At 41.6% G+C, this 60,948-nt stretch overlaps 1 protein-coding gene across 1 annotated transcript; it reads left to right on the top strand.

Moving 5' to 3' along the window:
• Nucleotides 1-15,241: 15,241 nt before the first annotated feature.
• On the top strand, nt 15,242-46,319 carry LOC126481614 (uncharacterized). Its single transcript, XM_050105492.1, has 3 exons — nt 15,242-15,462; nt 36,931-37,126; nt 46,145-46,319. Exons 1-3 carry the CDS (start codon nt 15,268-15,270, stop codon nt 46,180-46,182), a joined length of 429 nt encoding a protein of 142 aa, XP_049961449.1. The 5' UTR covers nt 15,242-15,267; the 3' UTR covers nt 46,183-46,319.
• Nucleotides 46,320-60,948: the final 14,629 nt, after the last annotated feature.

Genomic DNA, 60,948 nt, shown 5'->3' with positions numbered 1-60,948 from the left:
ACCGGCAATGTCATACGATCATATCATTTCATTTCATTCAACGATTACTTTGAAATTTTGACACAACGTTGCATTAGAATATGTGCATGTTTTTATATATCTACTAGATTGCCACTTATATAAATGTATACATAATAATTGTAGGGGAAATCTACATAACTATGTAAATGTTCATTTGCTCAAAACCTTACATCTCCGAAAGTTCTTCGCCGATCGCCTCTAAATTATTGCACAACGTTGTACACGAACACACACATGTTTTTATATACCTATTTTTAATCATGGTAATATATAAATAAATATGTAATGTGTAAAGAGGAATCATTATTAACAAAAATCTCGAAAACTTCTTGACTGATTTACTTCCAAGTTTTACTCAATACTCTAATGAACATTCAGGCAGACATAGGCCATTAATATTTTTAATATATAAGTACATATTAATATGTAAAGGGGCAAAATTGTAACCAAAAAATCTCCAAAGATACTAGACCAATTTACTTAAAATTTTTACGCGTTACTGTAATAAACGTTTAGACACATATAAGTTAAATATATGTGTGAAATATATAATAGGGAAACGTTGTTAGCAAACAGGAAAGTTATATTTACGGCTTACCCCCCTTATGATTAGAACACTACTACAAAATCTGAATTTGCAATAACAGTAAACAAGGCTCAAGATCAGAGAGAGGGAGAAGAGAAGATTGACAGAGGGATGGAAGGAAATCGATATAGAGAGCGGAAAGGAGATAGATGAGGGAGGAGAAGGTGGACGTAGAAATGGGAGAGGAAGTAATGGCTTGAGAGAGAGGAAGAGAGAACGGGGAGTAGGTGATGGAGAGAGAGAGGAGGGTGGGAGGAGAAGTTGGACAGAGGAAGGGGTGAAGAGGTGATGGACAGAGAGAGGGAAAGAGAGCGGAAAAACGAGTTGGGGAGAGAGGAGGAGGAGAAGATGGGAAGAGAGGGTAAGGAGATGGTAGACAGAGAGAGGTGGAAGAGAGGGGGAGAATGGGACTGACAGAGACAGGAGGGAGATGGTGATAAGGACCTGTATCCAATTCCCATACATATCACAAACGTGTGCTTTCTCTTTTCTTTCTTTTCCATTTAACCAAAGCAATGCGTGGCCAGAAACAGCTAGAGATATAAGTGTTAGGAAGTCATATTGAACTGTATGAGCATGGAGTGTATCGTAGTACGGAAACAGAAGTTTTTGAAATGTGATGCTACAAAAGAATGCTGAAGATTAAATAGGTAGATCGTATAAGTAATGAAGAGGTACTGAATCGAACTGAGGAAAAAAAGATTATGACAACTTGATTAAAAGAAGGGATCGGTTGATTGAACTCGAGGCATCAAAGGATTTTCAGTTTGGTAATGGAAGTAAAAGAGAGGTAAAAAAACCCAGAGGGAGACCACGATATGAATGCAGCAAGCAATTAAAACGGATTATGTTGCATTAATTATGCAGAGTGTAGAGGATAGCACAAGTTAGACTAGTGCGGGGAGCTGCGTCAAACGAGCTGTAAGGTCCCTTCTTCTTCCAGACGCGTAGGCCTCTTTCGGTGGGGGACTGATGACCTTCGCTGTTTAGTCCCCCTTAAACATCCCAACAACCACCACCGCCTCTTTCGGAGGGTGCCACATCAAGATGATTTGTAGTATCTATCACCTGAATTTGCGAGACTCTTCAGTTGATTAACAAAAGAGGCACTGAGCGATTCTACATTAAAATAAGAGCATGCCAAGCCAAGACAACAGTCGGTGGAGTTCACACAAGAGAGCTCAGTTAGAAATGACGCTAGCGCGCAGCGCTACTTGCTACCGTGTATTTCTGCATTGTTGACACAGCAAGTTACGTCCTATATCAGTGGTTGTCAAACTTTTTTGGATCCACGGCTCCGTTGGCTGAAGAAAAAAAAAACCTGCGATTCCTCTCGCACATAACATTTGACTCGGAGTGTGGGGTAAAAAAACTTAAGGCTAGGAAAAAATGAATGTGAGTAGTTACTTCTTTATGAACTGTTGACATAACACTTTTTAATCAACATTAAATGTCAATACATCTTCTTCTTACAACGAAATCAACGGAAAGGACGAGCTTGCTTCTTCGTCATCAGTGTCAGCACCAGATTGGAAATTGCGACTCCCATACTTTTGTCCACGTTATTCGCGATCTATATTTAATTTTGATACCCACCAAAGCCGAAAACCCTACTTCACATATGTGGGATGCTGCAAAAGGTATGAAATTTCACACGACCTTGTTACCTACTTTGGATACTCCAGCTTCACCAAGCTCCAAACATACAGGCCGCTATAAGGAAACGGAGGTCGATTCCAATGTGGAGTCTGAAGCAATACCAATAAACTCATCTCGTTCGTCAGTGGTAAGTGTTGATGGAAGTACTGTACTGAAAGGATTTTTGATCCAGTTGTGTTGACTAACTTCTTCTGGAAAGCACTTCAGAAAGCAATCACTCAGTTCAGTTAAATAATTCACAAACCGAGACTTCAATTCTTCACTTAACTGAAGATATTGTAATTCTCTCCTGAAACCGCCAGAACTTTTTCTTCCATAACACCATACCACCAGCCACCAAGCTGCCATAGTAACATTATTTACCCGCAGGCACTCTAAATATTACTGTTAGCGCAGACCTTGTTCCTTTACGCAGAAAGTAAATGGAAGAAATTATTATTTTAATGAAACCGCTGCGACCACCCTACTGTAAGGTCGTGACGCCCCTGGGAGCCGCGACTCACAGTTTGAAAACCCCTGTTCTACATTGTCGATATAATGCTATAATACAATTATGGATATTAAACTACATATCTGATACAGCCTTGGAACTGAACACCACCATCACCACCGAAAACAACAACATCTCTTTAAAAAACTTCTTTTCTGTTTCTCCTCGTTTTTTTCAATGACGGCTATGTCGTTTTAGTCTATAAAGTTGGGTAGACGTTAAAACAATAAAAAGAGAATACTTACTTTCTGTCACTCTAGCGCAACAAAAAACAATAAACGCACCAATAAGGATGCGATGTAGATGTACGGATAACCTGCTGATAACAATTACAGAAAAATTGGATGATTTATTCAATAAGAAAGAGCTTCACAAACTGAGCAAGTCAATAACGCGTTAGTCCACCTCTGGCCCTCATGCAAGCAGTTATTCGGCTTGGCAGTGGTTGACAGAGCTATTGGATGTCCTTCTGAGGGATATCGCGCCAAATTCTGTCCAGTTGGCGCGTTAGATCGTCAGAATCCCAATCTGGTTGGAGGGGCCTGCCCATTATGCTCCAAGCGTTCTCAGTTGGAGAGAGATGCGGCAACTTTCCTGACCAACGTAGGGTTTAACAGGGACGAAGACAAGCAGTACAAACTCTCGCAGTGTGCTAATGGGCATTATATTGTTGAACAGTAATCCCAGGATGGCTTGCCATGAAGGGCAACAAAAGGGGGCGTAGAATACCGACGTACTGATGTGCTGTAAGGGTGCCGCCGATGACAACCAGAGGGGTCTTACTATGAAAAGAAATGGTACCCTAGACCATCATTCCTAGCTGTCGGGCGGTACGGTGGGGGAACGTCAGGTTGGTATCATACTGTTGTCCGGAGCATCTCCCGAGACACGTCTTTGCTGGTCATCAGGGCTCGCTTCGAAAGGGGGTCTCATCACTGAATGTTCTACTCCCATCAATCAGTTTCCAGGCCAAAGACGTGTCTGGAGGCGGCTCAGACAGCGGTGGGATAGCATCCTGACTGTTGCCCACCATATGGCCCAACAATCAGGGTGATGGTCTGGGGTGCCATTTCTTTTCATAGCAGGAACCCTTTGGAGGTCATCTGCTGCTTATCTTCGTGTCTGTCAAACGCCTACTCTGGCGGGCAAGATCGCCGGAGCTCGAGATAGGATAACTAGAGCACTAATTTGCCAGGCTCTCACAGACGTAACATCGCAAGTGAGGTTTCTTGGTGAAATATCTGAGCCTCTTTGACGTACATACAGAGTTCGACAACGAGACGGCCATTCCCCCTTCTGTTAAACATAGCGGATGAAGTCAACAGAGTGAGGGGAAGAAATCAGAGTATAAACATCGTGTCTTCAGGCTAGATAATCGAACTAAAGTGCTTAGCATTTGCTGACGATCTAGCTATCTTCACCAAGCGAAGTGCAGAAACAAAGCGTGCCATAGAGAAGTTACACGAGACAGGATGAAAGATAGGTCTTCAAATATCATATGAGGAGATTAATTTAATGAAAAACTTATATCGAAATATTAGAAGATACCCACTACTAATGAAAGCTTTAAAATATCTCGGAGAAATCGTACCACCGTATTGACTAGACAGTGAAGCTAATTTACAAAGAAGCACCAAACTCAAGAAAGTATAGTATAATACGGTATCACTGCAGTAAAGAAGTGATATACCGAAATGCGAAACTTCAGCATTGCAAGACAGTTGTTTTGCCTGAAGAATTATGCTGGGTGTAACAGATATAGGTACAGATGTTGCCATTGGTCACTGAACAACATTAAATCAGTATTTATATCATTTGGAAATTAATGATTATAGCTCTTACAAGTCGTGTATTTTAGGTTCGTTAGTACCTCTAAGTACTTGTGATAAGAGCAAGCCAGTAATACCTATTTTCCCCTGGGCAGCAAGCCAAGAGTAGAAGTGTGGACGCATGAACGCAGAACGGTTAGCCTATACTGAGAGGCGTAGTCCACTTACTGATGCAGTTAGGACCATGCAGGAAATATCAGGTAGTACATTATGTCACTTGTGTGGGAAGCCTGTTTGACGCAGAGAAACAACCAATATACTAATGCGTATATTTATTAAGGTAACACATACAATAAATATCTGCACTTATGTCCGCTACACCCTGTGTGTCTGAGAATTTACAAGTCCATGAAGCTGTTAAAAAAATTGAGGAGACTGGACAGGAAGAGTGAAAAATTCTCGGAAAAATTTACGGTCTCATTAGACACACGCATCAAAAAAAGTTTTGCATCACCTCGGTTCCGAGTGTTCCGGAACCTGTACATAAAATTGGAATTGAGATCAACATAAATATCATTTCCGCCCTTTTTATTGCTCATGAAAACCACATATTGCATTTCGTATTCACAAGTTCATCAAGGCACTGTTGGTCCAGATTATACCACTCTTCAACGGTGATTCGGCGTAGATCTCTCAGAGTGGATGGTGGGTCACGTCGTCCATAAACAGCCCAGGCATGTTCGATAGGGTTCATGTTTGGAGAACATGCTGGCCACTCTAGTCGAGCGATGTAGTTATCCTGAAGAAAGTCATTCACAAGATGTGCACGATAGGGGCGCGAATTGTCGTCCATGAAGACGAATGCCTCGCCAATATGCTGCCGAAATCGTTGCACTATCGGTCGGAGGATGGCATTCACGTATCGTACAGCCGTTACGGCGCCTTCCATTCACCACCAGCGGCGTACGACGGCCCCACATAATGCCACCCCAAAACAGCAGGGAACCTCCACCTTGCTGCACTCGCTGGACAGTGTGTCTAAGGCGTTCAGCCTGACCGGGTTGCCTCTAAACACGTCTCCGACGATTGTCTGGTTGAAGGCATATGCGACACTCATCGGTGAAGAGAACGTGATGCCAATCCTGAGCGGTCCATTCGGCATGTTGTTGGGCCCATCTCTACCGCGCTGCATGGTGTCGTGGTTGCAAAGATGGACCTCGCCATGGACCTCAAGATATACCAGATCGAACGAATCGCAAGAAGTATGTAGTCGTCGTTGTGTAGCCATGGTGTTGGATTGCGACGGGGAAGGTCAATCTTCAAAACACCCTCGTGCCTCTTTTTTTCACAAAATTATGAACTGTCCATCCGGTCATGGCGTGTCTCCCCTTCTTTTGTATTGCTGTAAGTTGTCGTGCTTTACATCGGTTATAGAATGTGAATCGTATGCTAAGAACACATTACCGTCGCAAGTAAATGTGATGAATAGTGGGAGCAGGCGTGATGTCGCATAGATCTCCCACAGAAATGCAAACAACAAATAAATGGGTGTGAACTCTGTAGCAACAAAGAAATTCAAGTGTCAAAATCCCAAAACGGAACACGAGTCTTAACAAATAGAAGGTACGCACGTCTGGAGGTCCCTTCCTTACACCTCGCTGTTGCAAGCGCTTGTTACACCACGACACAGACACAAATCTGAACAGACACGTCAATGATTGGACGGACAGTTCATAATTTTGTGAAAGAAAGAAGAGAGAAAGAGAGACGGGAGAGAGGTCTGAACACAGACCTCCCCCTTTGCGGTCCAACACCGAGAACACACAGCCACGACCCTGCGATTCTCGTTTCTCCGTCGATGTTGCACATTTTAAGTTCGGACTGTTCACTGCTTCTGTTTTTTTAGATTTTTTTTTACAGTTCAGTGTACCTTCTTCCTGTTTTCGTGCTTGATTTGTGTTGTTTTTGATTGGGTATCCTCTGGGCCATCTTACCACTAAATCTGAGAGTGTGTGTGATGTGGAGTTTCCCCTGTTAGAAACGTCATAAATTTGTTGTGTGTAACGCATAACATAAAGCCCACTGAATATGGGCTCCTACTGAACATGGCAAATACAGTATCACGTCTTGCTTTCTGTAAAGGTTTTTTTTTAAATTACCGCTACCAGTCACAAACTTTGTCAACTATTGTATTACTTGGTTATTTAGCAACATGTTACGAGGGTTAAACTTCATCTTCAGGCTAAATGGCATTACAAAAACAACTTTACAATAAGGTCATACTGATTTTACATAGTCTTTGCATAATTGCTGTGGTCAACCTGTGGAAAAAGAGAAAACTTAGTAAGAGGAGATGTCACTTTGGAAGCTGGACTGATGTTTGCACGAAAATGTTGTGTAACTGTCACTCACTTTGTTCTTCTGGCGTTGTGATGTATTGCGGTGTATCCATTTCCGTGGCTCTCTTGGTAACTGACCTTATTGTAAAGTTGTTTTTATAATGCCATTTAGCCTCTAGATGAGGTTTAATCCCCGTAACATGTAGCTGAATAAATACGTAATACAATAGTTGACAAATTTTGTGACTGGTAGAGGTAATTTAAAAAAACCTTTACATATTTCTTGAGACAGTCACGGTCGAAAAATAGTCAAAATGGCTACAAAGTCTTGCTTTCTCGTTGTAACATGGGGAGAGTTCTTACTTCCAGTTGGTTCTACTCTGCGAACACGTTGCCGAAATATTGCAGGTGCATGTAATAGTTACGACAACGAAACTTTGTCTCGAAATGTGGCAGAAAATCCAAAGAGATTCTGGTCGTATGTGAAGTATGCTAGCGGAAAAACATAATCAATGCCTTCTCTGCGCGATAGCAATTGAGATACTATTGAAGACAGTGCTGCCAAAGCATACTAAACACAACCTACCGAAATTCCTTCACCAAAGAAGACGAAGTAAATATTCCAGAATTCGAATCAAGAGCAGCTGCCAACATGAGTAACATAGAAGTAGATATCCGCGGAGTAGTGAATCAACTTAGATCACTTAATAAAAGCAAGTCTTCTGGTCCAGACAGTACACAATTAGGTTCCTTTCAGACTATGCTGATGCAGTAGCTCCTTACTTAACAATCATATACAACCGTTCTTACCCAAAGACTGGAAAGGTGCACAGGTCACATCAATATGCAAGAAAGGTAGTAGGAGTAGTCCACTAAATTAAAAGCCCATATCATTAACGTCGGTATGCAGCAGGATTTTGGAAGATATATTGTGTTCGAACGTTACGAATTACCTCGAAGAGAACGTTATATTGACACACAGTCAACATGGATTTAGAAAACGTCGCACTTGTAAAGTACAACTAGCTCTTTACTCGCATGAAAAATGGTTCAAATGGCTCTGAGCACTCCTCAAGATAGTGTTATAGGCCCTTTGCTGTTCCTTATCTATATAACCGATTTCACAGACAATCTGAGTAGCCGTGTTAGGTTGTTTGCAGATGACGCTGTCGTTTATCGAGTGTTAAATTCATCGGAATATCAAAGCAAATTGAAAACAGTTTAGAGAAGATATCTGTATGGTGCGAAAATTGGCAGTTTACCCTAAATAACGAAAAGTGTGAGGTCATCCAAATGAGTGCAAAAAGGAATCCGTTAAACTTCGGTTATACGATAAATCAGTCAGATCTAAAGGCTGTAAATTGAACTAAATACCCAGGTATTACCATTACGAACGATTTAAATTAGGAGGAACACATAGAAAACATTGTGGCGAAGGCTAACCAAAAGCCTGCCGCTGTGGCCGCGCGGTTCTAGGCGCTTCAGTCTGGAACCGCTTGACCGATACGGTCGCAGGTTCGAATCCTGCCTCGAGCATGGATGTGTGTATTGTCCTTAGGTTAGTTAAGTTTAAGTAGTTGTAATTTCTAGGGGACTGATGACCTCAGATGTTAAGTCCCATAGTGGTCAGAGCCATTTTAGCTAACCAAAAACTGCGAGAATGTAACAGATCTACTAAGGAAACTGCCTACACTATGCTTGTCCCTTCTCTTTTAGAATACTACTGCGCGGTGTGGGATCCTTGCCGGATACGATTGACGGAGTACATCGAGAAAGTTCAAAGAACGGCAGCACTATTTTGTATTATCACGAAATAGAGGAGAGAGTGTCATTGTAATGAAACAGGATTTGGGCTGGACATCATTAAAATAAAGCCGTTTTTCGTTGCGGAGGATTTTCTCACGAAATTTCAATCACCAACTTTCTCCTCTGAATGCGAAAACATTTTGTTGACTCTGATCTACATGGGGAGAAACGATCACCATAATAAAATAAGGGAAATCAGAGCTCGCACGGAAAGCTATAGGTGCTCGTTTTTACCGCGCGCTGTACGAGAGTGTACTTCCAGAAAGCGTTTGACTCGGTGTCCCACTGCAGACTTCTAACTAAGGTACGAGTATATGGGATTGGTTCCCAAGTATGTGAGTGGCTCGAAGACTTCTTAAGTACGTTGTCCTCGATGGTGAGTGTTCATCGGAGGTGAGGGTATCATCTGGAGTGTGGTAGGTCCGCTGTTGTTTTCTATCTACATAAATGATCTTTTGGATAGGGTGGATAGCAATTTGCGGCTGTTTGCTGATGATGCTGTGGCGTACGGGAAGGTGTCGTCGTTGAGTGACTGTAGGAGGATACAAGATGACTTGGACAGGATTTGTGATTGGTGTAAAGAATGGCAGCTAACTCTAAATATAGATAAATGTAAATTAATGCAGATGAATCGATTCTTGAGTACTGCTCGAGCGTTTGGGATCCCTATCAGGTCGGATTGAGGGAGGACATAGAAGCAATTCAGAGGCGGACTGCTAGATTTGTTACTGGTAGGTTTGATCATCACGCGAGTGTTACGGAAATGCTTCAGGAACTCGGGTGGGAGTCTCTAGAGGAAAGGAGGCGTTCTTTTCGTGAATCGCTACTGAGGAAATTTAGAGAACCATCATTTGAGGCTGACTGCAGTACAATTTTACTGCCGCCAACTTACATTTCGCGGAAAGACCACAAAGATAAGATAAGAGAGATTAGGGCTCGTACAGAGGCATATAGGCAGTCATTTTTCCCTCGTTCCTTTTTTGAGTGGAACAGGGAGAGAAGATGCTAGTTGTGGTATGAAGTACCCTCCGCCACGCACCGTATGGTGGATTGCGGAGTATGTATTTACATGTAGATGTAGTCTCAGTTATGTGACTGAATTAGTGACTTCCTGTCAGAGAGGTCACAGTGCGAAGTAATTGACGGAAGGTCGCCGAGTAAAACAGAAGTGATTTCTGGTGTTCCCCAAGGTAGTGTTATAGGCCCTTTGCTGTTCCTTATCTATATAAACGATTTGGGAGACAATCTGAGCAGCCGTGTTAGGTTGATTGCAGATGACGCTGTCGTTTATCGACTGTTAAATTCATCAGAAGATCAAAGGAAATTGCAAAACGATTTAGAGAGATATCTATATGGTGCGTAAAATGGCAGTTTACCCTAAATAACGAAAAGTGTGAGGCATCCACATCAGCACATGAGTGCTAAAAGGAATCCGTTAAACTTCGGCTACACGATAAATCACTCAAATCTAAAGGTTGTAAATTGAACTAAATACCTAGGTATTACAACTACGAACAACTTAAATTCAGAGGAACACATAGAAAACGTTGTGAAGAAGGCTAACCAAAGACTGCTTTTTATTGACAGGAGACTTAGAAAATGTAACAGATCTTCTAAGGAGACTGCCACACTACGCTTGACCGTCCTCTTTTAGAATACTGCTGCGCAATGTGGAATCCTCACCAGATACGATTGACAGAGTACATCGAGCAAGTTCAAAGAAGGGCAGCACTTTTTGTATTATCACGAAATAGAGGAGACAGTGTCATTGTAATGAAACAGGATTTGGGGTGGACATCATTAAAACAAATGCGTTTTTCGTTTTGGCGGAATCTTCTCACGAAATTTCAATCACCAACTTTCTCCTCTGAATGCGAAAACATTTTGTTGACACCGACCTACATGGGGAGAAACGTTCACCATAATAAAATAAGGGAAATCAGAGCTCGCACGGAAAGATATAGGTGTTCGTTTTTACGAGATTGTAATAATAGAAGATTATTGTGAAGGTGGTTCGACGAACTCTCTGCCAGGCACTTAAATGTGATATGCAGAGTATCCATGTAGATGTAGATTTTGTGGTTCACGTGATGAAATAGCTCCTCAACGTGAAATGGCAGGAAGTGACGTAACAAAACTCGTAGAGCGCCACGTCAACGTTAGCTAAATAGTCGGGTGTACTATAACGGATGTTTTACGTTGGGATAAATTTATTTTATTTTTTGTTAGATGTTTTCGTTAAATAGCCAAATAAATTGTAATTAGGAATAATTTAATTAAGCAGAGTGCAAAAGATAAAGTCAAAGACATGTTCATTGGGCGGACATTGTCGTAATGTAACGTCATTGCGTTGTTCGATTGTTAAAACAAATCGTTTGTGTTCCGTTCTGCTGTTCGGTCGTGCGCGTATCTGAAAGGAATTAATTCGGGGACTAGAATAAACTTTCACATAATAGTTACGATTCGATGTTCCGACAAAAGGGGTTAACGTCAGTGTTAATTTGAATTGTGGGCGATAGGATTAGTTTAGACAGATGCGTGAAAACGGACGTAACGAAAATTGTTCGCATATCATCCTTGAACGTGAGTTTTTATTTAATTAACGATTGCTGGCTCATTAAATGCTATTGTCTCATGATTAGGATCAATCCCTCTTTCCTCCTAGATATTGATCATTCATTAACATTTGCGTCATAAGAAAAAGGATTATTAATAAAAGTGATGTTAAATGACAGTTACGTGTTATTCCGTTAGTGTGGAACCGACGTAATATCTCTGAAATGACATTGATATATAATTTGTGTTAAATACTGAACTGAGATAGGAAGTAAATCGAAATTAGTGAACATTTGATACTGAGACTATAGAAGCAGAAGCGCTTAAAGTTTCTCTTCTCTAAAATGGCAAAATAGGTACGAACTTTAACTCAATAGTCGACATTATGTATTGCAAAGACATTAGCATTTCATACTTATTTTGACATAAACGAAGCCAAGACAGAGTACCTCGTTATGACGCGTGGTCATTGTCAGACTGCTGATCATCTACAATCACTGCAGGTTGGGGACCATTCCGACAAGAGAGTGCAACAATTCAAATACCTAGGGGCACTTTTCACTGAGAACTCGTCATGTGAAGCAGAGATCAATGCCAGAATATAAGCAGCAAACCGATCTTACCTCAGCCTAGCACAACTGCTTCGGTCCAAATCTCTCTCCAGACAGTTCATGATTCGACTGTACAAAACCCTGATCCAGCCTGTTGTTCTATATGGCTGTGAGACATCGAGTATCCGGAAACAGGACTTCCATAAGCTCCTTGTTTTTGAGAGAAAAGTGCTTCGGAAGATCTTCGGTCTGGTTCTGGATGCAGATACAGGGGAATGGAGGATCAGATACAACTAAGAGCTTGAGGAACTATACCAGCAGCCCAACATAGCAGGAACTGTCAAAGCAAAACGAATGCAGTGGGCCGGCCATGTGGCCCAGATGGAGGATCACAGATGGCCTCGGAAGCTCCTGGATTTCACACCTAAAGGAAAGAGACCGCCAGGGAGACCCAAGAAGCGTTGGAGGGATGGACTCCATGAAGATTTAAACCAAGTGTCAATAGATGTGGACGAATGGCGGATAGCAGCAATGGACAGAATGTAGTGGAGGAGGAATCTTGTAGATGCGTGCGGTCCACTGGGCCTGATCACGTAGTAGTAGTAGTAGTAGTAGTAGTACATATTTTGACGACGCGCTGTTAAACAAAGGAGTGTTGAGTCTCTGTACGAGTAATAAAATTAAATCTAAAAACATAATTAATAACGGCGAACTCCGCTTTAACAAAATGCATTGCGTGTCGTCATAGGGCAATAACTGCCCAACCCTGGAGACTTGTGTGGTGAAATTAGAAGTCGGGCATCTAAAACAAACTTAAAAATCCATTCAAGCTACAGTGGAATCGGCACAACCATAGACTTACTAAATAAAAACTAGACCGCGCATTGGCGCTAGTGTCGCGTCCTCACATTGAACGTGATAGAAGCCGCCATTTGCAGGGAAACAGTGCGTAATCATGGTTCGTTCGTGTGCTGCTTTTAATTGTAACAGGAAGAATGGAAGCAAAGACGAAGACGGGAACAATGTTACATTTCACAGGTCAGTCATTTCTGGTTGTTTGTTACTTTGTATTACTTGTATATAGTATTTTCATGGAGAAATAATACATCATGAGCGTTTGTTTTTGTTTAGATTTCCCCTTACAAATGATTCTCTAAATCGGAAATGGATTGTTGCTACTCGGAGAGAGAACTTCCAACCGACACCAAATCATTTGCTGTGCTCTCTTCATTTTGAAGAGAATTGTTACATTGTAACTTCCCCACAATATAATATATATGAATAATATTCACATTTTAGTGTAACCTCAAAACAGAAAAATTCCTAAACTTCTCAACAGTAAAAATTATAATTATGTCGTTCACATTCAGTGTAACGTCCCAACAAAAAAAATAAATTCAGTAACCTGGTAATAATACAATGTAACTAACCTCTCAATTAAATTGTCGCTCACTTATAACTTTTCAATAATTGACTGTGAATTTAGCCTGTTAACTTTTGGGCGTCAGCAGTGCTGCGTCATGGCCCTGAAAGATCATTCTGAATAAAAAAAGAAAAATTCTTACCTCAATGAAGTCGCCGGATAACGCATATATCTCTGCTCTTACAATAAATTTTTCTGGCACAGCCGTGTGCAATGCTGGCCGATAGATTTGTCATTTATGAAAGGAAACAACTGATTTTTCTTTTGCAATAATCGGGATGATCATGGATTGGAGAAATTAATAAATTCTTTAAATTGAAATGAATGGTTGTTAAAAATTACTTTTTATGAGAAAGATTATTATTAGGAGATTTTTAAAACATTTACATGAGACTTAAGATAACAATACTACATATGCGGGGGCTGCTTTTTACCTTATACAATAATGCTCAGGCTCCGGCATCGCTGCACCACGACCGGCCCAGCCAACACGATACACCAGACCAGACTGCTCGCTAGCAACAACTTACTGCTACAGCTACACAGTTCCTCCTGCAGTCAGCACTGCTCTCTGGTCTGAGATTCTCTTATACCTTACATATCGCAGGCAGCGCGTGAGCAAAACATCGAAATTACATCTGCTCGGACCTCTTACAACATGGAAAATTATGTAAATAGACGTCAACTGAAGGACGATGCTGTACCGACAGTACTTGGATTTCCAACTCATTTGAATAAGGTATAGTGTTTGCAAAGCCAATTAATGCAAATACTAAATATAGGTGACAGCAGATTGTTCTATAGTCTAACCTGATGTCTATATTTACACCTTATATTGTATCTAATAAACTTTCTGCTACAAAAATTGCAAGCTACATAGGGGAAAAGTTGCTGTGTTAGATTACAGACAAAGGTACTTTGTTGCATGTCAGGTACTTATATTGTATTTTCATATAAATTACTAAAAATACTAACGGTGTACTATGTCGAACTGAATGAAGAACTAGGCACATGATAGATATTTAGATTTTTAATCAAATATATATTAAATATGAATCAGAGGTAGGTCGAATAACTGCGTTTAGATACGTAACATGTGTTGTCAGGTGATGATTATACTTCGTAAATGGTCAAATATTTGATCAAATGTTACAAACTCAACCACTTTCAGAAGTGCTATCAGTGTTAAAACTAATGTGCAAATGAAATTTCTACGGTATTTAAAGTGATATGGATTATTACAATTAATCATACCAGTATTCGAGTGTAGACAATACTGTGCTAAACAAAAGAAAGCGTGCAAAATGTACACAGTAGTCGGCAAAAAGCAAACAGGACCTGACACGAAAATTATGTGAATTAAATAATAATCGTACTGTCTGCTACTTTAAAAGTTTCGTGTAATGATCTAATGCAAATAGCTCGACGTAAACTCGCTTCACCTTGTCAGGAATGAGCCTTACATTCGTAAATTTCGCGTCTCTATGTAGACGTATTTCTGAAATTAGGAAACTTCATTCATTTAAGTATACTTTTAAAATGGACTCGAATACTCAGTATTTTTTTAAACAAACATGTGTTTAATTTGCGCTTCAATTTGCTCTTGCTGCGTCTCGTATACTTCAAATCACAACCCCAGTACTAGGATCCATCCCTGCAAATGGCGGCGATCAGCTGCTTCAATTGGGGGACAGTTGCCTCGCTTCTCCGCTACGGCGTGGTAGGGGCTTGGGCACAACACGACGTGGGCAGTTATAGTACCGATGGCCTAACGAAGAAAGAAAGAAGTTTTTACTCTTTCTACCAAGTATTTTCGGGTGAGAAAGTGAAGCGAGCTAATCCCGAACGCGGCTGCAGCGCCGTATACGTGGTGCCACCTCTCCCGGCGGAGGGCCCGAATGTTTTGGGCAGCTACTGGCGGAGCAGGCTGTGGCGCAACGGACGCGAGGCGAGGAGCAAGAAACACGGTTATAATGGGCGGGGGCTGGCAGGGGACGCTGCGTGGCGGTGGTGCGGCGTAAGGGCAGAGCCAGCCCGCTGTCCGGTCGGCAGCAGCCTTGAGGCTTTATGGAGGCGAGGCCGCGCAGCGCGTGTCCGGAGACCAGCCACCAGCCGCGGGAAGGCGGGGGGCGGCCGCGGAGGGGCGCTCCACTGCCTGGCGTATATAAGGCCCGCGCGCCGCCTCACGCCACGACGCCACCACCGACCGACGCACGACGTTTGACGCGGGACGCACGCAACGCTGCAGACATGAGGACCATGGTGAGTACCGCCTCTCACACGTCCCGGTCTCACCGTCATCGGCCGTCTCGCAGTCTCACTAACTTCTCTGTAGGTGGGCCGACCATAGCTCAAGTAATACACGACTGGTGGAACTGGAATCTTACTACAGTAGAGCGTCGATTATCCGAAATAATTGGGGGACATGGGTGTTCGGAAAACTGTTTTGTTCGGATAATCGAACTGTACATGTTTATTTGCCAAAAAGAAGTACTGTACAGTAGATTTATTCATAAAAACAGGCATCACTTTTAGTATTACAAAGTAACATACAACGGCAACTTCCGTAGGAACATGTATAGTATGTGGCACAATTTATTTAACAAAAACATTACATACGCATTTTGCATGAACAATCCGTAATTGTCGACTTCCCCACCTTGTACTCATTGGATAAAGTGGTTGCAGATTCACCTTCTTCTAACCTTTTAATAATCTCGTACTTGTCCCTCATAGAAAGGACAACACGTTTACGTTTAAGCATTTTGTATCGTCAAGTTCACTTCTTCACGCAGCAGCACGCAAGTGGTCGTAACAAAGAACAGAAGGTGACTGTTTGCACCGTGAGACGCTCTTCTTGGGGGCGCGCAATCCTTCAAACTGCGCGCAGCTGTTGCTGTGAACAGCTTTGATACTGCAGCTACTTCTACTGCCAGTGCCAAGCCGACAAAAGTGTGCTGATTGTTGAAACACAGCGACTGGCGGCGTGGCCGGTCAGCAGCGCCTTGTGAAGGCCCCATTAGAAGCAATGTTCCGCCAGCGGTGGCCCAGTGCGGCGACTGCTGTGGGAAACTTGGTTTGGGAGTGAGGGGGATGATGTACGGTAGGGTGGGAGAGTAACAGGTGCGAGCGGGTACACAGTTCGGTTAAGCGGTCGTTCGGTTGACCGACGTTCGGATAATCGACGCTCTACTGTACTATAATATCACACAAGGTGTTATTATCAAATTAGAATTAAAATGAATGAAACTCCATGTGACCGCATTAGCTGTTTATTACAGTCCATTCAAAGACCCAGTACCGGTTTCGTACCTTAAAGTGCATCTTCAGGTGCATTTCTGTACAAAAGAACTACAATCTTGGTATAATGTTAATCATAAAGTATATTTTAAAAAACTTTCACCACAAATGCTGTTCTCTATAGGTGTTGTCAAACGCTGTTGAGTTAAATAAACTTTACAACATTTTTATTACTATAATTTTCATTAGTATTGTGTTTATACCGGTTGCTGGTGAGGGGGAAAGTTAGTTATTAGTATTTTATTAATGATCTCATTCATTAGCAGCCATATCACAGTCATCAAAGTCGCTCAATAAAGTTATAATTAAGTTTTACTTGTTTAATCATAATCGGACGATGACTCTCCGCGTCCGCAGTCTCGATGATTCTAAGCGATCTGCAATCCTGTGTAAATAAAATGTCTTGGTTTTCTCGCGTTGCGTAGTCAGTCGCGAAACCTCAGATCAAGCGGAAAGTTTGCTTTGATAGAGTTTAATTATCCGATGAAATAATGGAGCTCTTGGATCTAATAATTGCAGGTTCATTTCCAATTCATCGGAAGTTCCCTTCTGATTACCAACGAAACGACACCTCCGTGCAAATTTCCAATTAGAGATACATATATAATGAAATTCCTTACACACCTTTGATGTAAATGCTCAGTATATATTTTCTTGAGTAGTATACAATATATTTTCAATCTCTTTCTTCCAGTAATCTCGATAGCAAAATTACAATTATTCAATGCGGCTATTCGGCACGGAGAACATCCTAGAATTCCTCTCAACACACACCAGAGATAATATTGTACAAAGAGTAATTATGCGCTCATGAAATACGAGTAGTAATAGTACTGTACTGCTTTGCGCATCGATTCTGCGAGTATATAGATGGTCAAGTAGGAAACGTAATTCACTCCTAGAATTGTGCAGGGATAATCAGTAGAATATAAAGAGATATTACATTACGATTGCAATAATACGTGCTCTGTTGATCGTTAGTTTTCGTATTCATTACTTACAAGTAATCAGTTCATACCTAATGACAATTACGGTGTTCCAAGGTGTAACTATAAGCGAAAGTGAGTAATCCCTTATCGGTTGTCATCAAACTAAAAGGCACTTAAACACCGATGGTGGCATCCTAAATAAAATCCGTAAGCTGAGAAAATGTGTGTGTGGAAGTCCCTACAATGATTTTCTTATAGAAAGACTGTAATTATTTTATGCAGAAATGCATCATTAAGGTGTGAAACTGGCCACGTATCTTTGAATGGACTACGGTAAATAGCTAATGTTGTCATATGGACTTTCATTGTTTTAATTTTAATTTGATAATAGCACCTTGTGTAATGTTATGGTATGAAAGTTCCAGTTCTATCAAACATGTCTCTCATTCACTGCTGGATAATCGCCTCTTCTAGACTTCCCCTGTTTCGCGGCCTTCAACTGCACACATCTCTAAGTAGAAAACAGGCATCGACCTTTGTTAAAGGCATAGGCGTCCGCAAGGAGGGTAAGAGGGCTCACTTCCTCTCTGCTGGAATGTGGGAACAGTCTTTTTATTTATTACACGACTCTAGAAATGATTAGCTGCGATTCTACTGAAGCGCAGATTTAGCACTAGCGAGCGTAACAGAAAATACTGCAACGTTAGCAAACACTACATAGCTTGGGCTTAACTGAGTATCAGGCTATTCACAGGATGTTATGTTTTTTCTCTGGAGTTGTCCTGCAGTCAACGCGTATGCGAAGGCGAACAAAACATTACCAAAATAGACTCCTCAATTAGTTTTCTGTCCCTTCCTTGTACAGCCATATAATTTATTTTTGTTGATGTCAAACAGGGTTTTCTCAATCGTTCTGTTTTTCTGATTCAGTTTTCTAATTTTTAATGTCAACATTATTGTTATAGGAACAAAACATTTTCTAGATTTCAGAACACTGAATTAAAAAGCTTGTATATTAATAAAATTAAAAATTATGTTTACTGTTTAGGTACCATATACTGTACCTCAAAAATCTGAGCGATTAAAAAATAGATCGTTTAAGATAAAAGAAGTTTTGAACACTTCCTGTAAATGTTAGTCCTCTTCTCGACGCCCATAGTTACAGGTCACCTTCAGATTCATAGTTAAATACTGCGAATCACAATTCAACCACAGGATGAAGTTTCATTTAAATTTTCTTTCAGAGTTTGAGTTTTAACTGAATCCTCGCAATGCTGACGAACTGCGATTCGTTATATATGGATCTGAAGACGGCCGGTAACAAAGGTGGAAACTACTAATCTGAGCAAGTAGTAAAGGTGGAAACTGCTAATCTGAATAAACACAAAAAGTGTCCAAATGGTGTCTGCCTTTCGTCATTATACTAAAAATCGTTACAGTGACTTCAAACTCGTGTCTTAACTAATTAAATACCCATCGATGGTACTCCTGCATGTTTTCTATTGTGTTTTCTTATGCACTGGAACTCAGCAAAATTCATCTTCATCTCAGAATAAAACTGTGCGTCCAAGCTCGACTCCAGCCACGCTCACAGCATCTGAGTCGTGCTTCGGTAACTCAGTCGGTGTAGAACTTTCCCGCGAAAGGTGTAGGCCCCAGGTTCGAGTCCCGGTCCGGCACTAATCTTTAACCTTGCAGGAAGTTTCAAACAGCTCACACTACACTGTGAAAATTCATTCTGCTCATCAAAAAGTCTTGCGTAGAGTTCTGGTAGGACTGTAACCAACCGATTTAGTCGCCTGGGAAACGTCACCGAGATATTCAAAGAAGTTTAACAGGAATCTTTGGAAGAAAGGTGACGTTGATAATCAATATTTCGGACACACACTTACGAAATTCAGTTGCATGCATTCATCGTAGCCGGCCGCTGTGGCCGAGCGGTTCTAGGCGCTTCAATCCGGAACCACGCGGCTGCTACGGTCGCAGGTTCGAATCCTGCCTCGGGCATGGATGTGTGTGATGTCCTTAGGTTAGTAAGGTTTAAGTAGTTCTAAGTTTAGGGGACTGATGACCTCAGATGTTAAGCCCAATAGTGCTTAGAGCCATTTGAACCATTCATCATAATTTTCGGGTAAAGTCAATGGTGAGAAAGATTAGGGCTAGATGTAGGTGTAGATCTAGAGCATAATGCCGGGACGCTGCAAGGCAGTGTGTGGTTCTGTACCTGCGGTTGGAGCCTGGCCTGTTGTGAAGTAAGGGTCTCTTCGCAGAGCTGTCTGTCGTAAATCGGACAGAGTGGCGTTTACACTTGCGTCTGTGTTTCGCAAGTCGCTGCGAAATGCAAGGCGGTCGGCGGGTGTCATTACATCTGTACGGCGATACTTGCCCTTCTGTTCTCGGGCGTGCTGCTTCAACGTCTCTTCGTGTGATGCCGAAATTCTCATATGAACAGCCGATCTACATTTATATTCCGCAAGCCAGCTTACGATATGTGGCGGAAGGTATTTCTGCACTACCATATTCCCCCCTCTTTCCTTTTCCATTCCGGAAAGGACCTCTCGGAAGAACGACTGTCATATGACTACTGACGTTTCTATCGTTTCGCGCGATGTCCGAGGGGAGGGGGGGGGGGGGAGGGAATATGGTGCTGCCCGGCCCCCTGTGACACACTTGCCTCTCTTGTAGTGCCTGCCACTGAAGTCTCTCTTAAGCATCTCCGTAACGCTATCGCTCCAACTAAACGATCCAGTGACGAAACGTGGCGCTCTTCGTTGGTCTTATATCTTGTATTAACTCAGATTGACCGAGCGAGGTGGCGCAGTGGTTAGCACACTGGACTCGCATTCGGAAGGACGACGGTTCAATCCCGCGTCCGGCCATCCTGATTTAGGTTTTCCGTGATTTCCCTAAATCGCTCCAGGCAAATGCCGGGATGGTTCCTCTGAAAGGGCACGGCCGACTTCCTTCCCCATCCTTCCCTAATCCCATGAGACCGATGACCACGCTGTCTGGTCTCCTTCCCCAAACCAACCAACCAACCAACTCAGATTGGTAAGGGACAATACTCAGAAATTGATGTTACAATTGCTCTGTAAGTCAGTTCTTCCGTAAAAGAATTACATTTGATTACAATTCTTGCAATGAATCTTAACCTAGCATCTGCTTTTCCTACATTTAGTTTTACGTAATTGTTCTAGTTAAAGTCGCTCCGGACGGTTACTCCTGAACGTTATGTGATTTCCGTTGTTTCCGCAGTTTTGTCGCCGCCAATAAAGTAATCGCCTGTTAATGAGTAATATCTTACATTTATTTTCGTCCAGGAGCGACTGCCAGTCTTTGCTTCAATCACCGATTCTCCTAGTTGTCTGGCACAGCAGCCTTCCCGTAGGCAGCCTCGTGGAGTCTCCGACGATGTCCACCAGATCGTTTACATATATTTTAAACTTTAACGGCCGTATAACACTCCCTTTGTTCCCGTTTCTTTGGTGACGGCATTTTGCTAAAAACTTGTAAATAGCATCTCTCGGAATGGTCTCCGTTTTCCTTTGCCCGTCTGCCTTTTTTGTTTCTTAGAGGTTTCCGTAGATCTTGTTTCAAGTACTGGCATAGTCATAGTTTCGCAAAAAAAAAAAAAAAAAAAATGATTGCTTTCAATGTTTCACATTACATCGACAGCAAGGTCTTTCGAGACGTGAAAGTAGCTCAGCATTCGTAATAGTGCAGAAATTATTGCCCTCGTACTACTGAATGTATTACGGAAGCTTCCACCAGGACTTATCCACATAAATCGCAGAAAATCTAAATGTGGGTAGCTGTCAACGTTAAGAGCAATTGGCGGCAAGACAGCAACTGACTTGGACAATGATTAACAAGACCATAGCACATGAAGAATTTGAAGGGGTTTTCCTACCACTTAGAGAGGATATGGAAAATCATAATCAGGACGGTCGGACTATTTGAATCGTACGCCTACAAACCCAGTATCAAACATTGCTACAAGGAGGTATTCACTTTCTGCCGTGCGAATCACTTTACGTCGGCCTCCTAAAAAAATGGGCTGTGGTACCGCATAAACCATTTTCTCGCAAAACGAGAGCATTCGTTGTGTTTCGCGTGAAATAATTTATAGTTGTAAAAAACACAGAGGTAAGGAAAGCTAATGATGGACGACATACCTTACGGTCTACAAGAATCAGCAGCATTCCACATTTAACGCAGAAATACAAAGAACGCTCGTCTGATAGTTTGTTGAAAGTTCTATATTACTGTTAGATACCACTGTATTTGCGTGCACCGTACTGACGCCACTGCTTGAAATTACTCCGTTATGCTTAAATGGATTTGAGTTATAGTGACGAGCCAAACCATTATGATCAATGTTTCGTAGCGTGTTGGCCCACCTTTGGAACGCATTACAGCATTGGTAGTTTTCTGGAGGTACGTGACCCCAGACGTCTACGCCCGTATCACGCAATACCCGTAAATTACGTGTCGATGGTTTGTACCAACGGAGCTGGCGCCCAGTAACATCACAAATGTGTATTGTTGTGTTCAGATCAGGTGAATGGTCACGACTTCAAGGTTAGCTCACTATCATGCTCCTCCAACCACTGTAGCAAGATTTTGCGATACAAACGGATATGGGCTGCTGTGGCCGAGCTGTTCTAGGCGCTTCATTCTGGAACCGCGCGACCGCTACGGTCGCAGGTTCGAATCCTGCCTCGGGCATGTATGTCCTTAGGTTAGTTAGGTTTAAGTAGTTCTAAGTTCTAGGGGACTGATGACCTCAGATGTTAAGTCCCCTAGCGCTCAGAGCCATTTTAACCAAACGGTTATGCTGCTGGAAGATCCCATCGCCGTCAGTCTTGACGGGAGGGAAGGAAGGAAGGAATATTGGGTTTAACGTCCTGTCAACGTCGAGGACATTAGAGAAGGAGCACAAGCTCTGATTGTGTCAAGGGTGAGGAAGGATATCGGCCATGCCCTTTGAAAGGAACCATCCCGTTATTTGCCTGGAGCGATTTAAGCAAATCACAGAAAACCTAAATCGGGACGGCCGGACGCGGGTTCGAAGCGCCGTCCTCCCGAATGGGAGTCCAATGTGCTGACCATTGCGCCACCACGCTCGGTAAATCTTGATGGGGTGCAGGTGGTCTGCAATAAAATTCACTTAAACCACAGCTCTCATGGTGCCTTAGATTACTATCACATGTTCCCCGGAAGGCCAGGTGAATTGTCCCCCATAACATAATACAGGGTGGCCAAAATAAAACTAGCCGGAAGATATTTCATACACTTTAAGGTAGGCAACCCAACTTAACATCGTCTGGTCCCAGGGTGGAAAATGTTCGTTTGGTTGCCTACCTTGAGGTGCATGAAGTATCTTCCGGGCCAGTTTTACTTTGGCCATCCTGTACTGCCCCATCGGCCTGCTTCCGTGACGCTGTACATGTTGAGCAGGCTTTCGTCCAGATGACGGCGTACCCGGTACTCGGACATGACCATTGTCCTAATGTAACAAAAAACCTGATTCATACGGCGAAGCGACACGTTTATATTGATCCACTGTCCAATCTCATTATCCTGTGCCCATGTCAGTCATAATTGACGATGTTGTTGGATGAGTGTGAGAACAGGTAGGATCGTCTGCTGCAGTATGCTCTGAATGGTGTGCACCGGAGTACTTGTTCCTGCACCAGCACTGTGTTCTGTCGTCAGACCTGCCACAGATCGAATCTTGCTTTACATAGCAGGCAAGTCTCCCACCCCAACGTACTGTCGCCCTGGGTCACCAACACCGTGGCGTTCCAGGTCCTCCCCCCTCCCCCCCACTTGTACCCCTTCTTTTTTTTATCTGGGGCTATTTAAAACCTTTTGGCGTATTCCAGTCCTATTGAGAGTGTCGGTGATTTCCGGGTACACATTGTGAATGGTTGGCAACACATTCGGAATACGCCTGAATGTGTACGAGCATCGGCGAGAAAAGATGCTTGCTGAATCCTGCTTTCATGTGAACAGTGGCCATGTAGAACAATTGTTGGAATGTGTTTGTCCTCAAGTGCATATGTGCAGTTTGGATGCTCCTAGACTCTGTTATAAGGTGTTCATGTAGTCAGTCGTAATACGTCGTCGAAACCATTGGTTTCCGGGCCTATGTTTATTGGGAATAGCCGTGCGGGGTAGCCGCGCGGTCTGGGGCGCCTTGTCGCGCCCCATGCGGCTTCCCCCAGTCGGAGGTTCGAGTCCTCCCTCGGGCATGGGTTTGTGTGTTGTTCTTAACGTAAGTTAGTTTATGTTAGATTAAGTGGTGTGTAAACTTAGGGACCGATGACCTCAGTAGTTTGATCCCTTAAGAACTTACCATAAAGTTCCAAAAAAAATTATTAGGGATATTTGTTTGTTTCAGTGCCGTCTACTTGCCCCTTTCGTTTGCACCTGTATACTTTCCTTACCTCACCACCAGACGACATTCAATCTCGAGGATGGCAGTGGTCATAACGTTTTGGCTCATCAGCGTGTAAACCAGTATTTCAGTTCCCATGACGTACAAGTGATGGTCTACGCTCTACTAAAATCGTTTCTCCCACCGAAAGAGAAAAACTACTGCAACAGGAGCGTAAATATTGTAACGGAGAAACATCTTTTTCTGGTGGCAGGCGACGCGATATAGCAATCTGGTAAATGCATCGGATGTCGCAAATAACTGCGCAGAGAGGAAATGAGTACACACATTGAAATGAGAAATGAAATTTCGCGGGACTAGAAACGTATTTTCGATCAGTGTGGACTCCCAGAAAACTGCTTACATGTTGCTCTTGCAAAATGCCTGAGATCTATGTAAAATATATTTTTTTAAATTTTCTGACGTCTTCTCCACAACAAGGTTACGAAAATGTAGTACTAGCTAAGTTTGGAAATAATGGCTGTCCTCTCGTTTACAGAACCACGACGGCAAGTTTGTGAAGTAACCTTGTACAGGAAACGATTATTCAGTGACCGACCTAAACGCTCTTTCGTTTTCTGACTCATTGCTTCATCTCGCGCTGTTAGTGGTGGCTATTACCTTTATCAATGCGAACAATGATGGATGAATATTCATGGTACTGGCAATTATTTATAACAACTATACGTATGCTTCGTTCTCAGGGAAATTCCCATAGTAAGTTCTCTTGGTAACCAGTGTGATCATAGAAGACGTACGTGAACAAAAAATAAGAAGACATCCGCAATGAGATTTTCACTCTGCAGCGGAGTGTGCGCTGATATGAAACTTCCTGGCAGATTAAAACTTTGTGCCGGACCGAGACCCGAACTCGGGACCTTTGCCTTTCGCGGACAAGTGCTCTACCAACTGAGCTACCCAAGCACTACTCATGCCCCGTCCTCACAGCTTTACTTCCACCAGTACCACGTCTCCATGTTTTAATCTGCCAGGGAGTTTCAAGAAGACATCCGGTTCCTCATTTTCCACCCACAGAGCTGATGACTGGACTATAAGCAAAGTGACCTACATCAGTAACTTCCGAAGCTGGGAGTAGGTCGTGTAACAGCGGATGACGACGATCAGTATGAATTTCTTGAGTTTACGAGCCTTCCATTTTCACATTCAGCGTGGGATTCTAACGAGCGCCTTAGGCTTAGGCATCCTGCCGAACTACCCTGTCAACTGCGTTAGCTGTCAACGCTCGGCGCTCTGAAATGGAGACTTGCTTTGTACGAGTATGCTTGGGAGCCAAAACATCAGGACCACCCGGTTAACAGCGCGTTTGTCTCCATTTCCAACGCAAAACGCGGTGATTCTGTGTAGCACGGATTCGACAAGTCTTCGGTAGCTTTCCGAAGATATATGAAACCAGATGTGTACACAACGCGGCTACCGTAAATTACAGGTCGCTGTTTTGTGGACACAGAACGGGCGCCCTATAATAATCCCATGACATGTTCTGTCGGGTTCATATCGGGTGAATCTGATGACTAATAAATCAACGTTAGCTCACCACTGTGGCACTATTCTAGCCTTCTGACACAGACAGCTGTCCTGCTCGAAGATACTGCAGCCGTTGGGAAAGACACCAAGCAAAAAGGGATGCAGGTGGTTTACAGTAATACACTTGTAGCCTGCAACTGTTGCGGTGACTTTGCTTATTATCACAGGTCCCATGGCAGTTCAGGAGAAAATAGCTCGTTGCATAGTATTGCCACATAAGCCTGCTTCTGTGACACAGTGGATGTTTCAAGCAGACGTTGGCCTGGATGACGGTGCATCCGGACATGACCATCGATCTGATGTAACAAGAAACTTCATTCATCTTACCAAGCGACACGTTTTCTGCTACCCACGCCTCAATGTCAATGATCCCGTCTTCAATAGAATCGTAATTGACCATGTCGTCGCGTCAACGTGGGAACACGTAGGGGTCGCCAGCAACGGAGTCCCGTGTTCAACAATATGCACTCAACGGACGCCTCTCCTTCTTTACAGAGCGGAAAGCATCCGACCTCCACGTTATTTATCAAGCGCGGACGTCCAACACTTTGTCTCCTACTCGTGGATTCATGGTCCAATCATCTTCCGTAGGTGCTCACAACAACAGCACGCGAACAGGCGACCAACTTCGCCATTTCCAAGACGTTCTTTCGCATGTGCCCGAGCCATAACGAGCTGCCCTTTGTCAGAGTCGCTTATGTCATCGGAATTTTGTGGCCCGTATCATCGCTAGAATGAGTCCCGATCCGTCTCTGCTCACTTTATATACTTTTCGTGCCACGCAACATTTCCGAAAAAGCAACAGCTGACATTCAGTCTCGCAGTGGGATCACCAGTTTATTTATGTTCGACACACAAGTGTAGGAACTTGAGGGCGAGCAAAGTCGTTCGTTCCGTTAAGTCTAACCTCTTGGTGTTACATTTTCGTGATATAAAAGCAAACTAGCTTTTTTAACAAAGTAGGAAATAGCATACAAACGTATTAATCATAATTAAACGCATGCGAATTGCAGATTTGAATTACTCATACTGCTCCTTCCAAACTAAAAAAAAAAAAACGAAAAAAGTGTATATCTATTGGCTAAAGTAATCCTTACGCAGGACCAACGGACACCCAGAATCCAGCATCCTTACATGAATCATTTGTATGTGTTCACTAATAAAAAAAGAAGTGTTACTAAGAAGTTCCAGTACAGTTGGTAGCATTTTTGAACATCGAGGTGGAACATTTTTACTTTTTAGCGGAGTACACTGAAGTGACTCAGGTGATTCGCGTGTAAAGGTGTTCGATGTGATAATGGCCATATGACAAGAATTAACAGAGTTTAAACGCGGAATGTTAGTTGGAGCTAGACTCATGGAACATTCCGTTTCGGAAATTGTTAGGTAATTCGATATTCCGAGATCCACAGTGTCAAGAGTGTGCCGAGAATACCAACTTTCAGGCATTACCTCTCACCACGGACAACGCAGTAGCCGACGGGTTTCACTTAATGACCGAGACCATCGGCGTTTGCTTGGGTTGTCAGTGCTAACATACAACAATTACTGCATGAAATAACCGCAGTAATAAATGTGGGACGTATGACGGACGTATGCGTTAGCACAGTGCGGCGAAATTTGGCGTTAATGGCCTATGGCAGTTGACGATCGACGCGAGTGCCATTGCTAACACCACGACAACGCCTGCGGCGACTCTCCTGGGCCCGTGACCATATCGGTTGGACCCTAGACCACTGGAAAACCGTGGAGTGATCAGATGAGTCCCGCTCTCAGTTGACAGAGTTGGTGGTATGGTTTGAGTGTGGAGGGCAGACCCCACGATGTCATGGACCCAAGTTGTTGACAAGGCACTGTGCGTGCTGATGGTGGCTCCATAATGGTGTGGGCTGTCTTTACATGGAAAGGAGTGGGTCCTTTGGTTCAACTGAACCGATCATTGACTGGAAATGATTACGTTTGTCTACTTGGAGACTATTTGCAGCCATTCATGGACTTCTTGTTCCGAACCAACGATGGAAATTTTATGGATGACAATACACCATGTCACCAGACCACAACTGTTCGCGATTGATTTGAACAACATTCTGGACAGTTCGAGCGAATGGTTTGGCTACTCACATCGTCTCAGGGGACATAATCGAGATGTCAGTTCGTGCACAAAATCCTGCTCCGGCAATACTTTCGTAATTATGGACAGCTAAAGAGGCAGCGTGGCTGAATATTTCTGCAGGGGACTTCCAACGGTTTGTGGAGTCCATGCCACGTCGATCTGCTGCACTACCCCAGGCAAAAGGAGGTCCGATACGATATTAGGGGCTATCCCTCGAATTTTGTCACCTCAGAGTATACGGTATCTTCTCTAGGTGCTAAATCATTATTGCCCTATCGTCCAGGAGTGATGATTGGATGTTTACTAGCTAATGTTGTTCAAATCTTTGAGTGGTGTGTCAACAGTAGCAGCATTCACTAGTACCCATCAAGCAGACCAGGATAGCGCGAGTAACACTAGGAAATGGTAGCTCGGTATCACAGGATTTTCGGTGGCCTATTCAGTGTGCTTAACTTCGTAGTACGGCAGCTCCTCTGTCTCTTTGGCCGAGGTGAACTAGCAAACGTGCGCCGTATGAATAAGTATGTAACAGGAATGCGCCTCATACGAGTGCAAAAGGTGCTCCGCCTGCCCTTTTCTGCTGCCAGTCTGGGAACGGCGTGATCCGAATCGTGGACGTCGGCCAAACCCCTGACTCTGACTGTTGTCAAGGGGCAGCTGACCTCTGCGTTAAGAAGTACCGAGCCAATGCCGCCTTGTATTACGTCAGTATGTGCTCTGCGAGCGCGCCAAAATCTGCGGCTGGCGGCCAACGAACTTTAAGGCCCAAATACTCTTTCTCCATGTTTCACATCGTTTACAGTGGGGAGGAAGAAAGAAAACTCTACCTAACGCGTTAACTGCTGCAGTAACTTGACTGCGACTGATATAACCGCTCTGTTAACCCCTCGAACAAGACACTGTGACCAGTAGTTAGAAGAAAGTATAGATCACACTCATCTAAAGAAAAGTAGCAGAAATGCGAGTCGTGGAATTCTCACTTCACTTTGATCAAAGCAATCACGTAGATGCATTATTTCTTGACTTCCGAAAATCATTCGACTCCATCCCCCACCAATGCTTATTAACTAAAGTACATTCGTACTGGGGTATCAAACAAAAGTTTTAACTGTAGTTTAGATTTCTTGGATGGAGAGTCCTCGACAGATGTAGAAGCAATTTTAGATGTAGCTCAGGAAAGTGCATTGGCTCCCTTCCTGTTCATTTTGTGTATTAATGATAATGGAGGCGATATTAACAGTAATTTTTATCTATAACGAGTATTACCGGAGCTCATTCAAATATCCGGTTGTAACAATTTGTGGGGCTATTCGTGAATCTCTCCACTATTTTTCAAGGAGAATTTCGTAGGCAAGCCTGATGGCTTGGCTGAAAGTAGGGTTTATTGCCTTACAATGTGGTTACGACACGGAACTAGTAGCATGATCGAAAAGATAAACCAGCAAAATAAAAAGAAAGTTGTGGGAATATGAAAAGGAATGATCACATACGCTTTGTGTTAGTAAAACAGGTGACACACTTCAGTTCATTGGTAGGATACAGAGCAGTCAGTCTACGAAGAAAAGTGACTACTGAGCTTGCGTGCTTCCCTTCCTAGAATGTTGTCCAAGTACCCTGTGTGCAAATACCACTAGCAGGGGTACTGAGCGCGCACAATAAAGGCAACGTGATTGCTTGTAGGTTTGTTTGGCCCCCTGAAGAGAGTGACAGAAATGCTCAAAAACTCCAACTGGCAGGCGCTTGTAGAGACGTCAACCAAAGCACGAAATCCTAATTAATAAGTCTCAAGAACCCTTTTTAAGTGAGGAATCTAGAAATATAATGCGGTCCCGCACGTGTCGCTATCGTAGGACCCATAATCACAAGATTACACTAAATACAGCATGCACAGATTCATTTAAGCAGACATTCTTCCCGTGCTTCAAGCACAAGTGGAAAGTGGGGAACTCTAGTACGAAGTACAATGTATAATACCCTCTGCCATGTACTTCAGTGTTTTGCGATGTATGTAGATCTCTGCCTACATCATATAGTGCGCCCTGCATGAGTGTAATGTATTTTACACCGAGGTACAGCACAAAAGCAGAAGTGAAACACTAAAGTAATGGATAGTTCAGTGCTTCACTGAAGTTCGTTATTTACAAATTCGTTTTCAATATTGGTTCTTATTTGTACAAATTCTGACAGCATAATAACATATTAATTACTGCCTGTAGTAATGCCTACTGCAGTGTTGCTCGAGGTACTGCTATTGTTACATTTATAAGGTTGGAAGTGGTCAGACTCAAAATGCTAGCAGCTCGAAAGTGCTACTACCTACTGATTCAGAACAAGGGAGGTCAGTGTTCACAAGAAGCAGGAAAAAAAAAGAAAGCAATAATTGTCAAAAACTCTACTGTGCAGTCCCGATTCAGTATTTCATTCAATAAAGAAACGTACAATAATTATTACATGGACACTTTAAAATGGCTTATGCGAAACTAATCTGAAAATAAACCGTTCTCATAGTTATGTGAGCTCATGAGTTCTACTGTGATGAGAGTCAGATAGCACGTGTCTAAGAATTAAAATGGCGAGAAAAACTATAGCATGGTTCCTAGATTTCTTCAATAGTTATTATGGTGGCTGTTAAGCTTAGGAATTAGCCCACAAATCTAACACCATAGTCTCAATGCAGTCAGGAGTATAATGCCGAAATGAAATAAAAAATGCTATGCCGTCTCATCTCTTCTTCTTTTGTTCACACAAACATGAACATTTTCCAGCACTACCTTGCATTGAAAACCGGTCCAAATACATTCTTTTCTGTGATAATGATATAATTTGTAGATATTCTTACCTTCTCCAGAGCAATTATTAAGCCACGATGTTAGTGGTTTAAAAGTGCTAATGCTGTGTTGTTGCCAGGCCACTGCAATACTGATTACTTTCAATAAAAAGTTTTATCCAGCACATTATTATTAGAATAAGAAGCAATATGTCACAATTTGTATTATTCCACAACAAATTTCATTGGCGCTGTTACGAAGGTTTGACACTAGAGTATTCAACACCTGGCTGATTCCTTTACCTTGTCGCAGGAAACATCGTTGAATGCAACACAAGGAAAGTTACTCTGGTAGTGTAGCGTTTCCCAACAAAAAAATGAAAAATAAGATATTTTGTATTATTGGTTACATAGATATGAAATAATTAGTTAAAATGAATTGTTAATAGATTTTGTCTGTGCTAGAAAACATAACTTTTAAGAACGCGTTGAACAATTGGTTGAACAATTGGTAAGCACTGGTTGAGAACACTACATGAATGTTTCTTGCTTAGCTGGAGGCAAAGCTAGTGGAATGATAAAAAAATGGAACAGAAAAATGTTACTCCCTTTTCTAATTAAGCTGAACATTGCCTTCCAGCAACGTCATTACATTAGACCGTCGAGTGCGTTGGTAGACGACAGTTTGTGGGCCAGTGACCGACCTGAATATTACGCCGTTCGCGTAATAACATTGCCCGGATTTTGATAGAAAAAGATAGGTAAAAATGATTTCCGGAACGTACGAATTATAATCTGATGGATTAAACGGCGAATGAACACTGGCACTGTTCGGCCGTGACCACCAAACAATGCGGTAGCAACTTCTCTTTTATGCAGCCTGAAAGCGGACTAAAAAAATGCGTAAGAAAATATCATACAACGTACATAGCAAGGAAACAAGGCTACTTAACATCAAATTAACATAATTATTCAACGAAAGCGTACAAGTGACACACAGCTTACCTCGTTAGTGTAGGACAAAAGAGAGAGAGATCAAACAAGTCGCGTTCTGCTTTTTTTATATCTTGGACAAACGAAAGTACCTGCTACATTTTGTTTCACAGAGTTTTCTTTACACATTTTAAAACATAGATATTGCTTTACAAAATAATTCGTGAATAATTAAAAATACATCATCTCGTTAGTACATCGTTTCTTCCAATTAATATATAAATTTATTTATATTTGTAAAGTTATTTACAATATTTTCAGGCGTTAATTAAGACTGGTGATACTTTTTATACATTTATAAGGTAACATTACAGTAGGAACAATTAAAAATTAGTTTTTAAAATTACATAAAAATCATTGGAATCGTTGACAGAGTTAATTCTTCTGCAAACTGCACTTCCACTAAATTATAAATATTTGCTTGAATAAAAATGTAGAAATTAACAGCCTCTGTAACTTGCGAAGGCGATATTGCGGAGTAATAGTTGTTGAGTTCTGATACGACACAGTGGAAAGTGCGAAAGAGACGGACATTTGTCGTGCTGTGTTACAGCAAGTTGCAAAAAAAAAAAAAAAACTTAAGTGGGAGACAAAAGTACGAAGCGGAGTCCGGACAGAAAAGGCGAAAACAGATGTTACTAGGACGAAAAGGGTAAGGTTTTTAAGAACAGTAAGTTACAGATGGACGCATAAAAGAATGTAACGCGAGTATTGACGTAAGTAACATATTTGAAGAGCGGAAGCTGACATCACAAACATTTTCGCTGCAAGTTTCCTCACCCTTTCTTGGTTACACTTCGGCTCGAATAGGAGGCACGTTTGTCCTGATGGCTCATTGTGTGCCATATTTACCTAAGCGAAGACGAGGCCCTCACTCATATGGAGTCCATAACTAAGATGTAATATGTGATACAATAGTGACGGGGGCTATGGTAACAGGATTCGCATGTAGCTTCATGTTCTTCGTGCTCTTTCATTTTCATAGTAAACATAGGGAGTCAGTAATACAGACTAATTTAAATACAGCATTCCATATAACATATGTCCAATTTTTTATTGGTTATAGGTATACAGCTGGTTACATAAATAAGTTTTCATTTACCGTGTTGGTGCTCCAGTTGTCATGGATTTGTCTATCGACTGTCACTTTGGTATTTAAGTTCAAGTTGTAAAGCTGTGGCCGGCCGAGGTGGCCGAGCGGCTCTAGGCTCTACAGTCTGGGACCGCGCGACCGCTACAGTCGCAGGTTCGAATCCTGCCTCGGGCATGGATGTTTGTGATGTCCTTAGGTTAGTTAGGTTTAAGTAGTTCTAAGTTCTAGGGGACTGATGACCTCAGAAGTTAAGTCCCATAGTTCTCAGAGCCATTTGAACCATTTGTAAAGCTGTGCTTTAGTTTACATAATTGAATTTATCAACAGTGATTGTGGTTGTAATATATTAGACAATTCAGTTGCATCGTTTAACCACGCATGGCGTAGTTACAAATGCAGAGTATGCTTCAAAAATGGCTCTGAGCACTATCGGACTCAACTGCTGTGGTCATAAGTCCCCTAGAACTTAGAACTACTTAAACCTAACTAACCTAAGGACATCACACACATCCATGCCCGAGGCAGGATTCGAACCTGCGACCGTAGCGGTCGTGCAGTTCCAGACTGTAGCGCCTTTGACCGCTCGGCCACTCCGGCCGGCTCAGAGTATGCTTATATGGTATTTATGTACGGGTTTCGTAGCAGAAACTCTCGTTGTAGAAAAAAGGCCGGGTGATTTCTTATCGACGGAGTACCAGCCTAAAGAGTATTTACTTGAGGTTTCGTAATAGAAATGCTGCAGCATGTAGAAAACAGGATAGACGGTATCCTAACCGCTCACTGCCAGATATAAGTGTTTACTCGTGATTTCACTAAACTGTTTGAGATTGGTTTAGTGACCATCTTAACGTGCAAATGGACAGAATATTCATAAAAGAGAAGACATTACTGACTTGGTAGAACGTAGTTCTTCAACAAGCACACGCAGAATTTCTACCCAGATCGCTGCTGCACATACAATGGCGGATATTACGTATGCGCAACCTTTACCCTGATCATTTACAGCAGTTTCAAAACCTTCGAGAAAGAAGTGAAAGTAAATGGTTGGAATTTTGTCATTGACTAATTCTATACAAGTCATTCCACTGATACTGTTTACTAATTAATTCTCTACCATTCGCGTCAGTACGAATAACATCGGAGGTCCGACGAAAACCCACATGCCTTTGTGGAGACACGTTTTAAATAATGCTTCTTAGTGAATATGTGATGTGGCATGAGAGACACTCATCTGATTGGGCCCGTTATGTTAACGCATCGACCTACAAGGCCTCGTTAGCTGCGCTTTCGTGAAAACGAACTTCCAGCATTATTGGGAAAAGTTCCTTTGGCTACAAAGGTGGATATGTTCTTTCAGCCTGACGGGACCCCTACTCATTCTAATCGTCAGGTAACACTCATCTAAACCCAACATTCCTAAGATGAATCGGCACAAATGGTCAAGTTTCTTGGCTACCAAGGTCCTCGGACGTTACCCCTGTAGGTTGTGGCGATCGTTGGTAGGCGAAATCTACAAAGAAAAAGTAAACACAAGAGACCAAGTGATGGGATAATGAATAGTGCTGTCTTCATAAGAGAACGCCAAGGCGAATATATCGAACCAGTGAACCGCGTGGTGGTGATACCGCAGAAGCATCAGTACAGTGAGCGTGGGCACAGGATCCGAGGTGGCCAGATCTACTTGCTGTCGAGTCCAGATTGTCTCCGGCTCTCAGCCAACTCCTGTGCAACTTCCTTTGCTCGTTTCACGGTGCTTGTGTGTCAGAACTACTCTCACCATATTTAACTAGTCGCTGCCGAAGACACAAGCGCGTTACCTCTGGCCCACATCTCTGCTGACGGTAAAGGTTGGTTATCCATAGGTGTGGAAACAAATAGTGTGTGCTGAGCAGTGTGCCAAAGGGCTTGAGGATGGGCCAAAAGCGCTCTCGGGAATGACGAGTATGTGCGCTCCGGCACCTCAGTCGACTGTACCAGCGTACACCTGCAAAGTGAGTAGATTCATCGCAATGTAAGCCCGGTATGGGTAGATTTTATGAATGACATTTAACATTAATATATATTACTAAACAGCTAAAAAGGTGAACAATCCCAGTTGCAGGTTGCCTATCTAACGGCTTTCCAGGGGCACTAAAAATTTGTAATTTTTGAGAACATTTCTCGCGGAGAAAATTTTAAAATAAAAATTCGTTTTTCAATATTTCATATAGTTACTGACTGAATTTAAAAACTTTAAATGCTGTCATAATCTATTTGGTAAGAGGTATAATCTTATGTTAAAGGTTCAAGACAGTAAGTCAACTATTACAGTTAGAAGCTGCATACATGTCTTGAGAGAGTGTAACTCAGACTATATTCATCCAGTATTTGAGAATGAGAGCCCTTGGTGCCTTCCAACAAACTATACACATAATTTCAAACCTTTTTGAAACGTTTTCTCTCCGATATCCCTCACAAAACAATGAAAAGAAAAAGTTTATCGCGTAATAAATTTTCGCTTTTCATACGGTAAAACTTTTTTCAGCATCAGGCGCGACGATTTAATTTATTACCTCTTTCCTACTAACTCTATTCACAACACATTTTGAAGACAGTATCCATATAATACCATTGACTATACCTGTAAAATTATTACCTTTTACAACAAGCAGTTCAGGAGATGTGAAGTCACAAGTATTGAGATACATGAAAAATTGGCTTTTCTTAAAACATATCCCCATCACATGTGTGTGAATGTTGGCGGAAACGAATTACCGCCCTTTACCAAATGACTTCGCCATTTTGCTTTGGTTCCACTAACGATGTGCTTCGGTAGTGTGGCGCGAGGATTACAGCGTGTACCAGAACTGCAGGCATGTACTTGGAAACTAGTAAAAAGTAGTAATTTTTTCTGGGTGATGGTGGTTGGTGTATAAGTTCGTAGCGTTTTCCCAGAAATTTAACAAACACAGACTTTAGTCGTCAATAAGATAGTCTCTTTCACTATTTACAATAGTAAATGGGGAAACTTTTCGATTCCGCGACTGTAGAAATCACGTGGTTTTGAGGCGAAGAACTCGTTGTTCTCGGAATGCGTCTGCAAGACGTCACAGTTGTTGACAATAAATGTCAGCTGTGATGGCTATACTTCGGGGAAGCAATTCGTGGTACACCACATCGTCACTGTTCCACCAGAAGTATAAGATTATCTTTTGTGGATGCTCCCGTCTTTGTACGGGGAGTTACAGCTTTGTTTGGACTCAACCATATGTTAGCTCAAAGACAACATTTGTCGTCACCAGGAACGACACATGATAGGAATGGTCGGTGTTGTTCACGGGCCAATTGATGACGAGCAAGCAGTGATGCACATATGGGCACCCGCTGATGTTTTTGATTTTGGCTTAGAGCATGCGGCACTCATATATCCGATTTCTGAACCTTCGCCATTCCCTGCAAATATCGCACGATGGTGGAACGATCGCAGCTCATCACATATGCAGAGTACAGTGACGTGGACCACTGTGGTTTAATGCGTTTAAACGATCTTCATCAAGCGCCGAAGGTCTGGACGTAGAGAGTCACTAATGTCAAAACGATCCTCCTTAAAACGAGAAAACCATTTCCTTGCCATGCTCTGTCCAGTGGCATTGTCCCCATACACAGCACAAATGTTTCTGGCTGCTTCTGCTGTCATCGCCCCTCTAGTCCACTCAAACAGATGAATATGTCGGAAACGTTCCGATTTCTCTACTTGGAGCTCCATTTTCTAACATCCACAGCTCCATGCATTATGATAGCAATATGTAAACTCAGATAGGAACAGTGAACTACAAATAAAAAATGACAGTCGATAAACAAACTCACAGCAAACGGAATACCAACTGGAGAATACTCAGTATTGTAGAACACTCAGTATAATGTCGTTTATTGAAACTGAACTACACTTCACTATATACACACAAAAACAAATAACTTGTAGACGACCATTCATCAAGAGCGTCGGTGAGGTCTGTTGGAGCTGGTACTAGCTCGGCGAAGAACTGGCTGTACTGCTGCTGCGCTGGCCTTATAAAGCCGGCAGAGTACTCCCACTTTCCCTGTATCTGTGAGGCGACCTCTACAGAAAAAGGTTCGCATTAGTCTCTAGCAAGTTCTGTTTGTTTTGAAGAATTGCTTTCCTCTTGGTTGCGCCTGCAAATGCTTGTGTATGTTATATGGTACACAGGGGTGTCTTGAGTGTAGTCTGCTTGGCAGGGGCCGTCTGTGGCAGACGTAACACCAACATTCAAAACAAAAACTCTACGAACTTATGCACAAATCTTGTTAAAAACGTAAACTATACATGCAAAATTGTTACCTTTTACATCAGGTAGTTCAGAAGATCCGAAATCACAAGCACTGAGACGTTTTAAAAATTGGCTTTCCTTAAAACATGTCCCCATCACATTTTGTGATGTCCTGCGACTTTCTCTCTTTGCCTGGTTCTGTTTTGTTGTGCCCTCACATAATAACATATAACACAGAGGTGTAGAGAAGAAGCGCTTAGCGTGTTGTTGTGCTCGGCAGGTGACGGTGTTGCTGCTGGCGGCGGCGCTGTGTGGGGTGATGGCCGCCCCCGCCCCCGCGCCGTCGCCCTCGCTGCCGCTGGTCTACGGCTACTCGACGCCGCTGCAGTACGCGGCCGCCCTCGGCTACACCGGGCCCCTCATCAAGCCAGCCACCACCATCTACACCGGATACTCCGCCTACCCCTACACTTACGGCAAGTGCAGCACCGGCAGCGTTTAGCACGCTAGACCCGCATTCGGGAGGACGAAGGTTCAAACCGACGTCCGGCCATCCAGATTTAGGTCATCCGTGATTTCCCTGAATCACTCCAGACAAATGCCGGGATGGTTCCTTTGCAGGTGTACGACCGATTTCCTTCCACTTCCCTGACACAATCCGAGATTGTACTCCGTCTCTAATAACCTCGATGTCGCCGGAACGTTAAACCCAATCTTCCTTCCTTCTTCTACCACTAGCAATCCAGAGTGATCCGTATCATACCACTCTGCCAACTCAAAAAACCGTTAGGCTTCGTGCCTTAGGTACACAAATGATTTCGTGGGCTTTGTCAGGGCAGTAATACGGAAGACTGGCAACCATTTTCTAAAATCTTTATTTCAAAGTTATTGGTGAATCTTTCACGCTGTATGGTCGCAGTCCGTGGAAAGCTTTTGTTCCGCTCAATCTTATCACTGGTGGGTCGGACGTCGAAGAGCGACAGAAATACCGTAGCAGAAGTCTACATGTGATCGGCAGGGATAATCGTTGTCAAAGATAAAACTAAACTACTGAATTTTCATCTCTAAAAGACGGAAATTTCCATTCATTCGGTACAGGTACTGTCTAAATACACTACTGGCCATTAAAATTGCTACACCACGAAGATGACGTGCTACAGATGCGAAATTTAACCGACAGGAAGAAGATGCTGTTATATGCAAATGATTAGCTTTTCAGAGCATTCACACAAGGTTGGCGCCGGTGACGACACCTACAACGTGCTGTCATGAGGGACGTTTCCAACCGATTTCTCATAAACAAACAGCAGTTGACCGGCGTTGCCTGGTGAAACGTAGTTGTGATGTCTCGTGTAAGGAGGAGAAATGTGTACCATCACGTTTTCGGCTTTGATAAAGGTTGGATTGTAGCCTATCGCGGTGAACGCACGTTGGAAGCGTGTATTCGTCATCGCCATACTGGCGTATCACCCGGCGTGATGGTATGGGGTGCCAATGGTTACGCGTCTCGGTCACTCCTTGTTCGCATTGACGGCACTTAGAACAGTGGACGTTATATTTTAGATGTGTTACGACCGTGGCTCTACCCTTAATTCGATCACTGCGAAACCCGACATTTCAGCAGGATAACGCACGACCGCATGTTGCAGATCCTGTACGGGCCCTGCTCGATACAGAAAATGTTCGACTGCTGCCCTGGCTAGCACATTCTCCAGATCTCTCACCAATTGAAAACGTCTGGTCAATGGTGGCCGAGCAACTGGCTCGTCACAATACGCCGGTCACAACTCTTGATGAACTGTGGTATCGTGTTGAAGCTGCATGGGCAGCTGTACATGTACACGCCATCCAAGCTCTATTTGACTCAATGCCCAGGCGTATCAAGGCCGTTATTACGGCTACAGGTGGTTGTTCTGGATACTGATTTCTCAGGATCTATGCAGCCAAATTGCGTGAAAATGTAATCACATGTCAGTTCTAGTATAATATATTTGTCCAATGAGTACCCGTTTATCAACTGCATTTCGTCTTGGTGTAGCAATTTTAATGGCCAGTAGTGTATCAATAAGTTTCATGGATTCTTCTTTCCTGCTACGACTGTCCCATTGTTTATATTTTTCGATGGCTTCTCCATACAGAAGTGGGCAATAGTTCTTCACTGTACATAAAATTTTGATTTAGGAAAACTAAAATTCATGGTTTTCATACTGAAGAGCATGTTGATTTTTCTACTGCCCATCTTCGGCAGACTTTTGTGTTCCTTCATACTTCTCACGCTTCTCTTTGTGTTTTCAATGTAGACTTTACCATAATTACATGGAATTTTGTATATCGTCAATGCTAACACACGTGGGCTTTTATCCTTTACAGATCTGAGGACACTAAACAACCGAACTAGGTTAATAATTGGCTCCTTTTACCGACCTCCCGACTCAGCAGCATTAGTGGCAGAACAACTGAGAGAAAATTTGGAATACATTTCACATAAATTTTCTCAGCATGTTATAGTCTTAGGTGGAGATTTCACTTTACCAGATATAGACTGGGACACTCAGATGTTTAGGACGGGTGGTAGGGACAGAGCATCGAGTGACATTATACTGAGTGCACTATCCGAAAATTACCTCGAGCAATTAAACAGAGAACCGACTCGTGGAGATAACATCTTGGACCTACTGATAACAAACAGACCCGAACTTTTCGACTCTGTATGTACAGAACAGGGAATCAGTGATCATAAGGCCGTTGCAGCATCCCTGAATATGGAAGTTAATAGGAATATAAAAAAAAGGGAGGAAGATTTATCTGTTTAGCAAGAGTAATAGAAGGCAGATTTCAGACTACCTAACAGATCAAAACGAAAATTTCTGTTCCGACACTGACAATGTTGAGTGTTTATGGAAAAAGTTCAAGGCAATCGTAAAATGCGTTTTAGACAGGTACGTGCCGAGAAAAACTGTGAGGAACGGGAAAAACCCACCGTGGTACAACAACAAAGTTAGGAAACTACTGCGAAAGCAAAGAGAGCTCCACTCCAAGTTTAAACGCAGCCAAAACCTCTCAGACAAACAGAAGCTAAACGATGTCAAAGTTAGCGTAAGGAGGGCTATGCGTGAAGCGTTCATTGAATTCGAAAGTAAAATTCTATGTACCGACTTGACAGAAAATCCTAGGAAGTTCTGGTCTTACGTTAAATCAGTAAGTGGCTCGAAACAGCATATCCAGACACTACGGGATGATGATGGCATTGAAACAGAGGATGACACGCGTAAAGCTGAAATACTAAACACCTTTTTCCAAAGCTGCAGTTCCTTCTCTAAATCCTCGCACAAACGAAAAAATGACTGACATCGAAATAAGTGTCCAAGGAATAGAAAAGCAACTGGAATCACTCAATAGAGGAAAGTCCACTGGACCTGACGGGATACCAATTCGATTCTACACAGAGTACGCGAAAGAACTCGCCCCCCTTCTAACAGCCGTGTACCGCAAGTCTCTAGAGGAACGGAGGGTTCCAAATGATTGGAAAAGAGCACAGATAGTCCCAGTCTTCAAGAAGGGTCGTCGAGCAGATGCGCAAAACTATAGACCTATATCTCTGACGTCGATCTCTTGTAGAATTTTAGAACATGTTTTTTGCTCGCGTATCATGTCATTTCTGGAAACCCAGAATCTACTATGTAGGAATCAACATGGATTCCGGAAACAGCGATCGTGTGAGACCCAACTCGCTTTATTTGTTCATGAGACCCAGAAAATATTAGATACAGGCTCCCAGGTAGATGCTATTTTTCTTGACTTCCGGAAGGCGTTCGATACAGTTCCGCACTGTCGCCTGATAAACAAAGTAAGAGCCTACGGAATATCAGACCAGCTGTGTGGCTGGATTGAAGAGTTTTTAGCAAACAGAACACAGCATGTTGTTATCAATGGAGAGACGTCTACAGACGTTAAAGTAACCTCTGGCGTGCCACAGGGGAGTGTTATGGGACCATTGCTTTTCACAATATATATAAATGACCTAGTAGATAGTGTCGGAAGTTCCATGCGGCTTTTCGCGGATGATGCTGTAGTATACAGAGAAGTTGCAGCATTAGAAAATTGTAGCGAAATGCAGGAAGATCTGCAGCGGATAGGCACTTGGTGCAGGGAGTGGCAACTGACCCTTAACATAGACAAATGTAATGTATTGCGAATACATAGAAAGAAGGATCCTTTATTGTATGATTATATGATAGCGGAACAAACACTGGTAGCAGTTACTTCTGTAAAATATCTGGGAGTATGCGTGCGGAACGATTTGAAGTGGAATGATCGTATAAAATTAATTGTTGGTAAGGCGGGTACCAGGTTGAGATTCATTGGGAGAGTCCTTAGAAAATGTAGTCCATCAACAAAGGAGGTGGCTTACAAAACACTCGTTCGACCTATACTTGAGTATTGCTCGTCAGTGTGGGATCCGTACCAGATCGGTCTGACGGAGGAGATAGAGAAGATCCAAAGAAGAGCGGCGCGTTTCGTCACAGGGTTATTTGGTAACCGTGATAGCGTTACGGAGATGTTTAATAAACTCAAGTGGCAGACTCTGCAAGAGAGGCGCTCTGCATCGCGGTGTAGCTTGCTCGCCAGGTTTCGAGAGGGTGCGTTTCTGGATGAGGTATCGAATAAATTGCGTCCCCCTACTTATACCTCCCGAGGAGATCACGAATGTAAAATTAGAGAGATTAGAGCGCGCACGGAGGCTTTCAGACAGTCGTTCTTCCCGCGAACCATACGCGACTGGAACAGGAAAGGGAGGTAATGACAGTGGCACGTAAAGTGCCCTCCGCCACACACCGTTGGGTGGCTTGCGGAGTATCAATGTAGATGTAGATGTATTCTGTTTGTTTATCTAAAAAGCTGTCTCATTTTATCTTACCTATGTGAGCCGTTACGTTTATAATAAAAGGGAGATAATTGTGTTCCATTGTTGTCTTTTATGCTTCTCGTTTGGCCTACTGGTATTTAGTAAGGCGATCGGCAGCAGCATCTTTCTGTATGAACATTGCAGCTTGTAAACATACACCATTCAGTATGCTCTGTCTCCAATATCAGCTGAATATTAAATCTTAATGTTTCTCCCTTTCAGTATATGTAATACTTTAAGCGAGCAGTGGCGATGACTATGCTACCTTTTCTCACACACTTTCAGCACTCCCTGTCTTTGTAATCTTGGAAGAACTCCGTTTTCTTGAAGAATATGCCAATGTTGTTACCCACTGTCTTGTAACAGACTCAGAACTCCCACAATAAAATCACATTTCATACAGTTTAAATAATTTCATTCTGAACCCAAGCTTGTGCTGAGTCTCTAAGACCTCAGTGCCGATGGGACGTTAAACTTCAGTTTTCCTTCCTTATTTCGTCTCCTAACACGTCCGTCCTAGCATACAGTCCCAGAAATGAAAGAACGAAAATAACCACAGTTTTTATTGATCTTCTCACGCGTACAGCACACGGACTCTCTCCCGTACTCAGTTTAACGTTTTAACTCAGACCTTGTTCTCAACGATTCACACTTTTCACCAGTTAATAAACAGTTCGTAAAAAAACAATCGATATTTAATAGTTTTGAATGCTCGCTCAAATACTATGCAGATCATCACTTTCAGGCTCTTGAAAGTTCGCGGTTGCGACTGCCACGTGGGGTTTACACACTCCGGCGGTTTCAGTTTTCACTAAAAATCCAAAATTTTCGTAGACATCATCCACATTTAATCATAAACTTTTACCAATAACCAAAATTCTCCAAGAAACCATTATAACTCAGTTTTAACGAAAATGTCTAGAACTCTGAGACAACATGTGATTGACTTTTAGCAGGTCTGATTGTTGTATTTTGCTGCGAATTGCGGTTACGTTGGATACCTGAATCTTGTAACTATGAAGTGACCATATTGCTTTTCGGGAGGCTAGCCCATACCACCGCCCATGGCAGCAGATGTGAAGCTTGCTGTCTTTTGGGATCGTTCGTAGCGTGCAGAGATTTTATTTATTGTAATGTCTTACTGCTTCGGAGTTAATACTATATCTATTATTACCATTGTTTGAGTTGTGTTACACTGAAGTGTAAGAAGTTCGTTCGTGATATCTTATTCAGTGGGAATATTCGACGTCGCTTTCTTGGCCAGAGAATTGCCGTACTAGGTCAGTCGAGAGAAATGGTTGCGCGTTACATGCCTACAGCGTCAACAATTACTCTTGATAGAACTCCCACAAAGGAAAAAATATAAGGATGAGATGACAGACTTCAACGTCGAAGCGTTGTAGTAAGTTGTAAATTTAAAAAGATGGAGCTTATGGACCTAATGTCTGTTCATAACTCACAGTTAACCAAACACCAAACCGACGACGTGGTGAAAACCACACGGACATAGGTTCGTTACGCTGTCACATTGTTACTGTAATTTCAACCCAGCAGAATTACAGTGGACCCAAACCGACGACGTGGTGAAAACCACACGGACATAGGTTCGTTACGCTGTCACATTGTTACTGTAATTTCAACCCAGCAGAATTACAGTGGACCCAAATTGAAGGTTATGCTGCCAGCAATAATAAAAAAAAACCTACATTGTCTGCAGTCGAGGCATACGGCAACAGTGCTGTTATCAAAGTCGCTTCTGCAGACTGGGAGAAAACCGACAATCACATCCAGCCCATCATGGAGAGATCATGGCAGAAAGAAGCCATTTAAAAACGACCGTTGTGGGAAATGACGCGCTCTGTTTCTCGCAATGAAACCAACTTTGCGACCTCTGAAGGTTTCACGCGTGAACTCAGCATCATACATCATGTCTAACTTAAATTATTTCGTCTTAGTGATCTCCGGTTTGAAGTAGATAAAAATATGATGTATACTTAACATTTCGTTCGCGTAATGTGTTTACATAAATTCAAGAACAAAAATGTTTTCCGCGCATCGAAGTCAGTGGCGTCGTCGGGAAATGAATTTTCATAAACTTTCTGTAAATTGCTTTAAAAATTTGTTGCCGCAAATAAAAGTAAAATGAAAATATAGTACAACTCTTACAAAAGGCAACAATAGTTTGCGACTTTCATTTTACAAACAACGGTTTGCGACTTTGAGCGAGATAAACGGAATGTAAGATTAGATGTGTGTTCTGTGCGAGACGTTGCATCTCGCTCCGCGCCTCAACGCGTTTCTCCCTAAGTATCAATCCTGGAGTGATTTTGAACGGATCATAGGATTAATTTATTATTCCTCAACCCAGGGAACCACTTGTGCGCCTTGAGCACTGCTTTCAAAGCATGGAGGCACACCGGGCAAAGACCAGTGATCTCCTATGGGTACTGTATGATCGTAACGTGAAACGACCTGCAAGAACTGAATAAATCTATGGGAGGTACTGGTATAGAGTCACGTTCAGAAACGTGTAGACAGTCATATTTTTCCCTAGGCCCATACGCGAATGAAACATAATTCCGAATTATCCAGTGACCTGCGAAGTGCAAATGTAGAGGTGGTCCAATGAGCATTCTCACTTCCTCGCTGAGTCTCAAATTTATCTATGGTGAAGCAAAGCTAAAGGTAATTTACAGCATGCAGCATTTACAATGAAATCCTCCAATGGATACCTTTCTGTTGAGAGTACCCTCCAGTTCGGTCCACATCGTTCTGTTTCGTTTCACCCGCGCGCTAAGTTATAATGCAGTCCATTATCCCATGAGTCACGCTCAACCGAAAACGGCGTACTCGCGCGTGCTGGTCCTTGAGCAGGCGTCAACAGGACGCACAGGTATTGCATAATGCACTTCCGCGGTACTACTCAGGTGCCCGCCGTAAAATCCGGCTGACTCATTCCTCTGTGAGGCAACTTCACACCGCACGATTTTTAACCCCAGAAAGTTCACTAGATGTTTATCCACGTATACAAATCTGGAGAAAGCATGTCGCAAAAGCCACAGAACTAAGTGCACTAAATTCGTTGTTCATACACCCTTTGGATAAATTAAAACCAATGTCATAGCAATTGGGGGGGGGGGCACTCACACACTGACTCCAAAACGTGGTAGGCTGGGGAGGTTGGGGGGGGGGGGGAATGTCAACATAAGGTTTCTACCCCCCTCCCACACACAGAATAAATTAAAAATGTACACGATCTACGGACAGAACTAGTAATAAAAATCATATCAGCAAATATGCAACTAGGAGGCTATTTTGGTTGACAGCAATTTTTGCTTATAACTGAATCAAACTGTCACATCCTTGAAGCTACTATCTGTCCTGTCATCAATTTCCGTGAAGGAAAAGAAGACCTTGTAAATCAGAATGGTTTATGCCTTATCTGTCACATTACAATGAAAAATTACAATGTTTCTACTATGACTGCAGTGGGTCTACCCTCACAGTTACCAATAGAAGACAACAGAAAGAAGCAACATTTTAAAGAATGTTTCTGTAACAGGAAAAAAACTAGAAAAATTTAAAATACACGAGAAGGACTTGAGTCACTTAGGCCTTAAATCAGCCCTGGATACAGTATGTTGCATTGTGCTGTACACATACCTTGGCAGTAGCTACACTAAAGCTACCCATGTAAAACTTTAGATAAATTTGTCTAGACATGCTGTTTGTTGCCATAGGGAAGCAGAACTTTATCAGCATGATAAACACACAGTAATATGTTACACTGATACAAAATCCAAAGAAGTGCTGGTAATGCATTACGCTCAAAGTACAAACATATTTGTCTTTCTAATTAGATTTCACTATGGTACCTCACACTGCATTATTTTAGCAAATGCAACCTTGCAGCTAGTACTGGAACACATTAAATAATGCATTCTAAATCAGCTGTCTCAATGATATAATCTATAGATTACTACTGTGATTTTCAGACAATTTTTGGTGTCTCCTCAAACTATTTGAACAATTTAAGCATTTGAAACTTCCTGGAAGATTAAAACTGTGTGTTAGGTTGAGGCTCAAACATGGGACCTCTGCCTTTTGCGGGCAAGTGCTTGGTCCAGCACACAGTTTTAATCCGTGAGAAAGTTTCATATCAGTGCACATTCTGCTACAGAGTTAAAATAAAGTTCTAATTTAAACATTTGTTCTTTGTGTGTTATTTCTTCCATCTAGTAAATATTTTAAAAAGAAAAATTTTCTGCCAAATTTAGGAAAATTGGTGTCAAATACAATAACCATTATCCAAAAGTAAGCTTTATTATCAGAGTCTGCCTCATTTTTATTTTATTTTTTATTTTATTTTTATTTTTGTTATTTTTTGGCATATGGCCATTTCACTAATGACAGTCACTAATATAACACTCTCTATAGTTTGGACCCACTACTATCTCATCATATAGTTCTAAAATTGCTCTCTTTTATGTGTTGTGGAAAGAAAGAATGAAGCTGCAGTATAAACTGACACAAAATATAGCTTAAGCAGCTGCCTCAGTGTGACTAATTATTTGATTCTTTTCAACAGGTTATGGCTATGGATATCCGAGCTACTACTACCTCTGATAACAGGGGCTCATCTACTAACCTACCAGAAAAGGATGAACACACTATCAACAAAGCACCTGGAAATGTTTAAAACTTATTTATACATTATGTTATAAACAAATTATGCTTAATAAAGGTTTTAATGACTTTTCGCACATAGTCTTCTAATTTTTTCTTATCCTTCATAAATTTATGTCCAAATAGCATTTTATTCATAATATGGAATTCTGACCAAGATACAAGACATAACATAAAAGACTGCAGTAAATAAAGTACAAGCTATTACCAGTTGCTCTCTACAACAACTGAGCATGTGCAAAAAATGTTACGATAAAAGAAGTTACTGACTTAAGTAAAAAAATTGAAATGCAAATGAACACCATAATAATGCAAAAACAGTGTGATAACTTTCACTAAGTATTTCACAGCTTCCTGAATGGAAGCCTTCTTAAAGAAATATAGTATACTGTCACCAAGACTCAATAGTTTCTATGGTTAATAACAACTGTGGTAGATTTGTTTTGATAATTAGTGCTGAACAAACTTATACAAACAGAGACAATTATTATGACTAACAGATCCAACATAATTAAAGTCTCAAGCTAAAAAAATTGAAAAACAATAGGATTTTAATAGTCATTTGATATAGGCCTATTATATAATATAGAAAAAATATCAAGGTTGGATGTTGTGTTGCCAGTGGCATCATAAGAAAGAGAATGTAATCTCAGATTGAACTAGGATGCAGAAGGAAATCAACCATGTCCTTTGCATAGGAACTATTCTGACATTCATCTTAACTGATTTAGTGTAGTCACAGTGGTCTTGTCCTGTGTTATCTCTCAGTGGAAGTTATTTGAGGTGATACTGGAGGTTCACTGACAATGAAAATTGTCATTTGGTCTATAGAAGGGTACTAGGTTTAGCTCTGTATTTGCTTTACAAATTTGGAAAAACAAGCCATAGAATTTAATGAAATGACAAAAATAGTTGAACAATATTAACAGCTGTTGGACTAAGTCTTTCGTCATGTGTAGACAAAAAATTGTAAGATGAAAAATTACTACTCGGATAGTTATGTAATTAATGCATTGTTAGTTTGTAGGTAAATATCAGCAGTCATAGTTCACATTGAAGCCCAAAGATCGTATCACACCAATGTAGGAGTCATAGGAGTCAAAACAAAATGTTGAAATGAGCTGTGATATTTTGTTCCAGCTCCTCTAGTGGCATGCTACAGTACTGTGGTGTAGAGATTTATATGTTTACAGGACAGGAGAAATGGGATTGAAAATAAAAAAAAAAAGAAATGTAACTTTATTCTTTTGATGTAATAATTCAAACTTTATGAATACTCATTGTATGTCAAGATTTCAACAAAAACCACAAATTTTCCCATTTCATCCATATCAAGGTGTCTGCTACAGGGTGTTTCACAATTCATGTTAAAGTTTCTAGAAGCTCTAGAGGGGACTTAATAGACTGAGTTTTACATAGGAACCCATGTTTAGAAACAGTTTGTTTCCATTACAAGGAAGACAAGAGATATTCAGCCATGCGCTAGATATTTCTTATGCAGTTCATCTGTTATGGTAGGCTACCAACATTCATGAATGGTATGATGACACAATGTCATGTGATTTCTTCTGTTTCCATCTGCCTTGTTTTCATGCTTCCTGGTGATGCGTCAGTTGACATTACCTTGAATAGTGCTGCAGTAACAGGATGCCAGAGTACACATTTACAGAGTACACTGATATGTCGTTAATTTAAGATGAAGCTTGCCACAATGGAAGAGAAGTTTAATGTCTGTACCACAAGTGCTTCCAAAATTGTGTGACTCCATTTCATCCCATGTTTGCCAGAGTAGAACAACGGCTGCAGGAAAGTGAGAAGTTTACTAGCAATAGAGCAAACAGTGTTATCCCAGGAAGGTGGCACACTGTCGTATTGAAAAAGGGAGTGTTTCATCAAGTTGAAGAGAACCCATCGATGAGTACTCGAGCCTTTGCACATGACTTTCATGTGACTCACTTGTCTATCTGGTGTGTTCTGCAAGAACAGAAACTCCGCCCATATCACCCTCAAAAGATTCACACCATGCTCCCAGTGGATTTTATACCATGTGTCAATATCTGTACTTGGTTTTCACACCTTTGTGTGGATTTTACTCAGTATCCAGGCAAATCTTGTTCACCTATGAAGTGCATTTCAACAGGGAAGCTGTTTTGAATGCTCAAAATAGCCACATTTTGGATCAAGGAAACCACAAAGCCATGTCTACATGAAGATTTTAGCACACCTTCAGCATCAATGTCTGGGCAGTTATCTGCAATGGTCATGTGATTAGATTGTACATTCTTCTTCCCCATATAATGGGTACTAGAGCAAAAAGTGCTAGTGGAGTTTTTGGAAGATGGACATTCAGCACAAATTGCCATTCTACCATGGTGGTGTGGCAGTACATTTTGCAATTTGCATCCAAAACCATCTGAAAGTAGTCTACTGATTGTAATCTATGGGGACAAGTGGACTGGTTGAGGTAGACCATATACTAGCCACCAAGATATCCAAATTGAACCCCTATTGACTTTTTCCTGTGGGGCCAACATGAAGAGTCTTGTTTAAAAGACCCATGTCCACTTGGAGTAAGATCAGGCTGCACGGATCATGGCTGTGGCAGAAATGATGCAAGTTGGACTGAGTTTATGCAAACTTACTGTGTAGATATACTGCATCCACAAAACTTGGTGTTCATCGTATTGAACAGCTGTTGTAATATCACAGTGAACAGGAGTGATATCTGCACATCTTGTTTTCCTCATAATATGAAAATGAACTGTTTCTGGACATGAATTCCTATGTAACACTCGATCTAATAAGTCCTCTCTACAACCTCTAGAGGTGTGGAACATGAACTGTGAAACACCCTGTATGTCATACCCAGGAGATTGATGGCTGCATAACATTTTGGAAATAACAAAATAGCCTCCTTAGATTCTCCTGAGACCTGTTGTTACTTTGATTTAATCTTTGGTGCTGCAGTAGTTGTGCCTATTACCCCATGACTATATGGAGAAAGAATAGCTGATCTTGAAATTTGAAGCTGATTTGGTCATATCACACACAGAATTAGAAGAGTTGAGAGCTGCAGTTGTCAGCAATAGAGTTAGTAATGGGGTAGATGACTGGAAACTGGTCAAACCTGCAAGATCAAACAAGAGGTTAAAGAGAAGGTGCAAGTCTACTTCAGTCTAGATATGTGCATCAGTTTGACTGCTCTGGAGACTGTAGACAAATGTGTACAAATAGCCCAAGGAATTCTGAACACACTGACAAAACAGGGGAAAAAGTGCAAGCTAGTAGTTGAAGGCTGAAAATGTCGAAAAGATAAAGCTTCTTCTTCTAGGGTGTAGCCATTGGAGGGGAATGGGCGGGGGGGGGGGGGGGGGTATTGAATAATAGGTACTTGTACTGCAACTAGTATTTTTGAGCCAGGTGCAGGGCTTAGTGATATCACCTGAGATTTACACTCTCTGGGGACAAATATTGGTAAAGATCATGTAGTTACTACTGGGGTTGCTGGGAGCAGTTTGACTCATAACCTCATCTATGCAACTGGAGATGACATCAGGCATATAACTTGGAATGCTGCTCATACAAATATAAAGACTGTGTCATTCTCTAAGCAATATTACAAGCCATGAATGAGGCAGTCTGTTGAACATTTAAATGCAGAGCTTCATGAGTCACTCAACAGACTGGGGAAATCACACATTTGGTGAGACTGAGTTATCACCCTTCACGTGGCACACCACATGTGGAATGGTCAACATCTGAATTTTCTAGTACAATCCTTGAGATTTCCAATATGTTCGCAGGAGAGCTTCTGTAAAGTTTGGAAGGTAGGAGACGAGATACTGGCAGAACTAAAGCTGTGAGTACCGGGCGTGAGTCGTGCTTCGGTAGCTCAGATGGTAGAGCACTTGCCCGCGAAAGGCAAAGGTCCCGAGTTCGAGTCTCGGTCGGGCACACAGTTTTAATCTGCCAGGAAGTTTCAAAAGTTGAATAAACTCACTTCAGTGAGTACTGCATTGGACAGCTATTTGAGTAACATACTTCAGCAACAGACTTGGAAACATAAAAGATCTCAGTTCTGAAAGGCTGTAGGACCCAACAGGAAATATTTTAAATTTCATTAATCAATTATATTGGGTACCAAAAAGGGTTAGAAAAAACTGAGAAGTAATTATATGTGAGGATTTCAATAGAGGTTTCATTTCGGATAGTTCTGATCAATTGCACATAGGGTAACTTAAGTCCACCTTGGTATGACCCCACAGTAACATTCCCAACAAGAACAGAAGGACATAGTTCAAGAACCATTGACTATTTTATTCAGAGAGACTTTACAGGATGAAAAATGGGAGAAAGTTTGCCAAGAACATACAATAGATGAGAAGTTTAAGTCTTTCTTTAAAATATTCTTCCAAAAGTATGAAATAGTTTTCCTTTACAACAGATCAGGTACATTTACAAATGAATTTGAGAAAAAGGGTACCCAGGTTCTGAGACTTAAATATGTAGTAATACAAAGAGTGATACTTATTTAGTGCAAATGACTAGCTCTAATCAAGAATTAAAAATGCACTACAAGGAGTACTGCAAAATTCTTCATTGTGTCATCAAAAAGGCCAGAACCATATAATAGTCTTTCCTTCTCATCCCATATGGTAATTCTTCTCTCACCTGTGGTTCTGGGTGACTTTCCTGAAATCTACCCCCTTTCCTAGACCTCTCCAGTCTTTCTCCTTCACCCCACTTCCTTCCACTGGACACTCTACGTAGTTATATGTTAAGAATTTCATTCTTCTTGTAACAAGGCTCTTTCTGAAGAGTTATGGATTTGCAAAGTAAGTTCTGTTCCCTACCTGTATCCTTTTCCTTATAGCCTTTTCAATGTTGTTGTCATTTGATATTAAGACTTCCAGGTAACTAAATGAGGACACTATTGTGAAACATTACCTATTTACACTTAGATCTTTTGGCCTCAGAGTGTGATATGCCATATATTTTGCTTTATTTTCATTTACCACGATGCCAATTTTTGATGCTTCTGTTTCCACTGCTAGCTATTTTTCTTTGCATGTGTTGGCATTACTTCATACTATTCCAACATCATCATCACATGCACATATCTGGCTAGTTTTAACAAATATGTCGCCTCTATGTCGATCTTATTTACTACACTGTGCAGGGCTTAGCTGAATAAGACATTTATAGGCTATCACTTTGCTTCACCCCTTTATTGAAGACAAAGCTTTCAATTGTCTTAGTAAATAATCTTTTCTTTTGCTCTGGTCTCTATCATTACCATTCTGATTAGATTTATTAACCTGGCACATATACCATCTTCTCTCAGCACTTTGTATAATTCTTGTCGATTTATGTAGTCAAAGGCTTGTTTTGAAATCAATGAATACGAAGTGCAGATCTACATTACGTTTATAGAATTTTTCTATCATTTGTCTGATGACAAATGTTTGATCAGTAGTTCCTGATCAAAAAGCACACTGATATTCCCCAAGATTACTTTCTGTATCTTTTCTTTTAGTATACTTGTGAAAATCTTATCCTTATTAGTGTTATACCTCTGCAGTTTCCACATGCTGTTCTGTCTCCTTTCTTACAGATTGGGATTAATATTCTGGTTGGTTGGTTCGTTGCTTGGTCTGGGGAGGAAAGAGATTAAACTGCTGCGTTATCAGTCCTATTATTCTGGTTTTCCAGTTATTTGGCTTGGTTTCAGTTTCCCATTAGCGTGTGCAGTTCCTTTAACACAGCACCTCACCATTTTTTATTAATTCAGAGATTATGCTGTCTTCACCAAGGACTCAATTGTTTTTCGCCTTAACAGACAGCCAGATAAACCTCTTGCAGCATCAGCTTCCTTGCATTGATGCTTACTTCAACCTCTTCTCTTTTTTCCTGTTAGGCTGTCTGTTCTTTTTTTAGACTGTTATTTAATGTATCTTTAAAATATTTTGTCCATTTGTCCACTAAATGTTCTTCCTCTCTTATCATTTCCTTTCTTTGCCCGAGCATGACTTTGTTCTGGGTTGAAATATACTCCTTATTTTGCCTACCACATGAAAGAACTTTTTTTATTTCGCTGAGTTCCTTTAGCTCTTGTAGTTCTTGAAATTTCTTCTTAGTGGTCTCTCTTTCCCTTCTCTTGCACAGTCTGTTAACTCTCCTCCTTACTTCTCTATATTTTTCCATATTATTTCTGGTTTCTCTTTATAACAGCCTCATTACTGTCCTATCCTGCTCCTCTATTGCTAACCTACAATCTTCGTCAAACCATTCCTGGATTCTTCTGTTTGTTCCTACACATATTATTTCTTTTGCAGCATCCTTTTTCAATCCTGCTCTACCTTTTGCCTACTCCTGCTGATGACCCTCCATTACTCAGTTTTCTACATTGTGTTAGTTGTTGTCTTCTTTTTTATTTCATCTGGAATTTTAAATTTGTCTAGATTCCAGTTCACATTCTTTTCTGATCTATTGTTATTTGCTATTGACAGTTTCTCTCCTGAGATTCATTTTACCACATAGTGATGTGAATCATAATTTGGTCCTCTGCAGCTCTACAGGGGTGTCTCAAGCCTTTTAGGTCAAATTGCAAACTGAAACAGGTGATAGTTGGTCCATAATTGATTGTGCTGAGATAGGGAACCAATGGGGAGAAAAACATTTTTATTGTGTTATGGACATACATGGCGTACACTGCACAGAAAAACGTAGCTCTAGTAATTGTTCAAAGTGATGACCAACGGTCTCAATGCAAGCATGACAACAGCACGTAAAGTTCTGCTGGACTCTCTCAAAGATACATGGAATCTGATGTACCAGAAGACAGGCAGCTTACTGTAGCATGAGGGACTTAATCCATTTCTATGGAGACTCCATACACCGACGTCTTTATGTAACTCCAGAGGAAAAAATCCAGAGTTGTGAGATCCGGCGATCATGCTGGCCATGGAATTGAACCTCACCCTTGAATCCAGTGATGAGGGTATGTGTTGTTGAGGTGCTCATAGACATTAATATGAAAGTGGACTGATGCAACAATGTGTTGAAACACTGTCCTCCCACTGACAACAAGGGGGTACAGTCTGCAAGAACTGTGGCAGCACATCTCACAGGAACACCAGGTAACATATACCAATCAAACAGAGAGGCAGCAAATAAGGTCCTATTATGTGATCTTGAAAATTGTTCATTCATATGTTGACAGAGAATTGTTACTGATGGCTTCCGGTGTGGGTGGTGTCGGGATTGTTCTCACTCCAGGCATGGCTGTTGCGGCTGTTGAAAATACCATCGCAGGTGAGTGAGACCTCATCTGTGAACAGTACAAACTGTACAAATTTCAGCACTGTAGAGGAGAATCTATTGAAGGAAGTGAATGAAGGGCTCAAAGTCAGTTGGTCTCAGTACTTGCACATGTTTTTTTATGATGGGCGTGCAATACCTGTTTCACTAGTACTCTCCAACTGTATCCTTCAAAGTGTGCATTTCACAGGCAAGTTAACAGGTGCTTGTTGCTGGGTGGTTGATTACATGATCCAACACCGTCTCCTCAAAATCTGGTGTTCACACATGTTTTTGGTTTGGTGGGAACCATGACCAGCTTTCTGTAGTGTCAATGATCCTGCCTCTCATGAGTTGGTATCCACGGAGACAAATTTCTTCCAGTTATGATGGCACCTGTTGGGGAAGTGTTCTCTGTACACTGGTGCTGTTTTATGGGCACTACATCCTGCCAAACCACACATTAAATTAAATGAACGTCTGCCAACTCTTGTGATGAGTAACGTTCCATCTCTGACTACACATCATGCATTGTATACAGTAACAAACATCATCGTGGACACATCAAAAACTGTTTGATGTAATGGAGTGCATGTGACACAGATTAATGCACCAGTGTGATGCATGCAGTCATCACATGACACGCATACTACAATATACTATATTGTGTACATTATATCTGTTTGGCAGTCAGGGGTGTATGCTGTTTATCACTTGCTGCCTGTTCTAATGTACAACAGGACCCAGCAACTTTGTGAGATGGTGACAGAACTGCATGCACCATCGTAAAAAATGCATTGCTCCAAGTGGTCATCACTTTCAACGATCACTGTGAGCTATGCTGTTGTTATGTGATGTACACTGTGTACGTCCATAACACAGTAAATACGCATTTCCGACCATTGATTCCCTGTCTCAATATAAAAAATTGTGGACCCACTATCACAGGCTCGTCCAAACTGTCCCCATGGGGCGCTAGCGCCCGCAGCCAGCGCCCCGAGTGAATTCGTTTGTTGTCGCAGTGGCCGAGCCGTATCGCTTATCTGGCCGTGCGGACCGCCCGCCGAGCCTCGCCATGCCACTGTACACGCGCTTCATACGTAATTGTCTTCTTTAACAATGTTGATTGTGAAAATTAAAGAGCTTTATAACCTTAATTCTATTTTTAATAAGTATTCAAACTTGGTCGGTTAAAATTATTACGTACAAAACAGCAAACTAAGGATCCGATTTCTAAACTCTGAAAAGGGATACAAAAAGATGTAGCCCGAAGTAAAACAAAAAATATTTACTTGTAACTGCTAACAGTAAGAATGAGACTCTATATCTCTTACATGAAATTATTTCTAAAATAGAATATTTATGAATTAGTTCATTTAAGAAACTGATATATTTTTCAGAAGACGCCTATTGTACATAATGACAAGTGTGCATGTGCAGAACCATTAGAATGAACCTGTGGGTCAGAAAACATCTCAGATGTTCTTCGATTCTTGTTTTGGATATTGTTTTCTAAAGCTTTGAGTAGTAATTCTGCCACACGAATACTAGTTGTTACCTAAACAGTAAAAGGTTTGCTTTTTTTTACCACTCATCGACCTCTTTTACAGAGGTGGGTTTCCTATGTTACTTTGTTTACGTTGGATATGACTGCGGGACAGTCCAGGGCAGCACAGTATTGTGCGGTCTCACTCGCGCCGCAGCTCCTACGCCGACACTAGCGGCACACGGTCGCGGACGGGGCGCTGAACTAAACTGCCTTGCGCCCGCGGGGCGCACCCGCCGGGCGCAATTCTTGGATGAGCCTGCACTATCATCTGTTTCAAGTTGACCCAGAAGGTTTGAGACAACCTGGACATGTCTATAACTGAGGTGTAACAGTGGGCACTCGGTAAAATATGGCCAATCTGGTTGACCATTCCTCAAACTGCAGACCTCCGTGTACCCTGACGAATCCTTTTATGTGAGAAGCAGGTGCTCTTAAATTATCGTATTATTCTTTGCTGTGAATTGGCATAGTAGAGCTCCATTCTCATTGTTTTCTTCATACAATTTTGGTTTTCCAGAGACTCCATGTTGATGTTCATTTTGCCCAATTTTTGCATTAGAATCTCCCACACAACCCATAACATCAAACCCTACTTGGGTACTGTGCAACATACTTTTACCAGATCTTTGTAGAATTGTTCTTTTATTATATCCTCCTTTTCCTCCATTGAGGACTGTGCATTTACTATTGATATACTCTGAAATTTTCCTCTTATTCTAAGACTGAACATTATTTTCATTTATGAATTCGAGTTCTAATAAGCTATTCCTAACTTTCCTGGATATTGTAAACCCTGTTCCAAATCAGCTGATTCTTTCCTGTGACTCTCTGTATACTAATAAGTAACCAGCTTTGTTGATCTGTCCATTTCCTAGCCATCTTATTTCGTTAGACCTACTATATTACATTATATCAAATTGAAGATTTCATAGGTTACTTCTGTCATTTCCTAGGCTGAAGCATTATTCTCACATTCCATGTTGTTGTTGTCAAATTCTTTATCCATCTCTTTAATAGGTATTTTCCATCCAGTCATCCAAGGCTTTTGCTGAACTTTTGTTGGCCTCATGTCCAATCCCCAGCTTGGGGAACCAGGCTGTGTTTCAGGTTTACTCCTTTAGCAAAGCTACTTCACTGCTCCTCTAGAACCCTCCCTCCACTATTTTATGGAACACATTTTGTTTGGCTCCTCAGTAAAGACCACTCTAGCTACAGCACTGAACGGTCCTTTTACTTCATCGGAGCATGCAAACCCTCCCACCAGGCACTGCTGGTCCTTTTGATAAGATGATGTCCCTTGGGAGGGAAACACAGTGCTAGATGGAGAGACAATTTCCGTATAGATTTCGTAGCCTCCTCTAGGATTCAGAATGGAGATTTATATTCTGTACAAAATTCTGTAATTGGTTACCAGTGGACATCAAACAGGAAATCTCTAAATATCTAAGAACGCATTAAAAGAATACCTCTCTAGCCCCTCCTTCCAAAATTTATTAGAATACTGAACTTGAATATGTAAATTCCACAGAACTCTAATATTTGTAGTAGAGATCTCTTGATTCTGACAGTGTATATATGTCTGATAGTGATCTTTGGAAAGTAAAATAAATAATTTGTTTCAAATATTGGGTAAAAACAACAGCTGAGCAGCAATATAAAGAGGGAGAAGTGGTGTTTTCTAATTTTTTTCTCTTTCAAAGATATGTTTAAAGGAACCTAGAAGTAATTACTATAATCATAGTTTGAGAAGATTAGAGTTAATTATAATTTATTGTTAGCATACATGACAGAAGTAGCCAGCAGTTGTTGCTTCTGCTAGTTAATTTATGTTTCAACACATTCCACATCCCTAAAAGCTCACCTTTATGACAGGATTGATGGAGTATGACATGTGAATGAATGAACTGAAATATGAGCACAGATCTGCAGACAAACTAGCTCCTGCACACTTGTCTGAGTATAATAAACAGTCAGTTATATGTGTATTGCTGTTTAATTGTGGAATTTAAAATTTTGCAGAATCTCAAGTTAGGGAGCTGTAGCTTTTGAAGTAATTACAACTGTATCTCTGATAGCTCAGTTGTGTATACAAGGGGTAAACTACCATCCACTTTGAAATGACTGATAAACTTTTGTCCTGTTTCTACAAGTGTAGTTGGTATTATTGTTCAGTATACATCCAAAAATGGAGCAATATGTAATTATAATGAAATGATAACAGACCAAATGATAACAGATTGAAAGAGTCATCAATTTAGTATCTCATCCAAACAAGGAAAGCTACGATATGCAGAGAGAGAGAGAGAGAGAGAGAGAGAGAGAGAGAGAGAGAGAGAGATGAAAATTATATGGTTAAGGTCTAAGGTCTGAACTTTGGGGAGAAGGGATATGAGGAGAAGTTTCCCAACAACATTCTTTATTGCATCATTGAGCTGAAGCTACCACATGAGGATTAACGTTCTTGTGGATGGAAATAACACAGTCTCACACTTTTGATTTCTGGAATGCAATTTGTTTAATGTATCACAATAGTTGGGTTGGGTTCTTCGGGGAAGAAGACCAGACAGCGTGGTCATTGGTCTCACCGGATTAGGGAAGGACGGGGAAGGAAGTCGGCCGTGCCCTTTTAAAGGAACCATCCCGCCATTTGCCTGGAGCGATTTAGGAAATCACGAAAAACCTAAATCAGGATGGCCGGATGTGGGATTGAACCGTCGTCCTCCCGAATGTGAGTCCAGTGTCTAACCATCACAGTAGTTACTGAAGTTAGAAAGCATAGCACCCCAAAAGTCAATCAACAATAAATACACTTTGCCTAACATAAAAAGACTGTGCACAGCAGCTTCCAAGGGGCAGGAACCAGCCTGGCTTTGCTCTTCTACAGCAATGATGCATGCTTCTTTCCCTGTCTGTCAGATCATCAATATCACAATTTTGGTTATGTTACAATTCAGAAAGCCGTCATGTTCCTTGAATTATTGCATCAAAAATGGTAATAAACATCACACTCACTGTTTTGTGTTATCTTCTGTTAGTGAAAATAAGATTTCGCTGATACATTATTTGCAGAAATTCAGTCTATGTGACAAATTTGTTCAACAGAAACTTGAAAATTTGAGGAAAGTGCATATAATTGCTGTCAAAGTATCTTTTCATCTCTATTGTTGCTTCTATAGGAGGAGTCAACCTGTGCATCAGTAGATACAATTACACACTACATTTTTATTGTGCACACTCTTGTGCCCTTATTGTTTATGAAATCGAGATTTCACAAATCTGATGGTGAATATTAGTGTTAACAGATTCTATGAATTCAGAAAACATGTAACTAAGTACACTCCACACACTCAAGGCATATTGATGCATTGGATAGATAACAAATCCCCTCACCAAGTGGTGAGAGGAGAACACACATATAAAAAAATATTCAATAGTGCAAGGTTTTGGAGCCAGTGGCTCCTTCTTGTGGCACAAGGGCTGAAGGGGAAGGAAGAGGAGTGAAGAAGAAGAACTGGTAACATCTAGGCTATGGGGAGAGTTCAGAAAAGTCACCCAGCCCCTCAGCGGAGAGGAGACTTACTGGATGGGATGAGAAGGAAAGACTGGTTGTTGGGGACTGCAGCAGTTGAGGTTTGAAAATCTGAAAGCTTTAAGGTAAAAGATAGGGTAATAATCAGAGATTACTGACTAAACATTGTGCATAAGCTAATAAGAGTGGGAAGCTAAGTGTATTGTATGGGCCAGAGGTGAGTCGGGGCAGGGAAAAATAGACAGGTCAGCAATAAGAGATACAGAAAACTAAAAGGGAGTGAAGAAACACTGAGACAGAAGAAAGGCGGATGGCAAGAACCAAGGACATCTCGTGATGCCAGTTCCAACCTGCAGAGTTCTCAGAAACTGATGTCTGAGGAAAGAATCCAGATGCCACATCTGTCGAAACAGTCAATAACTTCATGTCTGTCATGTTGTATAGCACACTCTCCAATAGGATATTGCTTGTTGCCAGTATACACCCTCTGCCTAGTCCATTCATCCCATCTGATAACTTCATGGTAGTCATGCTAATGTTGTAGGTCAAATAGTGCTTACACTATAGCTGGTACACAATACGGGTCATTTTAACTGTGGCTCTCCATTTGATAGTACCGTATATGTTTTCTCACTTACAGGGCTGGTATAGGTGATGGTAGGAAGGTGTGTAGGGCAAGTCTTACATCATGGTCAGTCGCAGGGGTAGGAGCCACAGCGCAATGAAATGGGTGCTGAAGGCTCATATGTCTGGCAAGGATACTGCAGAGATTGGGAGGGCAATGAAAAAGCTATTATAGGTGCGGTGAGAAAACTGTTGGACAGAATGGACCACAGTTCACAGAATGATTTTAGGAATTCATAGTCTGGATAATAATGAGTGCACTCATAAGTTGTTTTTTTGAAGGTAAATATGTGAATACTAGATCGGATGTGATGGCATGGAAAATCTTCTTTTGAACCAGGCTAGTAGAGTAATTATGTCCAGTGAAGGCAGAGGTGAGAATGGTAGTATATTGCTGTAAAACAAATATGTTTGCCTTGGATGCCAATGCTGTATGGCAGTGAATGTTTCACATGCGAAGGATGGCAACTGTCAAAATGTAAGTACTGTTGTTTGTCAGTAGGTTTAGTGCCAACAGACATGTGCACCTAACTGTGAGAATGAGGTCAACATCAAGGAAAGTTGCATGAGATTCAGAATAGGACCATGTGAAACTTAATTAGGAGAATGTATTTAGAGATCCCAAAAATTGTAACAGGTCAGCCTCATCATGAGTCTATAGGGTAAAGATGTCATTAATGTATCTAAACCAAATGAGGGGCTAAATGCTTCTGGTTCACAGAAAAGCCCCCACCAAATGACCCATCAAAAGGTTGGTATAGGAAGGAGCCATCTTGGTTCCCATGACCCTCCTCATGATCTGTTTGTATGTCTGCCATGCAAAGGTCAAATAGTTGACGGTAAGTATAATGTTGATTGAGAAGAGAAGGAAGGACACCATTGGTTTGGAATAAGGTGGGAACTGATTGAAGAAACATTCAGCAGATTAAAACATTACTTTCATTGGCAAACAGTTGTTTTGATTTCTTTCACACACTGGGGAAAATAGTTGACACATAACAACAACAGTCCTGGTCCCTGCACACTTCCTTGTAGGAATACTAGGTTAAAAAGGTGTTTTATGATATGACTGCAGTTCATTTGGAATATCTCCACCTACTGCACTCTGTTCTTCAAGTATGAATCAAACCATTTATTTGCTAACCACTTTATCCCTATTGCATCCAGTTTATTTAGTGGAATTGTGTGGTCTGCTATATCAAAAGCTTTCGTAAAGGCAAGAAAGATTCCTGTTGTATGACCTCCTTTGGTTTAAATCAATTTACAATATTTGTGCATTGATCCTGAAACCAAACTGTTCTTTACACAGAAGACTGTACTTCATTAGGGACTCATGAATCTATTTTTCATTATCATTTCTGTTACTTTTCAAAACAACAAGAGTAAAGAGATGGGCCTATAATTTTCCTTATTTTAGGAGTCACAAGTCAAATGTAGAGGTAGGACTCCTGCATGCTTTCCAGAAAGCAACCTGTTGTGAAATATTCATTTATGACGTGCACTAGAAGGTCTTTGATACTTCTATACAATCCTTCATCATGCACTTCATCTATACCTGCTAATGTTTTATATTTTAGGTTGCACTCAACTTTCCTTGGCTCTTCCACAGTGATGCTTTGCAGCATCATAGTGTTTAGTACACATTTCAGTGTTTGTACAGGCTGCTTTTTGTTAAATTTTTGTTGTACATTAGCAGTTATATTGT

This window comes from Schistocerca serialis, chromosome 5, assembly GCF_023864345.2.
Source record: "Schistocerca serialis cubense isolate TAMUIC-IGC-003099 chromosome 5, iqSchSeri2.2, whole genome shotgun sequence".
Lineage (NCBI taxonomy): Eukaryota > Metazoa > Arthropoda > Insecta > Orthoptera > Acrididae > Schistocerca > Schistocerca serialis.
The sequence above is the reverse complement of the archived record's forward strand: the minus strand, read 5'-3'. Positions and strand labels throughout refer to the sequence as shown.

Bases quoted from the DNA above. Each gene is read 5' to 3' on its own strand.
- LOC126481614 (XM_050105492.1), top strand. From the start codon at position 15,268: ATGGAGGCGAGGCCGCGCAGCGCGTGTCCGGAGACCAGCCACCAGCCG. The intron at 15,463-36,930 runs GTGAGTACCGCC...TGTGCTCGGCAG, and splicing joins CTGCAGACATGAGGACCATG to GTGACGGTGTTGCTGCTGGC. The intron at 37,127-46,144 runs GCAAGTGCAGCA...TCTTTTCAACAG, and splicing joins CGCCTACCCCTACACTTACG to GTTATGGCTATGGATATCCG.